The sequence below is a fragment of the Cornus florida genome, unplaced genomic scaffold, assembly GCF_030987335.1.
Source record: "Cornus florida cultivar Cherokee Brave unplaced genomic scaffold, ASM3098733v1 CherokeeBrave_3.0.0_Hap2_Chr05, whole genome shotgun sequence".
Taxonomy (NCBI): domain Eukaryota; kingdom Viridiplantae; phylum Streptophyta; class Magnoliopsida; order Cornales; family Cornaceae; genus Cornus; species Cornus florida.
In genome coordinates this window covers 49,685,412-49,757,500 of record NW_026775575.1, presented here as the reverse complement: position 1 = coordinate 49,757,500, position 72,089 = coordinate 49,685,412, and the positions used below count along the sequence as shown (strand labels likewise).

Sequence of the window (72,089 nt, the reverse complement as noted above, 5' to 3'; positions counted from 1 at the left end):
GTTTTAACTGTTTAGTTTTCATCAATTGTTGGATTTGTGGATTTTTATGAAATTTACGTTTAAGAATTTCATTATTATGTGTTCAGTAATAATTATGATTATCATTATATTGTTCTGGATTATAATTGATAAACTTTTTGTTCTGTTTTGTCAATTGTTGGATTTGTTGTGTGTGTATGCATCGGTATGGGACGGTGACATACTAGGGATAGATTAGTTCAAATACCTATTCTGGAATAAGTTGGACTAACTATAAAAGTTAAGTCCTACTAATATATATGTATATGCACCGGTATGGGACGGTGGCATATTAGGGATGGCTTAGTTCAAAACACTAAGACTTACCTATTCTGGGGATGGATTAGTTCAAAACACTAAGTGCTACCTATTCTGAAATAGAATGGATTAAATATAAAAGTTAAGTCCTACTTATATATATGTCACGTCAATAAACATTTGTATGACATACTTTGAACGAACTTTTATATATATATGCTTATGGTACCATGATATGAGTTTGAGTCTCAGGATCATGGTTAGGGTGCGTATATCGCCTATGATGGATAACTGGACATAGTTGTTGTTCCTTTGTAGGTCTAGGTATACATGACCACGTCACATGCGATTTGCATGTTACTTTTTATTCAGGCTGAGACTACATTATAGTCTAGTGAGCGTCCTATATTGTGTATTTATATCTACATGGACTACTTTAGTTATTGCCGAGCTATCTAGGATGTATCTGCGTATCGGATTTCTGTATGGATTGTAATAGGATAGAACTTGCATGTAGGCCTGACCCACTCTTATTTTTCAGGTGTTCGTCAGTTCCAGGCTTAGAGCTTGATTGTGCTGAGCAGATACAGTCACTCACTCCTCCGACTACGTAGGACTTCCGTTTTTATTTTAGTTTTGGATTTTGGTTCTGTATTTTACTTTCATTTGGGATTATTAGGGGTTCACTAGATGAATTCCCGAGTTGTACGGATTGAAAAGTTTAAATTATATTAATCTATAATTTTGGAGGATTTTCGCATTTAGAATTCTTTTCAGCTTATTATTTTATTCTTATTTCATTTTTTTTGTATTCCTGCTTGTTTACATATTAATTATCTGGTATCCCTCGGATCTGTGCTCGGACTTGATTACCTGCGGCTCTAGAATTGAGGGGTATAACAGTATACGTGAATATAGTTTGTGTGTTTTGTTTTTTTAAACCCTAGGCAAACTTAATACGATATATTTATAGGTGTGTAGGAAAACCTAATTCTAATTAACTAAGGAAACGCAACCGCAAAAGAAAAGAAAATAACAAATAAACTAACTATATGTAAAAGTCGGCGATTTAATAAAAATATAAAACCCTAAAAACATATTATACATATAATGAAAAATGAGACTAATTTAATCATTAATAATAATTAATAATTAAACCAACCCTTATACACGTATATAACCAAATATATATGTAGAACTATCCATGGGTATTAACTGTACCCATTTAATCCCCTATTCAAGTAAACTATATGATCCAAAACTATTGGTTCATTACTACTATCCAAGCCCAACTCCTTGACATAAAAATAAACATTTAATTTCAATTAAACAATTAAATCAATTTAAACATAGAACATGCATTTAAAACAAACAAATCAATTCAAATAATTGACAAATACCACATAAACATATAATTTCAATTTAAAACAAATAAATCAAGTTAAACAATTAAACAAACACATCATAAATAATTTCATATAATCATTAATTTATCACATAAGCACACAGCCACATATTCCATTAAAATGCACAAGAAATAAAAATTAAATTTCAATTATATCCTTTTTAAAATTAGGGGTATTACACTTAGGCATGCACAGAGCAAAAGTCTAAGGGAAAGAGTAAGAGAAAAAACTTGCCATAGGTTTCAGTTTGAAACCTTAAACCTTCTTCTCTGATTATTTTGACGACCTTGGTTGCCTTCACAGACCCTCTGTTGCTCCTGGTTCAACCCACGAGCAAGCTTCAGTAACCCCTCCTTGGTTCATCCCTTGTTCTTAGCCAAACCCTAATTCTCCCTCTCTCAGTTTTTCTCTCCAACCTCTCTGTATACCTGAATAGAGTTTTTTACCCTTGGTCGACATATAATATATATATATATATATATATATATATATATATATATATATATGCATAGAGAGAGAGAGAGGCAAATAAGAATAACCCTAATCCTATTCATTCTCCAAGTCCCTAACGAGAGAATGAAAATAAAATAAAATAAAAAGGAAAATAATACCAAATACAAATATATAATTTACTATACGTGATTACATAAATATATATTTATAAAATATAATTTATACTTATATATATGCATCTTACCATCCTAGTATAATAATAATTACTCATTATTAGATAAATTCCTATATATATATCACCATTATATATATACATCCCTCCATGGGTCATTATCCGTACCCATTAAAAATCTTATCCAAGTAGTCCATGCGACCCATTAGTGTGGTCCATTACTACTATCCATAACCCAACTCCTTTAAATAAAGATAAAACAATTAATTCCTAACAATTAAACGACACATAATACACATTAGCAGATACAAATAATTCAATTAAAACATTTAAATTCAAATAAGCCAACAAATTACATTTAACCACTTAATTAAAATAAATATATAAACAAACCATCAACTAATCAATTAAATAAATTAAAAATGCAAATAAAAGAAATAAATAAATTTCGAGATTATTGATGAGTACTGAAAAGTGCGTATTTAAACCCCTTAAGCTTAGACATTCTAGTATCTTTATCTATCTTACTTTGCCGTTTTAGATTGATTTCGTATTATTTCCAATTTCAGGCACTTATCTCGAAAATAAGCTAACACAACCAAATAAGAGTTTATTTGAAGCAATTTTGAGATTAAACAAAGAAATAAGCAAAGTGGAAGAAGAAAGAAGCAAAATGAAGCAAAGTAGTAAGTTCGATCGATCCAAGTCCAAGGTTCGATCGATCGAACATTGATTGATCTCAGCACTTCAAGATAGATCCAAGCCTTGACCCAAAAACACTTAAGTCCAAAAGTTCGATCGATCCAACATTATTCTTTGATCGATCGAACACCTTTGTCCTTATCCAAATGATTGATCTTATCCATAGTTGTCCATCCACTAACTACCTTTGTCCTTTTCCCAAAAATATCTCCCAAAATATCTCAGATTTGTCTTTTCCCAAAAAGCTCAGCCAGTTAGATCGATCCAGCCTCAGTTTGATCGATCTCAGCCAGTTCGATCGATCCAAGTCCAAGGTTCGATCGATCGAACTTCCTCCAAGTGCTAAAAGTTAAAATTCCAGCTCATTGAAAGTTGTCCTTTATCCAATCATTGGAGAATATTGTGTGCACGACCCTAGCTCATTTGGGGAGTGATTTTAACCTACCTATATAAGGATAATGATTGCTTTTTAGTGGGGGGACACATAGGGACACATAGGAGATAGTAGACCAATACTTGAATTTTTTGGAGATATACCATCTCTAAGGAAGCTTGGAGGGGGAGGCTAGAGACACCATTGGAGATTTTCATTAATAAGGAGCAAACCTCTTCCATGGAGTTAGCCCTTAAGGGTTGGAGCATCCTCACCATGAGTGGCTAGACATCTTCTTGGGGCTAGAGTTAGCCCCTAGCATGCTTTCTATATCTTAATCTTGTGTATTATTAAGGGATTAGTGTTGTAATTAATGTTTTAACACTTTGATATATATAGATCTTATTTAATCAATGATTTGTGTGGTTTAATGCTTCTAATTGATCATTTCATTCTATTCATATGTCTATGTATGCTAGAATAGATGTTCATGTTCTTGTCTCTAGATTTTGTGTTGTTGATGCATGTCTATGTGTATTGATGCCATGTATTTAGAGATTGTCAAAACATAGTGCTTAAAGGAATGCTATTGTGATTCTCTTGATGGTTCATACTTATTCCTTGATGGATTGTGCCTCTTCCCTAGTTTACTTTCATGCTAGTAGTTTAGATGTAGTGTAGTTATAGTGTAGTGTTAAATGGGAGGACAATCCATGCTTGTTGTTTGATATTCCAAGCTTTTGAATACAAGTAGCATATGTCTCTAATCTTGTGTTGTATTTGGATTGTTAGTCTAATGAAAGGATTAATGACTTATATTGATTTATTGTGCCTTCCACGTGTTGTTTAGACAATATATGCTTCATCGCTTAGATATATTGTGCCTTTCACATGATGTTTAGATAATACATGCTTAACTAGTCATCCTTGCTTATTGAATCAACCAAACACACACACACACCAATATTGCAACAGCCTAATTGCCCTCATCAGTCACTTGTTAATAATATAGGAATGCATTGCTTGGTGGTGATCTCTAAACCCCAAGACTCTTTTCTCTCTTACTTACTCTCCATTGCATTCAATTACTTAGTTTAATTTAGTTGCTCTTTAATCTAATCAACCAACTAATCAATTGTTTGATCACTGGGCCTACTAACCCTAATAGTGATTCCACAATCAACTCCGACTCCAATCCCTTGGGATGATCCCTACTCGCCCTAGCTATATTTATAGTGAAAGGTAGTAGTGGCTTTTATAAATATAAAACTTGGCCCTCGCCTAAATTACACGCTTCTCCAAGCTTGTGGTCACTGTGACCTAAAAAAGGACCAGCAATTATCCTTAAAAAATTAGAGGTATTACACCTCAACCAGGAAGACCTAAAAAAAAGGAAGAAAAGTCCAAATAAGGGCCCTTTAACTACTATTGTGGCTAAAAAGAAGCCAAAATTGGGGTACAAAAAATGTCTTTAAAAGGGCCACAATGTCAAAACTTGCAAGGCAGCTCAACCTGCTCTAAGACCACCTAAAGGTAGAGTTGGAAGACCACCACTTCAGAGGGATACAGGTGGAGAAGGTGGTGTCAGGGATGAGAATCTTACTGGTAGGGGTGGTGGAAGAGCTGGAGGTGGTGGTGTTGTTACTGGTAGGGTTGGAAGAGTTGCAGGTGGTAATGTTGTTGCTGGTAGGGGTGGAATAGATGGTGGAAGAGCTGCAGGTGGTAATGTTGTTGCTGGTAGGGGTGGTAGAGCATTTGGTGGTGGTGGTGTTGCTGCTGTTAGGGGTGGAAAAGGTGGTGGAAGTGGTGTTATTTCTGATAGGGGAGATAAAGCATTTGGTGGTGGTGTTATTGTTACTGCTAAAGCTGCAGGTGTTGTAAGAGCTAGAGTTATGGGTGTTAATAGAGGTCATGGTGTTGGTGTAGGAGGTGTCTTAGGTCATTCACGGGTATAAATGCATTTTCTTGATATAAATGTGTGTATTTGCACTGATATTAATATTTTATATGTTTTATTAGGCATCATCATCCGGTCAACATCAAGTGATTATATGGATTATCTATACACACAAGGCACACAAGATTGAAGAACCCTGTTACTAATTTTTGTGAATCAAGTAAGTTCCATGGCATAAGACTAAATCTTATAATAATTAGGATTTCATTAAAATGGTATATAAATTCATGAAATGTTTTTATTATTTTTGCAGGTTGGTTGGTGGATGATAAAGTGATGATTAGTGACAGTGCTATGATAGTGCATTGATTTTTGGGAAATTTGATGATTAACTTTTTTTTTGTAAAGCTTGTGTTGGATAATGCTATGACAGTGTTTTATTTTTTTTGTAACCCTTAATGGTGGATGACAGTATGACAGTGCTATGATAGTGTATGAGAGTTGTTTATTTTTTTGTAACCCTTAATGGTGGATGATAGTATGGCAGTGCTATGAATTTGGTAATCAGAACCAAACTTGATCACTTAATGCATAACTATTATTTTATGGTCTCTATATTATATTAGGGTATCATTTTCTTGTATGGGCAGGTTATGGTATGCTTTTGTGAACATGTTGCATTTGGATGGATTGCATTTCTAAACTGTATGTTGTATTACTTTATTTCATGAACAGGTTCTATGGACAAGCTACTTAATTGCTTTTATGGTATGGACATGTTGTATTACTTTTTGCATTTCTGAATAGGTTATGGTATGAATGTTGTATTTGCCCATTTGGTATCATTATTGTGAACATGTCATTTAGCACAAAACTTGTAATACCCCTAATTTTAAAAAAAGGACAGTCCTGAAATTTTTGTCAGTCATTTTAAATGCATTTTAGTTATTTAACTTGTTTAAATTGTTTGTAGGATATGGATTAATTGTGTTTTATTTGCTGATGTGTTTATAGTTAGTTAATTTATTTTGGTTTGTTTGATTGATAAATTCAACTTGTTTTATTTAAGTTTTTATTTTTATTTTACATTGTTATTTAATTGGATTTAGGTTGGTTAAATTAATGACTATTTATCTAATGGTGGAAATTAATTATTAATGGTGGAATTACGTATTAAATTTTATTTTATTTTATTTACTATATTAATTGAACTTAGGGTTTTGGTTTTATTTATTTTCTTTAGCCGACTTAGTGTTCTCGTATAGTATTAGGACAAGGATTAGGGCAACCTTAATCTTATAAATTCAAGTATTAAGTTCTACCTACGTTTTTAGAAAAAAAAAAAAAAAAAAAAAAAAAAAAAAAAAAAAAAAACTATTCACGTTTGTGGAAGTAGAAAGAGAACAGAGAAGGAATTTTGCAGTAGGAACCGCCGAAGACCTTAGAAGACGACGTAGAGATTTTGAACAAAAGTCTTAAAGGTAAGTTCTGTCTTAACTCTCTCCATTAGGTTTCGTATTCTTTGCATACTAGATTAGTTCCAGGTTTATTTATAACATGTTTAAAAATACATATATATGTTATCTATTTTCAGGATTAAAGTTTAAATCGTAACTTTTATACTTGATAAACTTTTTAAACTTGAAACTTTCTTGCACTATTTTCTATTTAAATCCATGTTAGTAAATGTAATAAGGACTTAAATAAGGGTGGGAACCTACTGGGATTTAGTTACAGCTTCTATGAACCCTGGCAGGGAAGTACCGGAGGTGAAAATGACGCCGGAAAAATGAAACACGGAGAAAATGCGGGAGAGAGCCGGCTCCTCTTGGATTGGAGCCGGCTCCAAGGCCTTTAGAGCCGGCTCCAAGGCCATTGAAGGCGGTTCCAATGTTTAGGGAGCCTGCTCCACTTTGCTTCCCTCAGTTTTTTTTTTTTGTTCTGATATCGTGTTCTTCAGTTTTCAGTGAGGAAGTTTTTTGATATTGAATTTCTAAGTTTTCTAAGGAAAACAAATACTGTAGTGAATATTTTAGAGGTTGTCCAAAGTAAGATTAAAGTCTCAAGGGATAGAATAACATAAAATTGGACACAGAGAATTAATCGTTAAAATTGTATGGAATAGTTTTATGTGTCTCGCAGACCTGTATAGATTTGGATTTAAATTTCTTAATCATATTGGAATTTTTCTATGTGAGCTTGTCCACTGTTAATGACATATTTGTGGAATAGAAATATGTACTGGAAATTTATATTTTTGCTAAAGATTAATTGATGATTAAATTTTAACATTTAGTGCATCAATTTGTTGGCCAGAAAATTATGAGTATGATAAATTACTTATATTTATTTTGGATGCCATAGAATTGACTGATACAATATCTATTTGGGCTCTGTTAATTATGTGGAAACTGGGAATAGAGTTATATTTACAGACATGGTCCTGTGTGGTCAAGTGTTGGCTTCTGTGATGTGATTTCAAGTAATGGCTTTTGTATAGTGGTTTTATTTAAGCATGTTTGTTAATATACTCTAACATGCTTAGTATGGAATTGTTAATATTAATATTTATATTGTCAATGCTTTATCAACTGTTGGTTTTATTTAAGCATGTTTGTTAATATACTCTAATATGCTTAGTATGGAATTGTTGATATTGATATTTGTATTGTCAATGCTTTATCAACTGTTGGATGGATGGGATTGTATGCACCGGTATGGGACGGTGTCATACTAGGTTTAGATTAGCTCAATTTGCTAAGTCTTACCTATTTTGGAATAAGGGTACGGGTTGTTAAATTAAATCCTCCTTATATATATGAGTCGGTACGATTGAATACGCCGAACGACTTACTAGATTTCTTGTGGATGGTTAGGAACGGAGTTTAAATATATTTTTATGATACCGCGATGTAAGCTTGAGTCTCAGCTTCGACGGTTAGGGTGCATATATGCAAGAGGATGCGTAGCTGGCTGTGAGGGTTGAGGTATACCCTGTTTAGGCTTAGGTACTCATGCCCACTCAGGTGCGCTTTGCGTGATGCCTTCTATTCAGGTTGAGACCCTCTTCACAGTTTAGCGAGAGTCCAGTAGTGTGGATATATTTATGTACGGATTATTAGTTATTGTTGAACTATTTAATATGTGCATGCGTATCGAGTCTCTGCTTAGATTGTAATAGGATAAAACTTGTTTGTGGGCCTGACCCACTTTTATTTTTTAGGTATACATCAGTTCCAGTCTTGAGTTTGTTCGTGCTGAGCAGAGATGGTCACTCATTCTTCCGACGACGTAGGATCTCTCTCCACAATTTAATTATGGATTCTTTTTAAATTTAATTCAGTTTATTTTTATTTATTAGGGGTCCACTGGATGGATTCCCGAGCTGTACCCTTGGAGGTTTTGGAGATAGATTATTAAATCTTTATTATTTGGGATTTTAAGAATTTAATTTCAAAAGGATACTTTAGTTTTCATTCAGCTTAAATGTTTATTTCTTAAATTCATTTTGTATTCTGTGTTCGAATAAAATACTTTAATTGTCTGATATCCCTCGGGTTTGGGTCTATGCCTGATCAACCTGTGTCTCGGATTCGAGGGTTATCATAGTTGGTATCAGAGCACTCCAGGTTCAAGAGTCTTTAGGGTGTTTCATATTAAGACTTCCGCGTAGCGTTATCTCTTGAATAGAGCGGCACGTATGCAACAATATCTCCTACGGCGTCAGCAGATGGAGGAAGAGCAGCAAATGCCTGGGTTTTAGGATGACATGGGTCAGTTTCAGGAGGAACAGGAGAATGTTCAACAGACTTTGGACCAGGTCAGAGATCCAGAGATTCCTCCTCACCTCAATGACCTCGTTGCTCGGGCTATAGAAGCAGAAGTTACGGCTGCACTCCAGAATCAACCACAGATTCAGCAGGCACCTGTACCAGCACCAGTGGTTCAGACGGATTCTTGGGAAAAGGCTAGGAGCTCTTTCACAAAGGGGAGTCCACCTGTGTTTTCAGGCTCCACCGATGCGAGAATAGCTCATCAGTGGAAATAGGACATTGAGCATCATCTTCGCCTAGTTCAGTGCACGGAGGTTCAGAACCAGATGTTTGCTACCTTCAAACTAGTTGGGGATGCACTACAGTAATGGGAGTCAGTTACCACCACAGAGGAGAGGATGACTTTGACTTATGATCAGTTCAGTACTCGCTTTGATGAGAAATATTTCCCTTATGCGGTCAGAGCAGTTATGAAGACGGAGTTCCTCAATCTAGAATAGGGGAACATGACAATGGCAGAGTATGAGCTGCAGTTCACGCGCTTATCATTTTTTACTCCAGATGAGGTGGATACAGAGGAAAAGAAGCGCAACAGTTTCGTTAAAGGACTGATGTGGTCTATTAAGCGAGTTATCACAGGGAGTCTAGCCTACACTAGCTATGCTCAGATGGTGGACACCGCTTTGCAGCAGTATCAATTGACCGTGGACTTCAGATAAGCTCAGGGTGAGAAGCGGGGTGACAAGAACTCTACTAATCAGTCAGATAAAAAGAAGAACGGCAACGGACATCGACAAGATGACAGGGGTAAGTTCCAGGGACAACAGCCTTGGAAGAAGCACAAAGGTGGTACAAATGTTCACCGGAATGGGGCATCTATTCAGAGGCAGCAGAATGGGGGACCACAGATAGGATAGGGTCAACCACAGGCTAACCGACAGATAAGGCCATTTGGTACTTTCTAGGGTAGTTGTTACACTTGTAAAGAGTATGGTCATACTACCAAGCAGTGTCCTAATGTGATACCCCTCGATTCTAGAGCCACGGGTGATCAAGTCCTAGCACAGATCCGAGGGATACCAAACAATTAATACATAAACGAACACAGATTACAAAATAGATTTACGAAATAAATATTAAAACTGAAAAGAATACTAAATTTAAAATCCTCCAAAAGATAAAGATTAATAAAAATCCAATATCTCCAAAATAGATACAACTCCGGAATCCATCTACCCCTAAAATCCAAACTGAAATAATCAACTGAAGATAAAATCCTAATCTAGAACATAAAATGAAATCCTACATTATCGGAGGAGTGAGTGTCTGTATCTGCTCTGCACGTCCAAGCTCTAGCCCTGGAACTGACAACACCTGAAAAATAAAGGAGTGGGTCAGGCCCACATGCAAGTTCTATTCTACTACGATCCAATCAGAAACCCGATATGTAGATACATCCTAGATAGCTCAACAATATCTAGAGTAGTCCATATATATATAATTACACACTATAGGACGCTTACTAGTCTAAACGGTACGTCTCAGCCTGCGTAGAGATACCATGCAAATCGCACATACTGTGGTCATGTGTATCTGGACCTACCAGGGAACAGAAACCACCGTCCAGTTATCCATCCTAGGTAATATACACACCCTAACCATGGCCCTGAGCCTCAAGTTCATACCATGGCACCATAACATAAATATATAAAGTCCGTTCAAAGTGTGTCATTTAAAAGGTTTATTAACCTGACACAAAGTTATAAGTAGGACTTAACATTTTGCAGTTAATCCATCTTATTTCAAAATAGGTAGGACTTATTGTTTGAACTAATCCATCCCCAATATGCCACTGTCTCATACTGGTGCATATACATACATATAAGTAGGACTTAACTTTTGTAGTTAATCCAACTTATTTCAGAATAGGTAGGACTTAGTGTTTTATACTAATCCGTCCCTAGCATAGGTAGGTCTTAGTGTTTTGAACTAAGCCATCCCTAGTATGCCACCGTCCCATACCGGTGCATACAAACCTCCACATAATATAATTGATTAAACAGTATTAAGCAATTCATCAATCATACTCTACACTATGCATCAATATAAATTAATACATATATATCAGTATTAGGCATTAAATATAGGACCTAAAAATATCATTCCGATAATGTAAATTGCTAAAATAACTCTAAGCATTTACATTCCCCACTTGTCCATAAATTGATGCAGTTAAATAGCCAACATATATCAATTTTATTCCAAACTAAATATAATTAATTTTAGGTAAATCACTATACTTATAACCTTATCTAAATATGACTTACAGTATTAAATCATAAATAAAATAATCTCCAAGTTACAGTAGATAGGTTTTCTAATCAAACCAGTGCACAACCTACAGGTTTTTCCTCAAATTCAACCTACTCCATTCCTTAGTCCGATTATGAATTGATGTTTCCCTATTGTTTTTATAGGTTTACAGCATTCATACACATGATTTAAAACAATTTAAACCAAGTAGAAACACCCTACACAATCCAAACCAACCCCAAAAATACCTAATAGTGAGTTTCAGAGCAAGAGAAGGCTCAAAAACTTTAGAGCCTTCTCCATGAGCATGGGAGCCGCTCCCCACCCTTGGAAGCCGGCTCCCTACATATGGGAGCCGGCTCTTGCATTGTGGGAGGCGGCTCCCTCCTTTTGGGAGCCGGATCTCTCACCCTTAAGATCCGTTCCCCGTTCCTACTTCGTCTTCCTCGACTCCGGCGTGTTCCACGACCTTTGTATTTGTTTTAATACTGGTTCTAATGTTTAATCAGTGTCCCACAATAGTTATTAAGCATCGACATGCATCACAGACATTAATTAAACAAGGTTTAACAACATACACAGCAGGATGTAATTAAATAGTTTAAGAACTTCCAAAACAGTTTAATTCAGCAAAGCAATTTTAGTTTACCCAGGCCTCTGTAAATCTTTTACTACGTGTTCTACTGTTAAATCAATGTCCCAGATTAATTCTAAGAGATCAATATGCATCAAGGTTCTTAATTAAACAAAGTTTAAACACAACTACGGTAGGAACCAATTAACAGAGATTTCAGAATTCGCATAACAGTTTAATTCAATAAAACTAAATATATTTCAAGCATGCATAAAAGACTTCTTTTAGCATCAATTAAAGCCCTGGAGTCTACCTAGGCATGCACAGAACACGAGTTAAAGGGAAAGAACTAGAACAGAGACTTGCCTCTGATTTCCGGTTAGAAATCTTAAACTGTCGTCTCTAACAACTCCGACGACACTAATTGCTTTTACTGACCTCTGTTGCTCTGAGTTCAACCCACGAGCATACGCCAAACTCCCCTCCTTGATTCAGTCTTAGCCTAAGCCAAAACCCTAGAGTTGTATTTACAGACATGGTCCTGTGTAGTCAAGTGTTAGCTTCTGTGATATGATTTCAAGTAATGGCTTTTGTATAGTGGTTTTATTTAAGCATGTTTGTTAATATACTCTAACATGCTTAGTATGGAATTGTTAATATTGATATTTATATTGTCAATGCTTTATCAACTGTTGGTTTTATTTAAGCATGTTTGTTAATATACTTTAATATGCTTAGTATGGAATTGTTGATATTGATATTTGTATTATCAATGTTTTATCAACTGTTGGATGGATGGGATTATATGCATCGGTATGGGATGGTGTAATACTAGGTTTGGATTAACTCAATTTGCTAAGTCCTACCTATTTTGGAATAAGGGTACGGGTTGTTAAATTAAATCCTCCTTATATATATGAGTCGGTGCGGTTGAATTCGCCGAATGACTTACTGGATTTCTTGTGGATGGTTCGGAACGGAGTTTAGATATATTTTTATGATACCGCGATGTGAGCTTGAGTTTCAATGTCGACGGTTTGGGTGCATATATGCAAGAGGATGCGTAGTTGGCTGTGAGGGTTGAGGTATGCCCTGTTTAGGCTTAGGTACTCATGCCTACTCAGGTGCGCTTTGCGTGATGCCTTCTATTCAGGTTGAGACCCTCTTCATAGTTTAGCGAGAGTCCAGTAGTGTGGATATATTTATGTACGGATTATTAGTTATTGTTGAACTATTTTGTATGTACATGCGTATCGAGTCTCTGCTTAGATTGTAGTATGATAGAACTTGTTCGTGGGTGATAAGCGCCGAATATTGCATATTCAAGCGCCCTTAATTGCATTATTTAAGTCCATTGTTTGTTTAATTATGTAGATTACCTTCATATGCACATTTTTGCATATTTTCAGGTTCATTGGCCAAAAAGAAGCAAGAAGGATGCTTTGTAGAGTTTTGAACATCAAAGGTCACAATGCTGAATTTCTGGCAGCAGTGGAACCTGAACTTTGCTCGCCATTTTGACCCAGAAAGCTCGAGATCTGGACTTCCATTATAAAATGGCATATTTAGAGCTCTGAATTAGCTTTCTAAATCTTCAAACGGTTTGTCATTTGGAGCTTGGAGCAGAGAGTTATGGCCTTGTTACCAGAGGTGCGCAGAACTGCCTGGCAGCAATGAAATTCTGCCTTGATCTTCATTTTCAACCAACCATCCTTAAGAATTGGATCTCCACCAAAACATTAAGTATTTAAAGCTCTGAATTAGCTCTCCAAATCTTCAAACGGTTTATCATTCGGAGTTCGGAGCGCAAAGTTATGGCCATTTTACCAAAGTAGGTCCGGGCGGAGCAAGGCAAGAATGGAGCATTCTGCTCCAATTTCGAGTGCTCTTAGCCCTTATTGCGAGTGCTCGAAATTAGGGCAGAATTGCATCCGGAAATGGCCCATTTTCAGCCACTTGTATCTTGGGTTCCTCAATTCTAATTTCCCTCTTTAATGGTTGGTTGGAGATGTTGGTTGGTGGGGGTTTTTAGAGCCTTATCTATACAAAAGAAGAGAAGGGAGGCCACACATAATCAATCTCATTTTTTTGGATCAGATTTTTTGGAGAGAGAAGAGAGCAAAGAGAAGGAGTTCTTGAAGCTTCAAGGAGGAAGCTCGAAAATGGAGGGGAAAGCCTTGCTTCTTCCTTCTTCTAGCTCACTCATGGGTAACTAAACCTCATCCAGGGAGGTGATGAAGCCTCCCCTTTTGTTCATGTTCTAGATTTGGTTCTATTTTGGGGATTATAATGTATAAACTTTGGTCTTTTCATAGTTTAAGAGCTTATTACTTGTTGTAATGAATATTCATGCTTAAATGGTTGATGTAAGTTCATTGTCATATCTTTGATGATTCTTGGATCAATCTTATTGCTTTTATTTTCATAGTGACAATGAAAATATAGACTATGAATGTTTTTCAAGGCATGTTGTTTTTGAAACTTGATATTCCATTGCTTAGGTACCTCATTTGATGGTTTATACTTGATTCCTACCTTCATGTGCTTCACCATTTGATTGAAAGCTCGATGGTCTTTTGCTTGAGATAGTGTATTTGATTCTACACCTTAGTTTAAGTAGTTCAACTATGGTAGCTTTTGATGGATCATTCTTGTTTTGATTAAGTGAACTTCTTGATGATTATTAAGCAACGGAGTTGCTTCATATTTCTTGACCATTGCATATATGCTATTTATCCCCAAATTTAGACCTAATCTAGCATGTACTTAGGGTGTAGTGTGGATTCATCTCCCTAGTCTTTTCTACTTGTATCTCACTTCTTCAATTTCATTGCAATCTATTGTTTTATGCATTTTAATTTCTTATTTTAGTGACAAACACACAAACCCTTTATAAACCCCTCATCACTCTAAAATGACTTTAGATACTTAGGTTGCCATAGACTAGCGCAGTCCCAGTGGTTCGACTTACCCGACTAATAGCCCTATTTTACAATGATTCGTGCTATTGCGAAGGTTGATGTTAATTGACCAACCGATCAGTGGGCCTAACCCACTTCTATTTTTCAGGTGTACGTCAGTTCCAGTCTTGAGTTTGTTCGTGCTGAGCAGAGACGGTCACTCATTCTTCCGATGACGTAGGATCTCTCTCCCCAATTTAATTATGGATTCTTTCTAGATTTGATTCAGTTTTTATTTATTTATTAGGGATCCACTAGATGGATTCCTGAGCTGTACCCTTGGAGGTTTTGGAAATTGATTATTAAATCTTTAGTATTTGGGATTTTAAGAATTTAATTTCAAAAGGATTATATACTTTAGTTTTCATTCAGCTTAAATGTTTATTTCTTAAATTCATTTTGTATTCTTTGTTCGAATAAAATACTTTAACTGACTGATATCCCTCGGGTTTGGATCTGGGCCTGATCAACCCGTGTCTCGAATTCGAGGGGTATCATAAAAATACACATGTTAACATTTAAGATAAACAGATTACATTAAGACATGTCTTCCCTAAATAAAATACAACCACCTTCAACTCCTACAAAAGTTAAACACCAGAAAAATAACTTGCAACTACTTCCCTCCCAAAGTTGACAGAAACATAAAACCATAACTAGTCACCTATAACTCCTATGACGAACACAAAAACCAACAAGAAGTTTACTTCCCTTCCAAAGTTGTCACAAAAGTAATAATAGAAATGATGATACATGCTGCAACAAGTTTCTTCATTAACTGAAGCCTTCATTCGATGGCATACAACTTAGTCTTCAAGTCAGCAATATCGTTTCTATGAACACATTGACCAACCTCAATCTTCTTCCTATTTGCATTTGAAATTCCTGTTGCAACTGGTTCACACCATTCCTAAAATCCACATCTTTTTTTTGGACATTTGTAGTGTAGCTTTCCCAAATTGTCATACTCATCAAACCCTATTACCAGAATTAGATTTGATTTGCCACAATCACATTCAACATCGATATACCTCAAATCAAGACTCCTATATTGTATGATTGAAGAAGGCATTCTTGGATTGGAATCTACAAATCAAAACATCTAATTTCAATAAAAACACTAAAAATTAACTCAAAACAACACCTAATTTCGATGGTGGTTATGGTTGGACACTAAGATAGGGATTGTATTGTACGATTTTGAAAACAAAATTCACATAATGGGTTTGAATCTCAAAGCAATTACATTTTTTGAAATCTCAAAGAAATTTATTGAAATCCTCAAATAAATTACAGTCAATTAGGGTTTGGGTAGGGCTACAGATTACATTTAATTAAGGTAGCAAATTACGTTCAATATGGGTACTAAATTACCTTCAATTAGGTCTTCAAAATCATTTCCACTATTTCCTAGAATGGAAGAAAGAACGGTGGCTTCTAGGTCTCTTCCTCAAAAGCTTTCACGTATGGAGGAGAGAAGATGAACTGGGAAATGTGCAACTATGTGGGTAGTCTTCTTATTTAAGATGCTTGGGGGCAATTTTGGGTTAACAAATAAAAAATTGATAGAACATGTGTTGCAGGGGTAGTTTTGTCACTAAAATTTGATTGCCAATGCATGTAAAGACCACGCACTTAGTTAACGTCCCAAACTAACATAATTGGGGCAAAGTGATATCTTTGTAATACTATTAGGATTTTTGCAAACAAGTTAGGGTTTTATGATAAGAAATGATAGTATTGGGGGTTTTATGACTTAAGCCCTTAAAATTTTTGTTTGTGTCACAAACCAATTTCACATTAACATTGACGGTTTGGGGTTTTTTTTGCAAAAATTGGGATAGTTTAGTGGGTTAACTGTAAAAATAATTATTCGAGGGGGTTTGTTAGGAGAGAGTATAATTCAAGGATTTTTTTTTTTTTTTGGATAGTTTAGTGGGTTAATTGTAAAAATTATAATTCGAGGGGGTTTGTTAGGAGAGAGTATAATTCAAGGTTTTTTTTATTTTTTTTGGCACGTTACCATATATTATATTATTAATATATCGAATCGGTTCGGATTCATGAATCATATCAGATCAAATTCTTGAAACCCTAACCGTGAACTAAATCGATCCCTAAGATCCTTATTTATGGATCTGCCATAAAATTGATTAGCTAAAAAAATTAATCCGATCCACACAAATTGGACCGAATTCACGGATTATGTAAACACCTCTAGATATGGTTGGCCAACCAATCCAAAGACAGAATTATTTGAGGTAGGAGCAAATGTATACGCACACTGCACACTTTTCATGAGATTTTACATTTTGATTTTTTATTTTTAGAATATTTTGTAATTTCAGGCATAGTAGTTCTTGAGTTAAAGTCAATTGACTTGAGTCAATTCAATTATTAACCTAAACTCAACTCGATTTAAAAAGTTTAGAGCAGGTGGAAATTTGCTGGTTATAACTTGGATTGGATTAGATGATTGAATCTGAGCTCAACTACCTTCTCATCCGACTCTACCTAACGTTTAAAACCTTTATTCCTTCATACACTGAATATGTACATAAATTGTGCAAAAGTTTACAATATAGACCTAATCACTTCAGAATCTAGAGAACATACAGATTATTCAGTCAAAAAGGAGCAACAACATTGGGAATTTAATATTTAGTTGTTTACCGAAAAAAATAATAATAATAAACATTGGGAATTTAATGGCATATGCATTTTTGAAAAACATTGGGAATTTAATGGCATATACTTATATTCGCCGAAGATTTTTGAAATGAGTATTTTGATTTCTTGTAGTTTTGTGGACTACCCCTTTTTTTTAATTATTATAATTATTATCAAAAGAAGAAAAAAAATATTTTTTGGGAAGATAAACGTTCACACATTCACCTTTTGTCCTTAGGAGGATTTGAATCCTTGAACTTCTTATTTGAATGACGAAAAAGTATCACTAGGTTGCAATGCTTTTGAAAAAAATATATATGAAGAAATAGAATTTTTTTTTTAAAAAATGGCAAAAAAGTATCACCGGCTACAACGCCTTCAAAAAAAAAAAAAATTGAAGAAAAGGAAGAAATTTTTAAAATTTTATGGGCCAGCACACCCAGTGACCCACAAAAAGTTATAATTTTTTTTTTTAGTAAGCCACAAAATATTATTATATTGATGTTTTAATTTATTTATTTTTATTCTCTTCACAAATGAGTTAATAGGATCATTTATCAATTGGACATGATTGTCCAAGGACCTAAACATGTCTCTGTTTGGTACATGGCGCTTTCACAAATTTCTAAAGCATGCTTTCAAACTTCTACAAGCATGTCTCTGTTTGGAATATGGCGCGCACCAAATTTCTAACGCATGCTCTCAAACTTCTATTTCTTCATTCAGGTGTCTTAGTCAACGACAAGGTTCAGCAATCACTTTTTAGAATATAAAGTTAAATCATAAAAAATAAAAATAAAAATAAAAATAGAAAAATAGAAAATATTTGAAATAATATGTATTCAAACAATTATGTCTAGGATAAATATCATAAATTATACCTTACTAATCTTGTTTTGAGCATTGGACAAATTATATATGAATAAATTGTTCAGCATTTATTACTTTGACTATTTTTAGATTCGTTGGACTACTGAAAATTAACTTTCAATAGAAAATAATATATTATATTATATTTAATAAATAAAATTATTATTTTATAAAATTTAATCCACCAGTTAGTTAGAAAGAAAATATTAAAAATGTCATTGATCACAAGTGTTAAACTTAAGAAAATATCAAAATATTACTAGTAAATACTAAATATTTTATCTGTATATAATTTTATCAAATTTCAAGAGAGGCGAATGTAATATACCCTTTAATTTGTAAAAATCCATGTAAAATGTTTCAAATAAAAATTAATACTAAAGATTATTTTGAGAAATTAGTAATACAATGAATTTTTAACTTTTTACAGGAAAAAAAAATCCTCGTTTGTCAATGTTCCATCACTTCACATCCTTTTCAATGTTGAATAAATTGGTAATTTTACTGACCCTATTTGACTCACTAATAATTTCACATCTTTAAATTCAATTACTCAAAAAGAGTTCACAAGGGTAATAATCACCGAATCCATATCCTCATCTTAGTCATCACTGTGGGTCCCACCCCTCAACAACAAAGTACAATCTCTCTCACATAACAGAACCACGCACTTTCTCTCTCTAAAATTCGAACCATCACATTCTCCTCGTTTCTCACTCTGTACAAAACTGCAACCAATACAACTATCTCATTCCTCTCTAGACTCTAGTTCCTCTCGTTTCCCCATTCTCTCTCTCTCCATGACAACAATGGCAATCTTACTTCTCTTCTTTCTCTCTCTACAACCTCTCACTCTCTCTCTGAACCAAGAAGGCATCTATCTGCAACGAGTCAAGCTCGGTCTCTCAGACCCAACCGGTGTTCTCTCCAACTGGAACGAACACGACGACACACCCTGTAACTGGACCGGCGTAACATGCGACAACTCGGTGACTCGCTCCGTCGAATCTGTCGACCTCTCCAACGCTTGCCTCGCCGGTCCGTTTCCAACCTTCCTCTGCAGCCTCCCTTCTCTCTCTAACCTCTCTCTCTTCAACAACTTCATCACTTCGTCACTCCCTCTCAACATTTCGGAGTGTAAGAGCTTGACCCATCTCAATTTGGCCCAGAATCTGCTGGTGGGTCAGCTTCCGGACACGCTATCTGACATGCCAGAGCTCAGGTACCTCAATCTCGATGGGAACAATATCTCCGGCGACATTCCGTCGACTTTTGGTCATTTCCGGCGACTCGAGAGTCTTATTCTTACAGCTAACTTTTTCAACGGTTCAATCCCTGCGATTCTCGGCAATATCACGAGTTTAAAATTGTTGGAGCTAGCTTACAACCCGTTTGTGCCGAGTCAACTCTCTCCGGAGCTGGGTAACTTGTCGAATCTGGAGATTCTCTGGCTAAGTGGGTGTAACCTTGTGGGTTCGATTCCAGATAGCTTTGGGCAGCTGAGTCAACTCAAAAATCTTGACCTGTCGAACAATAGACTCAATGGGTCGATTCCGAGTTTTATTTTCAGACTCACCAGTATAGTGCAAATTGAGCTGTTTAACAACTCGTTCTCCGGCAAGTTGCCGCTGGGATGGTCTAACCTGAAGTCGCTGCGACGATTCGACGCGTCGATGAACCAGCTGGTCGGGACGATTCCAGACGAGTTGTGCGAGTTACCTCTGGAGTCGCTGAATTTGTACGAGAATCAACTAGAGGGTTTCTTACCGAAGAGCATAGCTCAGTCCCCAAACTTATACGAACTCAAGCTATTCACCAATCACCTCAATGGGTCGTTGCCGGTTGAGCTTGGCAAGAACTCGCCGTTGACAACCCTTGATTTGTCCGGAAACCAATTTTCCGGCCAAATTCCGGCGAATTTGTGCGAAAATGGGACTCTAGTGGAGCTTCTTTTGATTTCCAATTCCTTTACAGGGAATATTCCAGCCAGTCTCGGCAAATGCAGGAGCTTGATCCGGGTCCGATTGCGGACCAACGGTCTATTTGGCGAAGTTCCAGAGGGCTTTTGGGGTTTACCACACGTATATTTGCTTGATCTTGGTGAGAATTCATTTTCTGGAAGTATCTCAGGCATGATATCTGGTGCAATAAATCTTTCAATACTTCACATTTCAAATAATCAATTTTCGGGTGTTATACCCTCTGAAATTGGATCACTAGGCAAGTTAGTTGAGTTCTCGGGCAGCCATAATGAGCTAACCGGGAAAATTCCTGCAACAATTGTACATTTGGGTCAATTAGGGACGCTTGATCTTAGTGACAATGAGCTCTATGGTGAAATTCCGACCGGAATTCATTCTTTGAAGCAGCTCAGTGAGCTTAATTTGGCAAAGAATAAGTTATCAGGCAACATCCCGAGTGAAATTGGGAGTTTGCCAGACCTTAATTATCTTGATCTTTCCGAGAATGACTTTTCCGGGAAAATCCCACTTGAGTTGCAGAATTTGAAGCTTAACAGGCTAAATTTGTCTAATAATAAGCTTTCGGGGGATATTCCTCCTCTTTATGCTAGAAATGTTTATAGGGATAGCTTTGTGGGCAATCCGGGCTTGTGTGGTGATCTTGCTGGTCTTTGTCCTCTGAAAGGTGGAGGCAAAAATCAAGGTTACTTGTGGATACTGAGATTGATTTATATACTTGCTAGCGTTGTTTTTGTTGTTGGGGTGGTTTGGTTTGTGTGGAAATACCGTCATATCAAGAAAATGAAGAAAGGAGTCACTTTATCAAAGTGGAGATCATTTCATAAATTTGGTTTTAGTGAATTGGAAATCCTTAATTGCCTTGACGAAGATAATGTTATCGGAAGCGGAGCTTCTGGGAAAGTCTATAAAGCTGTGCTTAGTAATGATGAGGTAGTTGCAGTCAAGAAGATAAGGGGAGGACCAAAGAATGATGACACGGGTGTTGGTATTGAGAGAGATGCATTTGAAGTCGAAGTTGAAACACTGGGGAAAATTAGACACAAGAACATTGTCAAATTGTGGTGTTGTTGCAAAACTGGGGATTGCAAGCTTTTGGTGTACGAGTACATGCCAAATGGGAGCTTGGGTGACTTGCTGCATAGTAGCAAGGGTGGTTTGTTGGATTGGCCTACCAGGTTTAGGATAACTCTGGAAGCAGCTGAGGGTCTCTCTTATTTGCATCATGATTGTGTTCCTCCTATAGTCCACAGGGATGTTAAATCAAACAATATTTTGTTGGATGGACAGTTTGGAGCTAGAATAGCTGATTTTGGAGTTGCTAAAATTGGCGTCAACAAAGGGACGGAGTGCATGTCTGCTATTGCCGGTTCTTGTGGCTACATTGCACCAGGTATGACTCCTTTGTTGCACGACTATCATTTCCATTTGTTTGTTATATTGATATAAATGCATAGTCGAATTGTTAGGTATCACGTGGTTCTTTTGTTTTTTTTTTTTTTTTTGTTTTTTTGTTTTTTTTTTTTTGCATATACCTCTTTACGGTTTGCATAATCTATGTTGCATCCTATGGTTAAAACTTTTGAAACAATCCGTAGGGCAGGATAGTTTTATGATCCAATTTGCTTTCTTAAAACCACTATGAAGTGTTGCTCTCCTATTAGTTCGAGAGTGCTGGGATTGTCCTTGGACAATAATGTGCTTACTCACACACTTTGCAGTTACCATTGCACCAAGCAATAGCCCCTAAACCAGTACATGTTTTCCTATAGTTTTGAATCCCAAATACTGCATAGAGCTGCATGTGCTGTGTAGTTTCACCAATTAGTAAATGTAGCTTTGAAATGTCCATTCAAGGTTATATCAATGATTGATTACTTGAGTTTAACAATCTTGATCAACAGTGCAATACATTTCAATTAGATATCTGATTGTTTGTTTCTTAACTTGAATGAAAGTTAATAAGCTTTGACATGATCTGTTCTGTTTGGTCTCAAAACTTATTGCAGAATATGCATATACTCTTCGAGTGAATGAAAAGAGCGACATTTATAGCTTTGGGGTAGTCATTCTGGAGTTAGTGACAGGTAAACGACCAATTGATCCTGAATTTGGGGAGAAGGACCTAGTGTCATGGCTCTGCACCAGCTTGAATCAAAAAGGAATCGACCATGTGCTCGATCCCAATCTCGATTCCACTTACAAGAAACAAATTTGCAGGGTTCTTGATATCGGTCTACTTTGCACTAGCCCACTTCCCATTAACCGTCCTTCAATGCGAAAGGTGGTGAAATTGTTGCAAGAGACAGTGTTAGATGACAAGACCAAGATGACAAAGGATGGAAAGCTCTCCCCTTATTATTCCGAGGACGCCGCGGATGAAGTGCAGTTTGAGAAACCAAGTTGAAAATTCTTGATAACAAGAGAGAGAGAGAGAATTTTCTCACTCATTTGAGGTATACCATAGTTGCAGACAGATTTTTAGTAGAGTGCAATATGCTCATATAATTGTAATAGTGAACTTTTTATATACATAATATATATGGTTGTAGAACAAAATGTAGTGAAATTTGAAAGTATCCCAAGATTGTTTAATGTTTTATGTCATTTATATCTTCAATCCTCTGATCTTTCCTGCTTTAATTTCACTATTATTCTGTGGAATTTGTTGGCAGTACAGCTGTCTTGGTTGTTATATAGAGAATGATAGAAGTTGTTATTTATATTTAATGTGTTGGTCTTCTTTGGTCCCCCATGTCCTTGTCCTTCTCTCATATCAGTACTATACAGAGAGTGAGTCATCTGGGGACAAATGTATTTTCGCGGTAAAGTGACAAGATGGCCCTCAAAAGTTGACTTAGGATGTTTATCATTTATAATTATACAGCAGAGTCAAGAGCTCCAAAAGCTTGCTTTGACACTTTGGGATTGCAATTCAATTTGGTTGTTGGCCTTTGCAGTTGGATTCATCCTTTATTTAATTGGGTGGCAATTATATTCAAAGAGAGTTTACATCATGAACACTGCTAGGACCGCTTTTAAGTTGAACGCATCTTTGTTATGCCAAGTCTTTGGGTTCATTTCTTCCATTTAATTTGAACTTTTATCTTGTCATTTATGGTAGATAGTATTGCTTTGTCTTCTACATTACAAATTTACAATTTAATCATATAAATATGTTTAAACTTACATATGCTGTGTTTGTGTTTGTGTGTGTATATATATATGTGTGTATAATAACTTTGGGAAAACCAAATGTAGCAACTTCGGCCTAAGTGATGCTGAAATTAAACCTAACATTAATGATCTCGGGAGGCCCTACAGTGTGTAATACACAAAACATGTTCAGAAAAAATAGGATCAAACTACCCAACACTGTACACCCAACAACCAAGGAAGGTGTTTTACAATGCGAAGACTCTGGACCTATAAGGTCCTTTTGGAGTACGTAGACACTAAAATTTAGTGGACTTTGATTTGGACAAATGGACTCATTAAATATGGGCCTAATGTTTAATTAAGTTATTTGATTGGACCAAGCCTGGTCCACTTAAATTATTTAATTAGGCCAGCGCAGATGATTAAATGGAAGGATAATTATTTCTAATAAAATATATTTGGAATAATTATTTTTAAGGATAATTATCATAATATAACCGGTCCGGCCCAGTTATGATATTTTTCTTATCAGAAAGGACACGTGTCATCATCCTATGGATCCAAGAAGCCTATAAATAGAGGCCTGGGAAGGGAGAAGGGGGACACACAAATTCAGAGTCCAGAAATCCAGAGACTCAGAAGTCCAGAAGGTCCAGAAATTGAGAGAATTAAAAATCCAGAGAGCCAGAAATCCCGAGGGCAAACCTGAAGGCGAAGAACACCAAGCACATCCAAAGTCGTGCCGTTCTTCACTAAATTCAACAAATTCTCTTCTCTCTGAAGACGAAGAACAACAAACACATCCAAAGACGTGTCGTTCCTCCTCAAATTCAACAAAGGACACAAATTCAGAATTCAGAAGTCCAGAAATTCAGACACACAAATCCAGAATTCAGAAGTCCAGAAATCCAGAGACTCAGAAATCCCAAAACTCAAATTCAGAATCCAAACCCAAAAGCGAAGAACATCAAGCACATCCAACAACGTGCCGTTCTTCATCAAATTTCAAGGTGATTCAAGAGCAAGCTCGTGCAGTCCTTGGATCCAACCAACAACAAAAAGGAGATCGAATCAGAGGACCATTCTTTTTTTGTAAAGAATATTATTACAGAGGATTGTACTCCATTTTTACAAATTAATAAAATATTTTATTTGCTCCATATTTTGTTTTATTTACAGATTACAAAATTTGTGTATACAAATTTCTGGCACGCCTAGTGGGACCTCCTTTACCTCTCATCTCTTTCTCCTACATCAAATCCTCAACAAATTCATCGTCAGATTCTATGACTTCTAATAAGATTCAGCCAAAGAGCAAGAATACCACCAAAGACATCGCGGTCATGACGGATAACATCAATACCATCACAAAAGGTGGCAAAAAGGTTGCAACTTCGTCAAGTGGTACAAACACCTCTGCAAGTTCAATGATATTGAGCATGGTCAAACTATCCATTCCTGCCAAAAGACAGCACGATGCGGTGAGAGTCAATTCTGCCAAATCTGTCAAAGTAACAACTCAAACTCATACCACCTTTACGTCACTGGGGGCAAGAAGGAAGGTTTCTACAACCTCAAAAGATACTCCAGTCACAAGTTCAAGTTCCACCTCGCTAGGGGCAAGGAGGAAGATTCCTACAACCTCAAAGGTTACTCCAGTCACAAGTTCAAGGCTGGTCCACCCAAGGCCAAAGATTTTTTCTGACTCTATCACTGTGCCAGTCATGATGACGAGTACTACCTCGTACGAAGAGCAATTGACGACTATAGCCCATGCAATTGAAAGATTATAACACTCTCTCAAGGAGCAAGATTTGAAAATTGCCTCGCTGACAGAAAAGTTAAAATTACGTGATGACAATGCTGAATCAAGCAAAGGCTAAATTCCTCATTCTAATTCCATGCTAGAAAACACTCCAAGTGATAATCAAAATGACGTGTATGCCAATCCAACAATTGAAACTGTCTCCGTCACCTCACTTTCTGTCCAACAACTTCAAGACATGATAGTGAATCGCATAAGAAAACAATACAGTGGCGTTCCTCAAAGTGCTCACATGTACTCAAAGCCTTACACAGAAAGAATTGACATTTTAAAAATGCCGGTTGGGTATCAACCTCCAAAGCTTCAACAGTTTGACGGAAAAGGCAATCCCCAGCAACATGTTGCACACTTTGTTGAGCCTTGCGGCAATGCTGGTACAGACGGAGATCTCCTTGTCAAGCAATTCGTTCGTTCCCTCAAAGGGAATGCATTTGATTGGTACACAGACCTCAAAGCTAGAGGTATTGACAGTTGGGAGAAGATGGAACGAGAATTTCTTAACCGTTTCTACAGCACTCGTCGTACTGTTAGTATGTTAGAGCTTACAAATACAAAATAAATGAAGAGTGAACCCGTGGTTAACTGCATCAACCGTTGGCGAGCTTTAAGTCTTAACTGCAAGGATCGTTTATCTGAAATTTCTGTAGTTGAAGCATGTATGCAAGGCATGCGCTGGGAGCTTTTTTACATCCTACAAGGGATTAAGCCGCGCACATTTGAAGAGCTTGTTACTCGAGCCTACGACATGGAGCTTAGCATGGAAAATCATAGTGCTAGGGAAGATGTTCCTGATATATCCGACAACCTTCAAGAAGATGAGATAAGTGAATCTGAAGAAAAAGACAATATACTTCCTAACTCGGATGACGAAATAGCTTCATCTTTCATTGTAAGTATCATCTCGAAAGACTTACATCAAGAAACACACCATGCTACAACAATGACTTCAACCGAAAGTGCAAAATCACAGGGAGCATTAAGTCAAGGAAACTAAGAAGAAAATCCTCAAAGTGACGACGAAATAGTCCGTGCCCTTCCGCATAAGTTTGGATTGTCGTCTGATTCTTGCAAAGTTAAAGAATAATTAAAATTGAAATGCTCCCAGATATGAGCCTAAACTGTCAATGATACTTCCTGACACGAGAATAAGCTGTCAACTTGAAAAAAAAATGACACTCCTTGACACGAGTTTAAACTGTCTACCTGAAAAAAAAATTCAAGAACTCCTTGATACGAGTTTAAAATGTCTCCCAAAAAAAAAAAAAAAAATTAACACTCCTTGACACGAGTTTAAACTGTTTATCTAAAAAAAAAAAAAAAAAAAAAAAAAAATCAAGAACTCCTTGATACGAGTTTAAACTGTCTCCCAAAAAAAAAAAAAAAAACTCTTTGACATGAGTATAAACTGTCTAACAAAAAAAAAATTGTGAACTACATGATGACTTGATCCCTGTTTAGGGTATGTAGGTATCTTGGAAGTTTGTTCCAAGTTCAGTCAACCTAAAAAAACAAAAGGCAAAGTGCGCTCATCACATGATATCAAAAGTGCTCGTCTTGTCAACTTGGTATGCCACCAAAGTGTAGTTGCAAAGAAAATTTTGGTCTGTCGCCAAATTGTAGCTGCAACGAAGAAATTTGGCCCACTGCCAAAATGTAGCTACAAAGAAAAATTTTGGTCCCTTGCCATAATTGTAGCTACAAAGAAAATTTTGATCCGGCAAAGTGTAGTTGCGAAAAAATAAATTGGTTCGTCGCCAGACTGTAGGTGCCAAGAAAAAATTCACAGCGTCGCCAAGATATTACTGAAGTAAAAACAAATCATTACATGGAGGCATAGGCATGCAAGCTTTGTCTGACACATCCTTACAGCATCTGCAACAGAGCTCTATCTTCGAGACAGATATGCACAAGCACACTGGCTACTGGTGTCTGGTGCATAAGTAAACTTGTACACTGAGTTAGATCTTTTGGCGAAGCTTCGGCTTGAAATCATCATCAAAACTGATAATTGCTAATGATGCTGGTGGTATGACCTCTCAGAGTATGGTCTCGCTCTATCAATGGTTGCTAGATGATCCATGGATGATGAAGACGTTCTAGCGATGGCTAACAATGCTAATAGTATGACCTCTTAGAGTTTGGTCTCGCTTTATCAAAGGTTGTTGTCTGATCTATGGCTGATGAAGACGTTCTGGCGGCGGGTGTTGACAATGTTGTCTGAGCTAGTAGTAAAACCTCTCTCCATCTGCATCTGTTGTTGCTATCTGGATTGATTCATGGCTGCTGACGACACTGTCTGTGCTGGTCGCATGACCTCTTAGAGTTTGGTCTCGCTCTATCAATGGATGTTGGATGATCTATGGTTGATAAAGACATTCTAGCGGCGGGTGTTGACAACGTTGCCTGAACTAGTAGTAAAACCTCTCTCCAACTGCATCTGTCATTGCTATCTGGGTTGATTCATGGCTGCTGACGACACTGCCTGTGCTGGTGGCATAACCTCTCGGAGTCTGGTCTCGCTCTATCAATGGCTACTGGATGATCCATGGTTGATGAAGATGTTTTGGCGGCGGGTGTTGACAACGTTGTCTGAGCTAGTGGTAAAACCTCTCTCCATCTACAACACAGACAATCTGGTGGCGGGTGTTGATGAAATCATCTACATCTGTCGTTGCTCTCTGGGCTGATTTATGGCTGTTGACGACACTGTCTGTGCTGGTGGTATGACCTATCAGAGTCTATTCTCCTCTAAAATGGTGATAGTATGAGGTTTGAAATTCTTGAAAAACACCATGGTTGACTAGCACCCCCTGAAAAAAAAAAAAAAAAAAAAAAGTGTGGATTGGCATGCATTGAAGATTTTGGTTCCGAATGAACAATGAGTCCTTACGGACTAGATGCGTGTCCAAAGAGAAGAACAATATTCATTGTCGGGATCAGGCATATGAATGGCATTGTGACCGAGAAGTGAGTTGGAGTCAGCGTTGACTGCATGGAACAACTTCTATGTCGTTTTTGGATTCGTAACAGGAAACTGATTCTTAGAAAGTCCTGCATTAAAAAAAAAAAGTTCATGTTGGGGTAGTGCGTAAATTAGTGGCAGCACTGAAGAACTCCATCAACGAGGACCGGCAAAACCCAGAAGTATAGACACCATGAACCCCGGCGGGCTTCAGTTCAGAATAGATTAACTACCATTAACAGACCCAAAAGATCCTGCGAGCTCCATATAGGCAACTCAGTTTCGGCGAAAAAATCTGGCGAGAAGCTCCAGCGATTTTAAGAGATAAAACAAGTCCGACGATGCAGCTACTAGAAGCTTCAACAACTTGAGCTCCATGGGTGTGAGTTGTGGTGTCCTTTTAGGAAAGAAAAAAATGCGTGAAAAAAAAAAAACGTGAAAGAAAAAGAAGGGAAAAAAAAATCGTGGAACAAAAAAGAAAGGAGAAAAAAAAAAAAAAAAAAGAAGGAAAAATAAATTGCGTGGAAAAGAAAAAAAAAAAGAGAAAAAGGAAAGAAAAAAAAAAGCGTGTAAAAAATTTTGCATGGGAAAGAAGAAAAAAAAAAGAGAGAGAGAAAAAGGAAAGAAAAAAAAAAGAAGAAGAAAAAAAAAAGCATGAAAAAATTTTGCGTGGGAAAGAAAAAAAAAAAAAAAAAAAAAAGGAAAAAAAAATGGGAGGGAAAAAGGGAAGGAAAAAAAAAAAAAAAAAAAAGCAAAAAAAAAGGGAAGAAAAAAAAAAAACAAAAAGAAAAAAGAAGAAGAAGAAGAAATTTGCGTGAAAAAAAAAAATTCTCTTCCAGCAAGTGAAAAAAAAAAAAAAAGGTCATACCAATTATTTGTCTAGCAGATGCCGCAATCCAACACAATTTTCAAAGGCTGTAATCTTACAAGTCCTTCAAAGCCGATTGAAGCGATGTCAAACCCTATGACTTGGGTGGTATATATAGGTAAGGGATTTTTATAAATTGGAAAGTAAAATTCCAATCCAACGTTGGATTGGAAAGCCAAAAAAAAAAAAAAAAAAAAAAATTTGGATACTTCAAGTCCCACTTAAAAAGGAGACAAATCCTGTTAAGCGTGGAACTCGAAGTGGGGGCAATTTGTAAATATTAAAATTTTAGTAGACTTTGATCTGGACAAATGGACCCATTAAATATGGGCCTAATGTTTAATTAAGTTATTTGATTGGATTAAGCTTGGTCCACTTAAATTATTTAATTAGCCCAGCGCAGATGATTAAACGGAAAGATAATTATTTCAAATAAAATATATTTGGAATAATTATTTTTAAGGACAGTTATCATAATATAACTGGCCCAGCCCAGTTATGATATTTTCCTTATCAGAAAGGACACGTGTCATCATCCTATGGATCCAAGAAGCCTATAAATAGAGGTCTGGGGGAAGGGAGAAGGGGGACACACAAATTCAAAGCCCAGAAATCCAGAGACTCAGAAGTCCAGAAATTGAGAGAATCAGAAATCCAGAGGGCCAGAAATCCCGAGGGCAAACCTGAAGGCGAAGAACACCAAGCACATCCAAAGTTGTGCCGTTCTTCACTAAATTCAACAAATTCTCTTCTCTCTGAAGACGAAGAACAACAAGCACATCCAAAGACGTACCGTTCTTCCTCAAATTCAACAAATGACACAAATTCAGAATTCAGAAGTCCAGAAATTCAGACACAAATTCAGAAGTCCAGAAATTCAGACACAAATTCAGAAGTCTAGTAGTCCAGAAATTCAGACACGAATTCAGAAGTCTAGAAATTCAGACATACAAATCCAGAATTTAGAAGTCCAAAAATCCAGAGACTCAGAAATCCCAAAACTCAAATTCAGAATCCAAACCTAAAAGTGAAGAACATCAAACACATCCAACGACATGCTGTTCTTCATCAAATTCCACAGTGATTCAAGAACAAGCTCGTGCAGCCCTTGGATCCAACCAACAACAAAAAAGAGATCGAATCAGAGGACCATTCTTTTTTTGTAAAGAATATTATTACAGAGGATTGTACTCCATTTTTACAAATTAATAAAATATTTTATTTGCTCCATATTTTGTTTTATTTACAGATTACAAAATTTGTGTGTACAGAGGGCCTTGACTCATGGACATCCAACTCGTTCTTGGATGACATATTATTGGTCATGTATGTGTGCAAGTGTGTCCAAGTGAGCAATTCAAGTCTTGAAGTTGATACTGAAATTAAGGGTTTTCATTACTTGATATTTTCATAAAGGGAAATGCTAAATACAACTGAAATTGTATTTTTTTTCTTCTTAGTTGTTACTCACACACACATATCTTCGTTGAAGATTGAAAGTAAAAGTCTGATACCGCTAAACTACTAGTTCGTTGGTTACAACTGTAATTGTAGCGATTATGTAATCAGTCATTGGTTTATCCGAGTCATACCAGGCTCACGGGTTCCAATGACTTAAGTTGCACAGTTCTAATTGTGCGACTGTCGTTAACACTCGCTTTTTGTCCACATTTAGTTTGACGATTGTGGCCTAAGAGGAGTGCTAACGACAGTAACAGATGTTGGACTCATTGCATTGATTAGTTAAAAAAATCAATCACAGTAACTTTATATTTATTAATGTACAAGTCGGACTTCCTGTCGTCTCTAGCACTCCTCTTCCAATAAAATGGGTTGTCTTGGTAACCATAACCAAACCGCGGGGGTATAAAAAAAATTAACAGCTACATTTGATTATCGGTTTTTTTTTGCTATTCCAATCACCAGTATCCAACAAGAACTCTTAATTAATGATGAATAAAGACTAGTCTATTTCATTTTAAAGTATTCAAATCAACAACAAATACATCATTCAGTAATAATATCGAAAGTGTTACATGGTTATATTGTTAGGCAGCACTAATGTATGATAGAATCTAAATTAGAGAGTAGTTTTTTTGAATTTACATATAGGATAATTTTAATTGATTTTATAAATATTTGAGAGTAAAAAATTGATTAGAATATTCAATAAATGTTACAATTTAGTTACAGAACACTAATCATCAGAGATTTTTTATTTATTTATTTTTATTTCTAAGTATACATCTATGCTGGCCTTCAAAGTAGAAAATCCTGGATGCACTATTGATTGTTATGTAAGATCATTTGAAAAGCATGCTTTGTATCACATACAATTGTCTTATTTATTTTCTTTCGTCCGGAGTGGTGGTTCAATGTCTCTTTTTTATCCATCTCAACTTTTTTTTTTTTTAGTGCAAACACCACGTAATGTCAGGTTAAGTTCGAAGGCGACACTTCTGCACCGAGGAAGACTGTGCATTGGATCTTTATGAGTTTGAGTGATTAAAAAATATTCTAATACATTTGTGTAAAAAATTGTGAAGTGTTGAGGGATAGAATATGGTAGAAATATTCTAACAGAGTAAAAAGTTTTGGTAAATATTTAGAGAATTTTTTTAAAAAAAAAAAATTATAGACTATCGATTATAATGCATTCTAATTTCATTGGGGGCAGTCTGGCAGAGAGTACGTATATAAAGAATAAAAATGCATTTGTAGTTTAACCACTCCAAAAAATGCCATTGGAGTAATAATACAAATTTTCTCCATCCAAGAGTCTCATTTGAAAAAAAAATTCAAAATGACCTTAAATTGTGTCCTTTGAAGATATGAGGTGTATTATTATTTGCAAATAACAGTAAGAAAGTTTTTTTTTCTTTTTATAATTCTATTTTTTTTCAAATTTTTTTTTTTTTTTACTTGAAATACATTTGAAATCCTATACTATGACAATTGTTTTTATAATTGACAATTGTTTTTATAATGACAATGATTTATCTTATTTTCTATCTCTTTCTTTTCCTATATTCTCTCAAAAAAATTGCTTTTATACCATAAATCGACGTTGCCATATCATTTGCCCAAGTATTATTGTATCATGAAAAAAATTTGTCATGTTTAACATTTTGCATAAGTAAATGATTTGCTTGGACAAAGGCCTTTAACCTAATAACACTCACTCACCTTCTAAATTAGTAGGTGAGTGAATGTGTGGGTAAATTTTTTGTCAAGATAAAAGAAAGAAAAAAATGAATCACTAAATAAATTTCAAAAGAATATTCACTATTTACGATTTTTACCGCACAATAAAAAAGAAAATAGTAGTGATTTATGAACTGAATTCAACAGTTATCGAATCTCATTTATGCCCACCACCCCGTTAAATGAGATTTAGAAAGCTGAATTCGCCCGCAAATCATTATTCAAATGAAAAATAATTTATATAAAATTTATTTCTATAATAATAAATAAACAAAATGTAAACAATTAAGGTTATTTTGTATGGAGTATTGTGAAGGACACGAAAGAGTTGATGGATGCTAGTAGATATTGATTCTTAGTAAATTTCTTCAAAAGTCCAACAATAATACATAAATTCTTATACAAGAGAAACTTGCCATCCAATGATAGGCAAATCGTCCATGATGATATTTATGCAATTTTTCTAGTACTGAATTTTTATAAAGAACAAGCAGAGAGAATGGTCCACATAAGGATAAGATTCTACATTGTTAAAAATTGGAGACTGATATTTTGGATCGTAGAGGTAAAGGAAGAGAGGCATGTAATTAATACAGCATTTAAGGCTAACAGGGACAACATAAAATAACTCATATGGTCAAATTTGTAAAAAAATATATTAATTACTTAAGACATGATTTTGCCCCTAAAAAACCATATGAAAAGCAAGTTTTTGTAGCTTCGGTTGAACGGGCTTTTAAACCACTGCACTTATTCTGTAAGCCCGTTTAAGAAATTTACCAAACACACAATTTTTTGGGGGAATGACTTTTTGGGCTTGGAAACCCGTTTGGAACCCCACGAAGCCACGCCAAACAGGACTAGCTATGTTTGGAGGAGATTCCCCATTCCAAAATTCCTTCCATTTGAAGGCATTTGAAGAATGCATTTCAATGGACTGAATTTAAAAGGAAAAAACTATTTGGGGATGCACTTTTTGAAATTCCATTAATAATTAACTGTGTTTTAATTAGACAATTTTATCCTTCACAACTATGAAAATTTAAAGAAAACGATGAGAGCACTTGTGTGCATTAATTCACTGAGACAGATCCGAGGGAGAAAAATATGTGAAGAGAAAGACTAGGATTCCAAACATAGATTTTGAGAACTAAAAACTTAAGGTTAACTTCAAAATTAGAAAAGAATGATGCTTGAACCTATCAAAAACTCTTAGAGAATTAATTAAATAGGTAGAGGAGTATAGTATTAGATAGTTTTATTTTCATGACAAGGAGAAACAGCAATCTCATTAGCAACAATTGTCATTGTTGAGAATTAAAAACTCATTAAAATTTTAATTGTATGCAGACATGAGAGATAACAGGATGTGATAGTATTCTATTTTCAATAGGATTAGTTAATCCCAAATTCCCAAAACTCCTGTCTCAAGAAATTTCTTCAAAAGTCCAACAATAATACATTAATTTCTATACAAGAGAAACTTGCCATCCAATGATAGGCAAATCATCTATGATGATATTTTTCTGCAATTTTTCTAGCATTGAATTTTTATAAAGAACAAGGAGAGAGAATGAATGATGCACATAAGGATAAGATTCTACATTGAGAAAAATTGGAGACTGAGAGTTTGGATAGTAGAGGTAGAGGAAGAGAGGCCTGTAATTAATATCACATTTAAGGCTAATAGGTACAACATAAAATAACTCATATGGTCAAATTTGTAAAAAATATATTAATTACTTAAAACGTGATTTTGCTCCTGAAAGACCATATGAAAAGCAAGTTTTTGTAACTTGGGTTAAACAGGCTTTTAGACCACTGCACTTATTCTGTAAGCCCGTTTAAGAAATTTGCCAAACACACAATCTTTTTTGGGAATGACTTCTTAGGTTTGGAAGCCCATTTCGAAGCCCCACGAAGCCACGCCAAACAGGGCCAAACTCTCCTGTTTTCAATTTCGATTGCTGCTATGGTCAAGTTCTGCAGTAATCGAGGTACATCTCATATGTTACCTATGGTGAAAAAAGTTATTTTACTTGGGCCAGCAACTAGTACCAGCCAAGGCTCTGTAATTTAACTATACTTTTCTTTTTTTTTTTTCAAAAAAAATCAGTTATATATATTTTATTCTTTTTTCTTCTTGGCAAACAAAAAAAATAAAAGACTACTAGCCCATTTGGAATTGTTGTTAGAATAAAAAAATACGTTTTTATCAATAAAGTTGTCAAGAAATTGCAATCAGTAAAAAATATATTAGATGTTTGGTGACATATTATAATAAGTATTTTTCTCAATTAAATTATTTTTTAAACATTTATATTACTAATTTTACAATAATATCCTTTAATATGATATTACTATATTTGTTAATAACAAATTTATTAAGGAAGGGGTATAATTGTGGTTATAAAAAATAAAATGGACAAAATTGTTTAATGAAAAAGAGTTACTTAAAATATTCAACCTCTACTCAAAATTCTGGATTCATTCAAATGTTTTACTAAACTAAATTTGATAACTATTTAAAGCATTTCTAGTTACCAAACGCATCTAAATGCAAATTTTCAAAATAAAAGTGCTTTTAAGTAGTAAAGAAGCAATCCCAAACGAGCTCATAGATCCAGTTGTACAAGCAGCCTGAACAAAGAGCAAAAAATCCACATGACAAGAAACACAGCTCGCTTCACACGACATATGAGGACTCGAAACTGGATCATATAAAGTTAATACACTAGACCATCCATTGGGCTTGGGCAAACATGTGTAAAAATAAAATGGGGGCAACGGAAACGGATAGCCCATGTGAGGGATACGTTAATGAGCATGGATTGGGCTTAAGGCCCAAATGATCAGTCCCATGGGATATGGGCCCTCCCGCACCATCCAGAACCTTCACCCTGCCCCCAACTCTGCACGTCCAGTGTAGTCAACATGCCAAAGGAAAAAAGCCATCATGACGTCAGACGAAGACACCATCATCGGAGTACACCTCATCTCCGGCGACTGAGATGGCAAAGGTTGATAAAGTCCGGCGAGGGGACTTGAAGATTAATTTCATGGCCACATGAAAACTAACGATGAACATGTTAATCTTTAAAAGAGTGACCCAAACAACTACCAATAACGGTACCATCTTGGCCGTGAAATAGCAGAGTGGGATAAAAGCTTTCTTCGTGCAGATGTTCCCAAAAATACATTGATAAAATTGGAAGTGTAGATTCCAAGATGGTAAAGGCGAAGACTTCAACTGCGATTCTCCATCCACGAAATAGCCCATCTCTCTAGAGAAGCCTCGCCGAGTACAATGAGGACTGGAAAACCCAATCATCAAAAGCGTTCCTTCCCTCCCAAGAACCCTGTAAATCCCATCCACGGTCCAAAATCCAAATCAACTGGATGAGCCTCAACACGTATATCTCGTGGACTCTCCATGGGAACCCAGAGATAAGAGCCCCATATGTGGAAAGAGGAAAAGAAAGGCAAACATAGCACACTGAAACCAACAAAACACCGGATCAAAGGGAAAGAGCATCAAAGATTGGTCTGCCATCCGTCCGGTGCTCCGAAGCGCCAGGTTTACGCACTGTAACTTACTCAGGTCCTTCCGGCGACACAATCTAGAGGAGAATCGGAGAAGAGGGTATAGGGAAGCGATCCTATATAAGGCATACAATAGTGGAGCAAACCCCCAAAACTTTGACGAAACAGAGGACCTTAGCAAACAAAGTAAGGAACAGTAACTCTGATGAACACAGAGAGAAGATCTCTTCCTCGGCTCACATATATTTTATTCACTTAAGAGCTATAATTTTAACTATATAAATTAAGGCTCTCATTGTAGAGTTAAATTACTTTATATTTGGCTTTACCTTTTATTGGTTTTGCCTTAGCTTGCTTGTACTTTTTTACACGTATATGAGCTTGGATCAGGTCTGTGTCATACTGCAGAGGATTCTGACTTCATATACTGACCTTTTACTAAATAATAATAATAATAATAATGGAAGGAAGGGCTAGAATATCTAAACATTTATTTAAATTAATTCATTCAATATATGATTTAATTTTAATTACATACCTAGTTAGAGGAGTGCAAATGAGCCGAGTCGAGCTAAGCTCAACTTTAGGTTATTCAGGCTCGACTTGCCTAGCTAAGACAAAGAGGTGCTCTGGTTGAACTCGTCTAGGACTAAGAGGTGCTAAGGGCGAGCATGGTTTAGCCAGGCTTGAGCTCATCCCAGCAATTTTTGTATGAGCTCAAGCTCGGCTCGGCTCGAGCACGTGTGTATGTGTCTATAATATATATATATATATAGCTGGTGTGTGTACATAGGGGCGGAGCTAATATAGGTCAAGTGCCCCCTAGCCTGGCTCTGCCCACTTAAATTTACATAAGGTCACTAGTGAAAAATACCTCTATGGTATGCATATAGAGTGTATAACTCTTATACGTTCTAAAAAGTCCCTAACATTCAATTTTAGAGCAAACAAACCTAAATATTGAAAAGACTAAAGTGTCCCTTTATAACTGAATATAAAAATAGGTAAAAAAAAACTAATTAAATGTGAAATAACTAAACCAACCCTCTTTTTAAATATATAATACAGGATTACAGGCAAAAAACAAACTAATGGTATGCATATAAAGTATATAACCCTCCTATACGTTCTAAACCACCTTAACATTCAATTTTGATGCAAACAAGGACCTAAATGCTAAAAAGACTAAAGTATCCCTCTACAACTAAATAAAAAATAGGTAAAAAAAACTAATTAAATGTGGCAAGTGTATACATATGTATATAAGGACATTATTGAAAGAGATAAGGGTATTTTTAGAATTCTTTATCTCAAAAATGTTATGTGCAATGCACATAAATAAATTTTTAACAAAACAATAACATCAAGCCCTTCTTTAACACATTTTCTTTGCCACATTTTTTCAAACTTAATGGGCTTATATATTCAAAATAAAGGAAAAGGGTGTTATTTGCCCAAAATGTAAACATTAGGGGTGTTTTTCTTACTTTGCCCTTATAAGGGCATTATAGGAAGATATACGGGTGTTTTCAGAATTTTATATCTTAACGGTGACTTCAAGCCCTTTTTTGCTCATTTTTCAAACTTAACGGATTTATATACACAACATAAACCCTCATTTGATCATTTTTTTCAAACTTAATGAAGTTATATAACCAAAATAAATGATAGGGGTGTTATTTGCCCAAAATTAAAACATTAAGGGCCCATTTCTATATAACCCCCACCCCCCCCCCCCCCCCCCCAAAAAAAAAAAAAACAAATACCTTTAATTTCTAAAATTATCTCTAACTTCTTCTTCTTGTTTTTTCTTCTCATTTACTCTTCAAATTCCTTTAATTTTCTTACTGAAAAGTTAAATTCCCTTTTATTCAATCAAACTCTATTTTTGTTTTTCCATTTTAAGTTCTCATTTTTCTTTCCTTCTACTTCTTCTTCTTATTATTTTTCCTGCTTGAAATTCTTCTTATGTATATAGTAATTAAATTATTTTTTCTTCATATTATTTAAATTTATTACTGTAATTTTACAAAGTCAATGGGTGTAATTTTCATGCATCACTTTCAAAATACGAAGACCTGCAAATGTATTCAGTAAAAGTATTACAAAACAATATTTTAGTTCTTAGGTTGGTTGAGTATTTATATTTTTTATACTACTCATTGATTAGCATATTATTTTGCAATGATTTTTTTTTTTACTTTGCTTCTTGATTTGAACAATCTAATTTGTGTGTTAATTAATTTTTTTAACACTGCACCCCCTGAATTGAAATTCTGGCTACACCCCTGTATATATAAGCTAGTGTGTATCAAATGAATCAATTAACCGAGACAAAAAATGGCTACCAATCTCCTTCAACTCAATTTCATAGCTAACCAATTAATCATCCATCTTCTCTAATTTTCACTGTCTTATATCTTCGCAAGCTTCAAGCCTATCTTCTCTAATTTTCATTGTCTTCTCCGCAAGCTTAAAGATTACTGTCCTATGTAGGGAGTTTACAATTGATCAAGTCCATTCTCATTAGCATCCACTCCTATCAGAGTAATCACTTTTTCCTTCCACAACAGGTCATCAAACAAGTTAATTGTGTGTTGAGAAAATTTCTACGTACAAGTTCTAAGGTTAAAGCAATTGGTGCAAAGGTCAATTGGATTGTTGTTTGTATGCCTAAAGATTATAGAGGGCTGGGTATTCTCAACCTGTCTGATCTCATCAGAGTCTCTATTCTAAAGCATATATGGAACCGTTTTTTAGAGACATTGGTCAGACTTTATGATATGAATGGGCTCATTCAAATTTTATCAAGGGCAAGAGCTTTTGGAATCTCAAGCCTGGGTATCCTTGGTCATGGAATTGGAGAATGATATTGAAGCTTAGAGGGATAGCTAGGCCTTTTATCAAGCACATAATGGGCAATAGTAAGGGTACATTTATGTGGTATATATGACAACTGGCTAGCCTCTGGTCCTCTTGACCATAGGCTGAACCCCATTTTCATTGCCAATTCTCTATGGGTTGAAAACACAAAGGTAGCTACTCTTATCAGGCATGACCAATGGAGAATTCCTCCAACCTCTTGAGCTTTGGTTCCCTCTATTTGAAACATGGATAAACCTCTTCCAATCTGTCCAGACACCATTGACAAGCTAGTGTGGACTCCTCCTCCTACAGGCAGTTTTAACTTGAAGCATACTTTTAGTGTTCTCATTCTACTTGCTCCAGAAGTCTATGGTCTCACATCATTTGGTTCTCAATCTAATCATATTCCTAGACAGTCTTTCATCCTATGGATGACCCTAAATAGGAGATAAGCCTGGACTCTCTACCACTAACAATTCCATCACCCTGCTCTTTGTGTGCTACAGAGAATGAGACTCACTAGCATTTGTTCTTTGGATACTCTTACTCTTATAAGGTTTGGGAAATCCTTCCAACACAAATGTGGAATTTACTGTGGTTTCGGATCATTTGACAGCATTGCTAATTGGATAACCAATGTATGTAGCTCTAATTCCAAATCCATCACCTTACTTGTTTACAAGCTCTGTTTCTCCTGTTGTGTCTACTATATTTGCAAGGAAAGGAACAATCATACCTTCTCTGGGAAGCTTGCATCTTTAGAGGCAACGATGAAAGCTATTGATGAGTGTATCATAAATCGTCTTCTCTCCTTGAAGCTCAAGGACTACAAAAGTGCGAGATCAATTGTTACTGCTTGCCTCCTCTCCAACTCAGTAACTGATAGCAACACTTCTTTGATTAATCCATCCCTGGGTTGACCCTATTCTCATTTTGTTTTGGCCTCTGCTCTTCTTCTTCTTGTGCTCTCGTCTCTGTTTTAAAGGTGAATTGCACTGACCTTTATGGGGTTTGGGTTAAAAGACACAATTGAAGCGCTTTTTGGATAATGACTCCCTTAAAGTTTCATAAACTGAACATAAACACCTCAATCAGGATAAAAGTACATATTTATCGTTTGACGTCTGACTGACCCATATGAATAGTTAAATTACTTTTATAACCTTCTTAAATAGGGATGTCAATTTTTACCGTCCCGCCGGGGACCCGCTCCATCCCGCCCCGTTAATAACGGATATAAGAACACTTTTTTTACCGTTGGGGCGGGCATGGATACAAATTTTGTACCCGTTGCGGGTCATGGGGTAGGTAAGGGTTCAGTATACATATCCTAGGGGCTTTGCCCCGCCGCGCTAAGCATATAATTATATTTATATATATATATAACTTATCTTAGCGGCTTACTTAGTTACCCATCTCTTATAATCCTAATTCGGGATGTAAATTTGATATTAAATTTGCTTTTGTTTTAGTTATGGTGGAAGTTAGAGCTTAAAATTTCTTGTGATTTGGCTGTATTAAACTTTTATTTTTGTTTATTATGTTCTCTGAATTATGTTATGTGTATGTTATTTTTTTTTATTTTTGTTGGGATACATAATTTGATTTATGTTGTGTCATCCCAGGCTTTCCACATATAAATAGCAGGAGCTTAAGTTCTAAAACGTGGGAGAAAAAAATTTGTTAGCGGGGCGGGCACGGAGGCACAGTATTTCCCAACGGGGCGGGGCTGGATATGAAAATCTAACCCGTTGCGGGTCTCGGGGCGGGCATAAACTTAACAAAAATTAAAAGAGGTGGGACGGAATTTAGGGAAACCCGCTTCAAATCCGCCCCGTTGCCATCCCTATTCTTAAATGCTTACTTTCAAAATATATTTACACCAATATTTAGAACTAGTCAAATTAGATTAAAGAGATCAATTTCCTTTTACTAAATGTCTACTTTCAAAATATATTTACACCAATATTTAGAAAGTTGCATAACTAGTCAAATTGGATTAAAGAGATCAATTTCCTTTTAATAACGTGTCTTCTAAATTATTACCCTATTCAAATTTATTAAAAGTCTATAAACTGTTAAACACATAAAATCACTAACTTATAAGGGGTAAAAAAAAAAAAAAAAAAAAAAAAGAAAAAGAAAAAGAAAAAGAAAAAAGGAAGGTTGGAATCAACCACTTGCATGAATCCAACTATCCCGAAAATCTTTACTTTCCATCAACCAAACTCTTAAAATATGTATATATTTTTTAAATTGTTTCTTTTCCTACTGTTTTAGGCGAACCAAATCAATCCTAATATAAAGCTAGAGAGAGAGAGAGAGAGCTAATATTGATGTTGCCTATGGAGTCCAAGGATGGTGCAGTGGAAGGATTGCCTGTGTGGCTGTGTACGTTGTTACAGAACCCTATTTCGATTTGCGACTGTGCTTTAGGTTTTTCTATTTAGCCCTTCAACATGATATAATATTTCTATATAACCCTTTAACACGTATCCAATGGCTGAGATGGGAATATGATTTGGTTTACTGGGCTAGTTAATTAAATTGACTATGTTTGTTAACTGGGCTTCTAAAAACTAAAGTACAAATTAGGCCAATGAATTAATATGAATTTGGGCCACACTTGTTTATATGGGTTGGGTTTTTAAATATAATATATTTTTATATAAATAAAACTATTCACGAGTTCACGAGCCGAGCTTAACATTGTTCAAGCCCAGCTTGTTTGCTAAGCAAGTTTGAAAAATGAGTTCCGGCCAACTTGGCTCATTTACTAAATGAAGGAGTCTGAGCTAAACTTTTAGCGAGTCAAACCCGAGCTGTTCATGAAAAATTCGATTCATTTGCAACCCTACCTAGCTAGTTTTTATTTTTTTCAATAATGTAAATACTATCACTCACTAGTGATAAAAAACCAATATGGCATTTGAAATTAGCGCATTGTAAATTGTAAGATAAATTACATTAACCTAGCTCACTCGAGGTTTGGACAAATTAAACACAGGTAGACCGTCACATTTATTACTTTGACCTCCCTTGAGATTTGATAGTGTATGTGCTTAATGACACTCCTAGAGTTTTCTTTCTGATAGATCATTTGACCAAATTTATAAAAATGACAATTTCACTATTCCCTTATATAAAATGTAATATAATATATGATTATAACATAAGGTCATTATTGACTTTTCACATTAAAGTTACTTTTCAGCAACCGACGAACGAATTTAGAGAAGGTCAAAGTAATAAACGTCTATCCGTGTGTAATTCACCCAAATTCCAATAGAGGTTTGTGTAATTTACCTAAATTTTAATAAACACCCCCTTGTGTGGAGAGATATCAAATTGCAATCCACGATCTAATCAAGGTTTTCGACGCCCGGTAAACATTAGCTACTTCTCATTTAATGTTAGGACAAACACTGACAAATAGGGCAAACACAATCAAGAATTGAGACCAAAAAAAAAAAAAATCATACATTATACAAAATTCAAAGTTTGTAATTTAATAGCCCATGGTGAAGATTGGGAAAGAGTTTTCACAATACCAAGATTTTTATTTTATTTTTAATGAAAATACAAGTCTCCCCAGCCCTAACCCTTGTACTCTAGCTCTTTGTCTCCATCTCATTCTCTATCTCAATTATAAGTGCTTTCAATGGACAGTATAAACCATAGCACCGTTATATATTGAGTTACAATAAAAATTAGAATCGGTCCAAAACTCGTAAGACAGAAACGAGTCAATTTTTTTAATGCCATGCAGCTAGTCCAAGTAGTTTCAGTTTATTTTAGGTATATGTGTGTGGTTACAACTATTAACTTCAAATAAATTAAATTGTTGTTATAAAACTTAAACTATAGTAATCACATGCACGGCTGAACAACTATAGATTGAACTGATAGAGTGAAAATGGAGTCCATCCAGCATTGATAATAGCAAGTTACACCTTCACTATCATACTATACATATGTGTATGTGTGTGTTAGTTCCAATGTCACCATAGAGTGTATATGAAGCTAAAATTTATAGGGCAAAAGCGAAAACAAAGGGGAAATGACCTAAAATTGACACCCACCTACAATCCTATTTCTTCACGTAGACTTCTCATATAATACAAGAAACCTCCCCAAGGTGATAAAACATTAATATATAGATTGCCCCATCTCCACTCTAGCTCTTTTCTTTTTCCCTTTACTTAATATTTCTTATTAGATTTTAATTCTTTTAATCAGTATTACCATCTCAAGTATACCTATATATATAGTAATTTTGGTTGGGAGTATAATGGAGGGAAGTGGGAAGGAAAGGGGAAAGGTAAAAGAAAAGGATAGCACCTCCCTATTTGGAATAGAGGGAAGGCAGAGAGGAAAAGGAGGGAGGAACTAGTTTTTAACACATATATACAGTATACTACCTCCCAAAACATATAATTAAAAATATTTCCTTTGGTCCTTCCTTAAATCATTCCTATTCAACTAAACATGAAATATAAGACTTTCTCTTTCCTTTATGTATACGTCTTCCACCACCTCCTACAATTTCTTTCCATCAGATTTTTATCATTAGTACCTAACAGGGCCTTATATAGTATATATAGTATAAAATAATAATTCCACAACTTCATTTATTCCCAATGAGGTATTCCTTTATGAATGAGTAGAACTCCTTTTTAATGTCGTTGGAAATAACTCTCTCTCTCTCTCTCTCTCTCTTGTGTGTGTGTATATGTACGCGCGCGCGCACACACATATATATATATATATACACATTTATCGGGTGGTAAAAAAAGTAGGTTGCCCCATCTCCACTCAATACTTTGTTTTTAATATTTGTTCTTATTTAGTTCACTTTATCATCTCAAAGGTAAAAGGGACACATAACTATATTTATTCCCAGTGAAGAATTCTGTAAACTTCAGCACAACATAACTTGAGTTCCAAGCAACCTTTTATTTATTTATTTTTTTCATCTTTGAAACTAATTCCATTTCAAGAAATATAAATGTCCTCACATGATCTTTTAGGTCTCTTTCTCTCTCTGAATTATTGTGAGTAAGAACAAACAGGTTGTAGGTGGAAACTAAGGACATAAAAAGGGCTACAAAGTGTAAAGAGGAATTCAATTCCTACACACCCCTCAAGAAGAATTGGTTCAAGGGAAAACATGGATGCTTTACAAGAGTCAAATTGCTTTCTGTTTCCTTGTTTCCTTTAGCCCCCTTACTCCGTCTCTCTTCGATCCGTACGATTTATAGGATGACCATAAGAGGAAATCATCAAAGAAAATGACTTGGTGCAATGACTGCAGCTGCAATGAGCCAGTGATCATGACCAGAAAGTCACCATCATCTACTGATCTTAATACACTTAATATCGCAGCCGGAAAAACCAGAGATACCCAAGCTATAACTTGCCCTTCATGTGGTCATCAGATCAAACCATGTCAAGAAAAGGTCTTCACTAACACCATTCTTCTTCTTCTTCTTCTTTTATTTTTATTTTTTAATTTTTTTAGTATTGATTCATGTTATGTCCCTTTTGATTAAAAATAAAAATAGGGTCGAATCCACGATCTGCCAGGACTACCAGCCGGAGTGAAGTTTGATCCGAGTGATAATGAGCTTCTTGAACATTTGGAGGCAAAGGTGCGGTTGGATGCTCATAAGCTTCATCCTCTAATTGATGAGTTCATTCCTACACTTGAAGGAGACAATGGAATTTGCTACACCCACCCAGAGAGGTTACCAGGTGATGATCTTTAACGACCCAACAGTCATTTAATTCCCAATTTTATATGTTTTAGAAATTTAACAACAAATGTGGTTTGTTAATTTGTAAAAATGATTAGGGTTTTGTTATCCAAAAAAAAAATTGATTAGGGTTTGAGATAATTAACAATTAAACCAGACTAACCAGTCTTCTGTGAGTTTAAGGTAATTAACATTTTATAAGTCACTCCAATTTTCTTCATTCATTTTATTGGTCTTGTGTTTATCAATTAATCCAAAGAAGAAAGGAAAACCATTGCATGGTGAATAGATGGTTTCTCAAAAAAATTAAAGTCAAAATAAACCATGCCAAATTTAAATGATGTACGCGCGCATAGTTGATGAACAATGACACAAGATGGACTTTTTAATAATTCAGGGTTCTATATATATATATATATATATATATATGGGGGTAGCTAATTAATGATACCTTAAATTGATCAAGTGCAATTTCAAAAAGTTTTAATTGTCCATATGTTTGGTTGAGAAGAGATGATTTTTTTTGGATGTTAACTCTCAAACTACTAGCCTAGCTCAACATGACGTACTTGATGTTTTTCAGAAGGAACATGACTTGAGGTTGGCAATGCCTCGGTCACATTTGAGAATATATATATATATGCGTCATTGCAGTACTGAAGTTAACCTAGACATGCACAGAATAGGAGGTCCTAGTGTCTATCTTCAAACATACAAAAGAACTATCAGGGTTCAAGTCTCCATGGTCCAAAATTGGTGTGTGAGTTACTTGTCATGATACATAAAAAAGAAAGTTTGTTTAATCATATGAACCAATTCATGTTCCATTTTGATTATCATGCAGGCATAAACAAAGATGGCTTAGTCCGACATTTTTTCCATAGACCTTCGAAAGCATACACCACCGGAACTAGGAAACGAAGAAAAGTACACACTGACATAGATGGAAGCGAAACCCGGTGGCATAAAACCGGCAAGACAAGGCCAGTTTTTGTTAAAGGCAAAGTGAAAGGGTATAAGAAGATACTTGTGCTCTACACCAACTATGGAAAGCAAAGGAAGCCCGAGAAAACAAATTGGGTGATGCATCAGTACCATCTCGGTGACAACGAAGACGAGAGAGATGGAGAGCTAGTGGTTGCAAAGGTTTTCTACCAAACACAACCACGACAATGTAGCTCTAACACGATCAAGGACTCGCCTCCTGCAATGTCAAAGGGGCGAAAAGGCCGGCATGAGAATGGACACACTAGGGATGCCACCATTGTTGAGTACTATGGTCCGTCTCTCATTTCTTTTGAACAACGTGACCATAGTTTTAATTTGCATAATGGGGCTTCTTATGTTCCATGACATGAGAATGTTGAGGAAAATGTTGGGACTTAGCATGCACTGAAACAATGTACAAATGTAACTTCTATTTGTTGTTTAATTAGTAGTGATGAAATAAATTATAACACCCCTAATTTTAGGAGGAATAAGGTGAGGAAGAATAAGGGTTGTCCAATAAATTAAAATTAATTTAATTAAAATCACGCACCATTTGCATGTGTTGTTATGCATGTGTATTATTATCCCTATATTGTATTTGTTACCATGTATATTGTCAGTGTTCATTGGTGGTAGAATTGAATTGCAGGTACATTTGAAATTTGAAATCTCTACTTCTGATTCAAAATTCAAATTCTGAAATTAATTCATTCCAAATCCAAAATCATATCGGTGGAATTGAAATCACAAATAATAGAGCGGTGCTACACATAAATTTAAATTTATTATTTTATCTTGAATTACGTGGTTACTTATTTTTCAGCTTATTTGGGTATTTTGTATGTTTTAAATATAGGAAAGAAAAAAAAAATTGTAACTATCTAAATCCTAATATTTTGTATGATTCAGTAATGACTATAAGAAAAAGTAACAGTCTAGATTTTGGACTCACGTGTTTTGAAGTGATCCTTTTTAGGGATGGCAATTTATGAGAACGGATCCTCTCCAAGGAAAGTCCCTTCCAAGCATATACATGTATTAATCCTAGGCTACTAAGATGCCACATCAATAACTTATTTCACAACTGGATACATTTGGATTAAAACACGTCAAGCCTTATACTTTTCCAACCAACTTTCCTATTGGGGATCAGTTTCCTTCCTACAATTGATTTATTCTCTCAAAACCAGTCAATTTTTCTATCAATCTTTCATAACATGGATCTTTGGAAATTAGAATTATTTTAAAGGTTTCAAATTTGGGAAATACTAATTTTTCTAGAATTTGTGAATAGAAATATAAGTTTGATTAATATATCTTCAATTGTAACAATCAAAGATTGTTGATGTAAAGAAAATCGAAAAAGAAAGTTTCAGGGTAAGAAAATTATTTTAAGGGTTTATGTAGAAATCTCAAATTTGAGCAATACTATTTTTTTTTTTTTTTTTCGAATTTGTGAATAGAAATATATGTTTGATTAATCTTGCAAATCTTCTACTGTAAAAATCAAAGATTGTTGATGGTAGAGAAAATGGAAAAAAAAAAAGTTTAGGAATGGTAAAAAAGTTATTTTAAGGGTTTACGTAAAAATATCAAATTTGGATAATACTAATTTCCTAGAATTTATGAATAGAAAAAGAAAGTTTCAGAATGTTAAAAAAGTGTCGTGTTTTAGTATTTTCAATAGTAAAATAAGTTATTGATGTGACATATTAATACTCGTAGGATTAATACCTGTAGATACTTAGAGAGAACTTTCCTTGACGAAGTTCCGTTCCCGGCAAATTTATACCGCCTCGTTGGGGGCCGTCTTGTTTTGCCGGTTAAATACGAGTAACTATTTTTATATATTAAGGGTGAATACTGGTAAAATATTGTAACTCCTCACGGGGCGAACAGGGTTCTGATAAAGTTCCCCCGGGCCCATTATATATATTTTTATCTATTTTTATAAATATATAGGAGTGTATATATATACACACACACACATTATAACGTAGGGAAAATTATCGTTATCTCCCCTACAGATAGGTCAAATTACGCCTGCATCGCCTCTAATATGAATAATTCGCTTTTCTACCCTTAGTTTTAATAATTTCGCTTACCCCCTAGACATTCCTGTCCGTATGATTACCAACTAATGAAATTACTCTTCTATCCTCATTGTTTTAATGCATATTTAGTCCAAAAAGTATTGACTATAAATTTACTTTTATGCCTATTACACCTTTAGTAATAGAGAGAGAGAGAGAGAGAGTTAGGAATCTTCGTCTTCCTCGTCAATTCTTCTACACAAATAATGAGTGTGAGTACTCAAGCTCCCAAAGATGACCCAGTTGAGAAAAAAATGTTGATTTATAGCTGAAATCAATAACAAATCAAAACCCACTTGCAAAAACCCAAAATTTGACAAACCCAAAATCCAAAATCGATTATTTTCCCACCATGTCAGGTTAAAAATGTAGAGAAATTTGAGTCTTTGTGTTACTTCATTCGGCAGTGTTATTGGTGGTTGCGGTGACGGTGCAAAGATAGTGGTGGTAGGTTTCACTCTGCGTCATGTTCTAGGTCGTCATCGGCCGATTGGAGCTCAAAGCAATGGATACGTTCTTAGTTCTCTCTTGGGTCAATTTGGGGCTTTATATACAGGGCCGGACGTGGGCCTAGGCGGTCGCCTTGGACCTCCAAATTTTGGGGGCCTCAAATACTGGCCCAACCTATATAGTTATACTAGGCCTCAAAATTTGGCCCAAAACAAAAGTTGATCCTACAGAAAAAAATGCTGATACAGAAATAAGAAATGTTGGTCCATAATAGAAATTAAACGTTTAGGTTTATGGGCCCAATTTTGTTCAGTTTGGCTGTCTTTTAGCCACTGAGTTTCTTTACCCATTTTTATGTTTTTCTTTTTTTGAAGGGAAATGATATTTTTGCCGGTGGATCAGAATCATACGTGGCTGGCAAAAAGAATGGGCTTGGGTGTAATCCATTCATCTTCCCCGGTCTCTCTCCTCTCTGTCTAACCTCCCTCGAGTTCCACCTCCATCTTTTGGGTATTCTTTTCCCCCCTCCTCTCTCTCTTTGTATCTCTCCATCTTCATCGGCGTACTGTAGGTGCAAGCAACGGTGGCCGGAATGCCAGATTTCAGCTCAGGGATGTCAAAGATCAATTGACGATGGTGTGGCCCAGGCGGAGCCGGCGGATCACCAGTTTGGGAAGCCGGGTCCGACAGAGGGCAGTGGCAGCGGCATAGAGCAGCGGTGATGATCAACGACGGGTTAACGGCACCGGAAATACGTTGCTGGAGAAGGAGCGCGTGGGCGAGTTAGATCTACTCTCAGGCGCGTGGGCGCAAGTCAGACGACGGCGGTGATGAACTGTGAGGATGTCGCGGTTCCGGCGGTGATGTGGTCGGTCAGGAACGGCGGTGAGCTGAACAGTGAGCAAGGATCGTCCAGCAACGAACGAGGATCAGATCACGGTGGCTGTGATGCCAGACCCGGCGAGGGCTGTGAGAAGTTAGAACCGCCGAGTCGGAGTCGTAGAGCTTGACCCGGTGATAAACCGATTGTGACAAACCGACGGCAATGATGGATTGCAGTGAAGCTGTCCACGTGTGGGACTCTTTTCACCGGTGTGGTCTCTGTTTCTTGGGTTTGTTGTTGATGGGTGTGTTGAGAAGTGGCCGGAGGAGGACTCGCGAGAGTGGAGGCCCACGGAGGAGTGAGAGTGAGGAGTTACGTAACGGGCTCTGCACGTAGTACAGCGGCCGTCGCGGTGGTGAGTAAGGATGTCGGCAGCGGTACTGAACGGCGACCAAGGCTTCATAGTTTCGGTGAGATGACGGGACACGACAATGATGGAGTCCGGCAGTGGTGAGGTCTGGTTTCGCCGAAAGTTGCAGAGGTTTGCCGGCGTTCTTGGCTGTCCTCTTATTCATCGAAAACTTGTTACCATCAGATTCTCGACTCTAAGCAGTCCTTCGTTGTGGTAGGTTGCAGTTCGGCTCAATCTTGTCATCGGGTGTTTTGTTTGCGATATTTGCTGTCAACGCAATGAAGCCAAATATGATTAATTTATGCCAGCTGGACCGCCACATCATTTATGCCTAGTAAATTGTCAGACATTTCTGCCTGAGTATCACGAATCAAGAAAAAAAATGAAAAAACGAATTGTGTTCTAGGGCTCCTGTCGCTCCTTGATGGCTCGAAGTCGAAGGATAAGATTTGGGTTTGTGTTTGGTAGATTAGCTTCAGTTTCATCAGGAGCAGCGCCAAAAAGATTACAAGTAGCTCATCCAATAATTCCAATTTATGGTACTGGTTCCTTTTTCGCTTTTTCCAATTTGAAATTGATATATTTTTTTTCCTTTATTCAGCGTGTTTATGGAATCTTTTATCTCCTTTTTTTATCAATTTGAATCTAATTTCATTGGTCTGGTTGATTATTGAATTTTGAAAATTTATGGGATGCTTGAAATAGAAGATTTACCCCTTAGAGGTTAGAACAAAAAAGGCTGGATAAATTGGATAATCAAAGTGGAATTATAGTTGGCCACTTGTTATGCCACATAGTGTATTGCTTGAAATCATGCAGGTTACAAGGCAATCAATCTGGCTTCATTTATATTAATTCTTTCTTTTCAAGGAATGTTGATTGAACCCTGCCTTAAATGATTTTGCAGAGAAAACTAAGAAAGGGCTGTCATATATATGAAGAGAATTTAAGTCATGCCTAATATTCCAAGAAAGAACTATGAATTGAAGATTGTGTTAATAATTCGAGGTTTTTTCAAGGTGGGTATGTCTTCTATGATGCATGTGTAAGTGAAAGAAAGAGTTAAGAGTACTAGTGTGAATTGGGTGTTTAATATTAAATAGTAAGTGAGATTGTTTGCTTTGCTTTTGACAAAGTTCTACATCTGTATAAGAGGTTAGAGTTTGTCTTGTTTAGAGCTGTTGAGTTGTATGGGATTATGGATTTAATTGATAACTAGTAACATCTATATATGGAGGTCTGATGAGCTGCAGAGAGGTGTTAATGAAGTTTAGAGGGAGTAAGTGACAGAGATGGAACATGGGGGCATTGGATGACCTTTGTATATATATATATATATATATGCTACTGCGATGACTACTTAATATGTATGTGTGTGTGTGTGTGTGTGTGTGTGTGTATTTCATAGACTTTCTCAGAAGCTCCACTTCCGATAACATTAGCTTCATCAAGGCAATTGAGAATTTCAAATTCAGTAAATCCCAATTTAGAATGATCTCCACTTCGATATTGTGACTCATTTCTTCATCTTCTTGATGTGACCGTATTTCCACACAAACCAACAAAAACTATGCTGCTAAGTATATAAATTGATCTTAGTATCCACAAGTAGCCTTGATATTTGCCTCAACCAAACCGCACAATCACCACACAAGCCTGGATTTAAAGCTATCCTTATAAAATAATCACAGCATAAAGAGGAGGAATATCCCCCAAAAACTAATCATTAGACAAATTTAGCCTATTAAGCTTCAAATTCTGCAACTCAAGTGGTATTTCCAGGAACAGTAATTCTCGGAAAGATCAAGATAAGTATGAACAGGCAAACTACCAATTGTAATCGGGGTGTTGCCTGATAACTTATTTTTGTTTTTCTTGACTATAACTTAAGTTAAATATTTTTTGACATTGAATGTTTGAGACGGGCTAAAGTTTATATAGACACACATGTATAAATCACCTAACATTTACTTATTTATTTATTCTTGTATGTTGTGCTAATAGCTGGCCAAGAAGGGTAATAACTTGAAGAATACGGGAATTCAAAAAGGATAAAAGAATTTTCAAAAATAAAGCAACAAATAACTATAAATTTGTATCAATAATATTAGAGTTGTTAGATTATTAATATATATATATATATATATATATATTAATTATTGGTATTATAGCTTAGTAAGATTTATAAGCATTGCACGTGCTCTTTTACTAGAGAGTGTGTGTATATATATGTTTGTGTGTATAAACTGAGTTCTAATCCAATTAGGTGAGAACTAGGTTATCATTTTCGTCCTTTTTTTCCTATCCACATGGTGTTATGTCGTGATAAATTGTTATAGTTACTAGATTTGTTAACTTTAGGAAGTTAGGTTAAGAAGCCAAATCTCTCTCTCTCTCAATTTGTATGTTATAAATTTTATTTTAAAATATCAAATTAAATCATAGCCCTTTATTATTCCATCTAATGGTTGGATAGTTGAGTATATATAGTTGTTAACACTTGAGGAGGCAAAGGGAACCCAAGAAAATAATTGGGGATCCAATTGTAAAGATGTTCAATCGATTCCATAATCCCACATCGTGCGTTGCCGTCGCGGCATCCGTCATCTATACTCTATTTTTCTCATATCTATCTATTGGGGTTTTGATTGCACTCATCTATACCCAATTGTAAAGATGATGAAGGAGAAGGGGTCGGAGTGTGCGATATGCATGGGAGAGTATGAATCTGGAGATTCCATGAATTGTAGTAGTGAACCAATTCATCGTATTGGTTGAAACATTGACATGCACCATTCCAGGTAGAGACTCACAACTCATCGTCAAGTGAGATGTTAAGAACATGTATGTTACTATTGGCTAAGAATGGTTTGGAGTGATCACATATTATCAAGAAGGACTCGTTTATGCAACAACTTTTGAATGTGCTGAACGGGTAAGAAATGGTAAGATTGCCACATCAGTGGTGGCAACCGGGCTTGGCAAGAATTGTTGAGGGAGTTGCTACACTTCCTGCTAACTCCACCACTAAGAACAACATTAGCAGTAAAAATTTAGGAAACTTCGTTGTTTTTGCTCCCTTCTCTAGTGTGATGTATTAACTACATTTATATGTGGTTGGGTATTTTTGTTGAAGAGACACAGATGGAGTAAGTCTTCCATGAGTCTTTTTCTTCTCCCAGACATTGCGTTTTTCTTCCCATGGCAAATTTGGAAGCTGTGTTTTTTTCTTCCTATTACTAATTATCCAAAAATTGGAAGCTATAATGAAGTTGTGGGTCGATATATAAGTCCACGTATTTGAAAACAAGAAAATAATAAAAATGAAATTTGGAAACTCTGAAATTTTCTTTATTTTTCTCTGTACTAGCCACGTGGAGCCACAAAGAAAAATATAAAAAAAAAGGGTGTTGCAGCTAATGGATCTTCAGCTCTAGATATGTTCTATTTTTTTGGTTTTTTTTTTTTTTTTTTGGCTCTAAATCGTTTATGGTAACGTTCATGGCCAGTACAGAGAAAAGTAAAGAAAATTTCATTATTTTAAATTTTTTGATATAAAGAGTTTCCAAATTTCATTTTACTTATTTTCTGGTTTTCAAATACGCGGACTTATAGATTGACCCACAGCTTCATTAGAGCTTACAATTGTTCCATAATTAGTAGTAGGAAGAAAAAAACAAAGCTTCCAATTTTGGCAGAAGAAGAAGACTCACGGAAGGAAGACTTATGCGGTCTGTGTCTCTTCATCAAAATTACCCAACCACATATAAATGTAGCTAATACCTTACATTAGAGGAGGGAGCAGAAACAATGAGGTTTCCTAAATTTTTACTTCTAATGTTCTTAGTGGTGGAGTTAGCAGGAAGTGTAGCAACTCCCTCAACAACTCTTGCCAAGCCTGGTTATCTCTGCTGCTATGGCCACCTTACCATTTCTTACCCGTTGGGCACACGCAAGAGTTGTTGCCTAAATGAGGCCTTTCCTGATAATATGTACTCCAAACCATTCTTAGCCAATAAACACGTACGTGTTCTTAGCATTTTTCTTGACGGTGAGTTGCGAGTCTCTACCTAGGATGGTGCATGTCAATGCTTCAACCAATCCGATGAATTGGTTGACTACTACAATTCATGGAAGCTCCAGAGTTTCTTCATTTCCTTTTATAAAAAAGATCATAGGGGTAGGTTGTAACTCATGCATTATCAATCACATTAGAGCCTGGGCTTATAATTGGTTTCATATCACAATGTGCCAATAATACTGTTGCGGTCAGTAATTTGAGTCCCGGCATAGGTTTTTGTCAAACATCTATTCCCCAGGAAGTAAGAAATCTTTACTAAGACAGTGTACAGGGATTCTCCTTTCTCCTACCATCAATCCATGTCCCTTTGCGTTTCTTGCTGAAGAGGCAGTTATATATTCTCCTCACGTCATATTTTTTTAGGATTTGTGTCTCAAATTTTTTCAACTTTTAAATTTCCTTTTTGAGTCGTATTTTGTATGATAATTTATTATTTGGCAAGTCTTGGGCTCTAAGGAAATTCTTGTAAGGAAAATATTGGGCTCTAAAAAATTATGTTTGAGACTATAAATAGAGAGGGAGTTGTATGGAGAAGGTAGAGAAGAAAAAAGAATGGAATGTGTGAGTGAGTGGGGAGAGAAGAGAGTGGGTGAGAGTAGGGAGATGCCTCAAAAGAGTTTGGGCATTCTCTACAGTTGTATATTCTCTCCTTGATTCATAATAGTGAAATTTCTTCTCTCCCTAGTTTTGGGTGAACCACGTAAAATGTCGTGTTTTGTTTGTGTGATTGTTTGTGTCATGCTTCCACTATGCCAAACGAAGGGGATTTAATTCCTGACATATTTTATTGTTTGACACCAGCATGGTCAAACGGGATTTGCCGGTTACATGTGGGCAGAATAGCATATGTTATAACTCTGATAATGGTCCAGGTTGTCTCTGCAAATGCCCTCAAGGTTACCAGGTAAACCACTACCTTCCAAATGGTTGGTAGGCTAAATTATATTTGTGTACAATAATACTACTATTATATATTACAAATTTGTGCCCCTCTTCCTGTCTCTTAGTTTCTTTTTTGCAAGTGTTCATGTTTAAAAATTTTCAATATTTTTTTCTCAATTGTTCACAAATATTGACGAGTGCTTGAATAAACTTGACAGTTGCCCAGATATTTGCATCAACACAAATGGGAGTTTTAATTTCTTGCCCAATGGGATATATCAGGGATGGCATAACAAGCCAGGGTTGCAAAATTCCAGCTGATCAATCAATATGGCCAAAGGTTATTGTTGGTAGGTACATAGGTGATTTTTAGAATAGTAGTGATAAGGAGTCCAATGGCCAAAGGTTACTTTGCCATTAGGGATTTTTACTCATTGATACAATTTATTTCTCAATTAATTTTTTTTTCATTACTTATTACGCAAATTCTGTCAGATTAGATGCCTAATAGTTCATTTATTTTATTTTAGATAAGTATTTTAAATTAATCCTTGGAGGGATTGTTTGAATCACCCCGATCTTGTCCTAACCCATTCCATTTAAAAAGCCTGTAGTACAAACTAGATTTTGGAATACTAGCTGGGGTGGTGAGCAATGTCTCCTTGGTGGCTTTCCTTTCTTCCACTACTTTTCATGGTCCCCATTTTAGAGAGTATCACACTCTAAATTCTTGCAAAAGCACTGTTATGGAGCACATTTTGCAACCATTTATGTTTCTCTACTTTTTTCCCCTTGCATCTACAAGGAATTTGAAAATCATTTTTTATTTTTGAAAATTGCATATAATTTTAAGGTATACATCTGTGGCTGTTTTTTTTTTTTTTTCTCTCCCCCCAGCTTTCTAGAAGTTTAGTAAAAATAAAATTTCAAACAGTGCTTTTATATTTTTAATTTTTTTTTCCACAAAAAAATTTAAGTTAGACTTAACTTGATGAACTTCTTAAAGAGGATCTGTATAACGGCCTACTACTGTGCTTCAGTACAGAGTTTGTTAATTAAAATGCCAAGAGCTTGATGAATTTTGTTTTGAATTAATTTGACTGTAGGCATTGGCATAACAATTTTGGCATTACTTGTGGGATGTCCTTTGTTATATTGGTTGGGGTTTCAAGAGAAGAAAACTCCTCCAACTTGGAGCAAAGTATTTTTAGCAAAATGGTGGTTTGATGTTACAGCAACAACTCTCAAAACTTTATGGTTCAGCGCAGACGACCAAAATCTTTACCGTAGAAGAGGTGAAGAAGGCAACCAATGATGTCAATGAAAGTGGGATTGTCTGTTGAGGAGGCTTTGGTACAACTTACAAAGGAGTTTTAGCATAAAACTAAATAGGGGTAGGAGTTTGCATATGCTATCATCATCAAAAGATCCCACGCTTATAGTTGGTTGTGTGTCACGATGTGACAATAATACTTTTGCGGTCAGTAATTCGAGCTATGGCATAGGTTTTTGCCAAACATCAATTCCCCAAGGAGTAAGAGATCTTACTTTGACATTTTACAGGTATTGGGAAATAAACTATACGCCGGTGTTGGGATTCAATCCATGTAGCTTCGCATTTCTTGCTGGAGAGGCTAGTTATATATTCTCCTCACATCATGTTTTATAGTCTGACACCAGCACGGTCAAATGGAACTTGCCGGTTGTGCATGATTGGGCTGTTGGCTCTGGGACTTATTATTCTCACATCGTGACACACAACCAACTATAAGCGTGGAAATCTTTTGATGATGATAACATATGCAAACACCTACCCCTATTTAGTTTTATGCTAAAACTCCTTTGTAAGTTGTACCAAAGCCTCCTCAACTGACGATCCCAATTTCATTGGTTGCCTTCTTCACCTCTTCTATGGTAAAGATTTTGGTTGTCAGAGCTGAACTATCAAATTTTGAGAGTTGTTGCTGTAACATGAAACTACAATTTTGCTAAAAAATACTTTGCTCCAAGTTGGATGAGTTTTCTTCTCTTGAAACCCCGGCCAATATAACAAAGGACATCCCACAAATAATGCCAACGCCTATAATAAAATTAATTCAAAACTAAATTCCTCAAGCTCTTGGCCTTTTAATTAATTCACTCTGTTCTGAATTGCTTCGTAGAGTCACCACGGGAGAGGATCAACATGGAAGATGCTCTGACTACACTAAAAAAATATCAAACACACGTTTCTTGCAAGTTGGGAAAAGCTAGAAACATGAAGGTATCTGTTTTATGTTACTTCTAGTTGTGTATCGAATTTTAAAAATTTTGTGCCACTAGTATAAAGTTTGATATGATGTATGTCGAAGAATGTCTATATTAAGGAATCAAGGATAATAAGTATATATATATATGTTATGGGCTGATAGTGTGATTTTATTGTAACAGATATATATATATGTTATGGGCTGATAGTGTGATTTTATTGTAACAGATTGCATTGCTTTGAGAGATGGAACTATTTGTAGCTCCTATGCTTCATGAAATCAGAACTATTTCTCAAAGGAAGGTGGAGGCACATATATTTTGGGTCATTTTGATTAGAAAATATATATATGGTGTGTATATATATATATATATGGTGTTGTCTGTCAGACTGTTGGCTTGATTGTCCTTAGGATCTTATGGTCATGTATTGCTTCAGCTCTGTATACCCTTTATATATATATATATATATATATAGCTAGCAGTGTGTTGCATGTATGTTTTCATGGTATCTGTACATCATGCTTGGGTGAATTACCCTCACCTTCCCTGAGGTTTGCACTTTTTGCCTGTAGATGAAAGTTTTGAAATAATAGAAGTCAATTTGATGAAAGTATTTGTCAACACCACTCTGTTAAAGGTTTGGTAGTGTTATTAAGGATTTTTATTATTATTATTTTTTTGATAAGTTATTATTAAGGATTTTTATTTGAATACCAAAAATGCCCTTCAATAATTTGTGTGTACTTTTGTTTGTTAATTTTATTTCATTAAATATATAATTAATACAGTATACATACAACACATTATTTATGCTTATTATAAAAAATATATATGCACACATGTAAATCATATGGAATTATGGACCACCAACACCACCACCATCCTATCTCCTCCACCACCGGTTCACCACCTTCGCCTGCCACCACCCCTTACCTCAATCTCTTCTCTCGGTTCTTTCTTCGCCACCATCAATTCATCCCCACAACCCACTCCACCACCAGCTCTACTTTTCCCTCTTGATTGTGAAGATATGCTGCTTGTTGGAGACCATGTTAACGAAGCATCGAGAAGAAGTCCTGGGACGAGAATAGGAGATGCAAGAAGCTTTGGGACCCAAGAGCTCATAGTCGAAGCCAAGAGGGACCTTGACGGGATTGGAGGGGTCCCATTCCACCATTTTATGTCTCTATAACACCATAAATTTTCAACCTATTTGGTTAAGTTTGGGAGTTGCGGTGTTTGGTGAGTAGTATGGCGCAGTTGAGGAATTGGAGGGTGGATCGATGGTCTAGTGAGGGATTAGAGGGTTGATTGATGGTCTTGGTTGATGGGATTGGAGGGTTTTTGTGTTTGGGTGACAATTTGGTGAAGGGATGGAAGTAATCGGAAAAAATGGTAGATGTTGTTGAAATTGGAGATCTGGTATTTGAAAATCCAATACGGGTAAATCTAGGTCGGAGTGGTTGAATAGTTCCGAGATGGCCCTCCCCATATGTACTGTAAAAGGTTCGAGCTGCTCTTGTTCTTTTTTCCGCAGTACGGTTTTAGCTGACGTTGCTCCCTCTGTCTGTGTGTTTGGTTGTCTGTGTGAGAGGAGATGGGTAGTGGTGACAGACTGACGGTGGAGATGGTGGTGGTGGTTGCGGCGGTGGATTACTGTGTTGTGATGTGAATTATGATAGGGTGAGTGGGGGGGAGAAGGAGAGGGGTAATGCTAAGGGAGGAGGGAGGGGTAGGGGGGTGAAGGGGATAATTGTTTCCTCATGAAGTTTCGAATTTTATCGTGGAATGTCCGCGGTCTGAACGATCCGGGCAAGCGCAGGGTGGTGAAGATGGCAGTGAGGAAATGGGGGGTGCACTTGGTGTGTCTTCAAGAAACAAAGATTGATTCTTTGTCTGATCGTGTGGTGAAAAGTCTGTGGGGCAACCGCTTTGTTGAATGGGAGGCGTTGGATGCTGTTGGGACTTCAGGAGGTGTTCTTATTATGTGGGATAGGAGATGGCTGACTAAAGTTGATGTTTGCAGAGGGAGATTTTCTTTATCTTGTGCTTTTGTGATGGAGGAGGATGGCTTCACTTGGGGTTTTTCTAGGGTGTATGGGTCGATTGATGATGTTGTGAGGGATGGTTTGTGGGAGGAGTTGAGTGGGGTGAAGGGGAGGTGGTCTCTTCCTTGGTGTATGGCAGGAGACTTTAATGTGGTTAGATGCCCGGCGGAGAGGTCTACAGTTGGCCCGTGGACTCAGGCTATGATGCACTTTTCTGATTTTATTGATGGCCACCAGCTTATTGATCTCCCTCTTGAGGGAGCTTCCTTTACTTGGTCCAGTGGAAGGGAAGTTCCAACTTTCTCTCGCATTGATAGATTTTTTATTTCAAGTGAATGGGAGGAGAAATTCCCGGATGTTGTTCAGGCAGTTTTGGCTAGGGTGACGTTGGATCACATTCCCTTGGTTTTGGACTGTGGAGGTTTGAGATCTCGCAGTACTCCTTTCAGATTTGAGAACATGTGGCTTCGTGCGGATAACTTCCAGGAATTTGTCCATTCTTGGTGGGAGGAGAATCTGGTGGTGGGTACATCGAGCCATATTCTTGCTGGAAAGCTTCGAATCCTGAAAACAAATCTTAAAAGGTGGAATAAGGAGGTGTTTGGGAGCTTGGTGTGAAGGAAGAATAGGGCTTTGGCTGATATTGCGGAGATTGATCGATTGGAAGGGGAGGGTGTTATTACGGAATCGCAACGCAGTAGAAGAGCAGCTTGCCAGGCAAAATGTGTGGAGATTGCTCTTTTGGAGGAAATCTCGTGGCGTCAGAAATCTTGGGCATTATGGCTCAAAGAGGGGGATCGTAATACGAAGTTTTTTCACAGAACTGCTAATGCTAATAGGAGGAGTAATCATATTAGGCGGATGTGTGTGGATGGTGCAGTTTTGTCTTCGGAGGAGGAGGTGCGAAGTGCTATTGTCTCTTTCTATCAAAGACTTTATTCTGAGCCTCTTCGTTGGAGACCTCGTCTAGATGGTCTTCACTTCGATTCTATTTCTGCCTTGGAGAGAGATGGGCTGGAAAATCCTTTTTCAGAGGAGGAAGTGCTGAAGGCTTTAAAGAGTTGCAATGGTGATAAGGCTCCAGGTCCTGATGGTTTCACGATGAGATTTTTGTTGGAAAGCTGGGAGGTGGTCCGGTACGAGATTATAGGCACTTTTCATGAGTTCCATTCCACGGGGCGATTTGAGAAATCGCTTAACGCATCTTTTATTGCCCTTATTCCTAAAAAGGGTGGTGCTTCTAATATCAAGGATTTTAGACCTATTAGTCTGATCAGGTGCATTTACAAGATCATTGCAAAAGTCCTTGCCTTTAGATTGAGGGAGGTCCTGGATGGAGTTATCTTTGAGTCTCAGAATGCTTTCGTTGGGGGTAGACAGATTCTGGATTCCGCTCTTATTGCTAGCGAATGTGTGGATTCTAGACTTCGTAGTGGGACTCCTGCAAGCTGGATATTGAGAAAGCCTATGATCATGTTTGCTGGAATTTCCTGTTCTATCTGTTGGAGAGGATGGGTTTTGGTGAGAGATGGAGGAAGTGGATTGTTTCTTGTGTTTCCACTGTCAGGTTTTCGGTGTTGGTGAATGGCTCTCCTTCGGGGTTCTTTGGCAGTTCTCGTGGGTTGAGACAGGGGGATCCTCTCTCCCCTTTTCTTTTTATTATTGTTATGGAGGCCCTTAGCAGGCTAATGAGAAGGGCAGTGGATTTGGGTTTTCTTAGGGGTTTTAAGATTGGCCCTGAATCAGTTTAGCAGTTGGAGATCTCTCATTTACTTTTTGCGGATGACACTATTGTTTTTTGTGAGGCTGATGTATCCCAGTTGAGGTATCTGAGATGTGTTTTGGTTTGTTTCCAGGCTGTTTCTGGTTTGAAAGTAAACGTGGGAAAGAGTGTGATTGTTCCTGTGGGGGAGGTTCAAGAGGTGGACACTCTGGCTGCTGTTCTAGGGTGTGGGACGCAACGCTTTCCTATCTCGTACTTGGGTTTGCCGCTGGGGGACTCGGCTAGGAGGGTGGGAAGTTGGAACCCGGTGATTGAGCGGGTCGAGAGAAGATTAGCGGGTTGGAAAAAACAATATCTGTCAAAGGGCGGTAAAGTTACGTTAGTGAAGAGCACTTTGTTAAGCCTTCCAACGTACTTTCTTTCGCTTTTTCGTATTCCAGACTCTATTGTTGGAAGACTAGAAATGCTCCGCGGGGGGGGGGGGGGGGGTCGCGGAGAAGAGTTTAAGTATCATCTTGTCAAATGAGAACAGGTTTGCAGGCCTATTCGGTTGGGAGGGCTTGGAATTAGGAGATTGGCCCTTTTCAATTGTGCTCTTCTTGGTAAGTGGCTTTGGAGATTTGGTAAGGAAAGACATAGATTATGGAGAAGGGTTATCTCATGTCGCTTTGGGGAGGAGAGAGGAGGGTGGTCAGTTAGACCAGTCAGGTCTGTTAGCGGAGTGGGGGTGTGGAGGGCCATTGGTAAGGGGTGGGATGCCTTTTCCAAACATATTAGATTCAGAGTTCGGGATGGAAGAACTGTCCGGTTTTGGGAGGATCCATGGTGTGATGATAGGCTTTTGGCCCTATTGTTTCTCAGGCTTTTCAGGATTGCTGTTGACAAACATGCTATGGTTGCTGACTACTATCACCTTGATAGTGGAAGGTTGTATTGGGATGTGCGTTTCCGGCGAGCTTTTCAGGATTGGGAGTTGGATGATGTCACTGGGTTTTTGGCTCTCCTTTACGGACAGGAGGTGGAGGGGTCTGGGGCAGATTCCTTGATTTGGGTGCCTTCTTCTTAGGGGATGTTCCAGTTCCGGTCCTTTTTTGTGTGCCTTTCTGGTTTTCATGGTACCTCATTCCCATGGAAGACGGTGTGGAGGTCTAAGGTGCCTCTTAGGGTGGCCTTTTTTACGTGGACTGCAGCTTGGAGTAAGATTTTGACTTTGGACAATTTGAGGAAGCGAAGGCATAGGTGTTGTCTTTGCAAGATTAATGGGGAGTCGGTGGATCATCTTTTGCTACACTGTCCTGTGGCTCATAATTGTTGGAGTTTGATGTTTGGCCTGTTTGGTATTCATTGGGTCATGCCTCGGTCATCTTGGGAGTCGTTAGATATGTGGAGGGGCCAATGGGTGGGGGCTCAGGCCAGAGTTTTTTGGAGAGTGACCCCTTTTTGTATTTGGTGGAGCCTTTGGAGAGAGCGTAATGGAAGATCTTTTGAGGGAAAGGAATCCTCCATTGGGGTGTTAAAATTTTCTATCATTTGTAATTTGTTTTGTTGGGGTCAGGGGAGAGACTACTCTTCTCTTGAGGATATTGTTGATTTTATGAACTCTTTGAGTTCATAGGCTCCGTTTTGTCTTTGTATAGTTTGGGACGCGTTCCCCTTTTGAACGCTTTTAATACAATTTACTTATCAAATATATATATATATATATATATATATATTACTATAATCTAGTATATTTTATTAAATTTGTATTTAATATTTAATAATTTTTTGCTTATGTCAGCATTGAGGTAATTGAAATATAAATTATTAAAAGTGAGGGTGAGGGTATTTTTGTACTTTTATAATAAACTTTGACGGTGTTAAGAAATCCAACTCTGATATGGGGTGTTAGAGTGATTTTTTTTAAAGTTTCATCTACAAGTAATAAGTCCAAAACTCAGGGGAGGTCAGGGTAATTCACCCTAATACTTTTGATTAATGGATTTCTTGTCTTCTTAAGTATTAATTATTTTACCTCCTTGTGGTCCCCGTGGTTTTAGTGTATGATTTAGTTCTTAATATAATTTAAATTCTTAATTGAATTTTCAAATAAAAAATAAAATGAACAAGCCAAAATTTTGTAGAAAAAACTTATTGGTTGCAACCTTCCTCATAAAAATGTTGCAATGCATCTCACTAGAAATGTGTCCAATAGACTACTACTTAAGGTGCAATTAAGGCCCTGTTTGGTAGGTGATTTGCTTTTGATGTTTTTGTTGCAGGCCCGCACAGTAACCCAAAAGTGGTCCAAAGCATGTTTGGTTGGTTATGTTTTGTTTGAACAATTGTAAAACATTTCAATAAAAAGGCTCAAAACTTGAAACACCAAAATGGTGTTTTAAGTTGTTTCAGCATTGTTTGGCCCACTCATGCACTGTAGCAGAGGAAGCATTTGAGCCAAACTTATAACACTCTATTACAGGTATAAAGAGGACACTTTAAAACATTTTAGGTCATTTTGCACCCCAACTTTCTCTCTCCTCCATCGATGCTCTTTGTGGCGATTCGACTATAGTGCTTGGGTTCCTAAAAACTTCGATCGATTCAAGCTTTTTTTGCTTAAAACCGCCACCGATCTGAAGCTCTTTGCACTTTTTTTCGAAGAAGAAGCCAGGTTTGACCCATTTGGTTTAACTTTGTTCAATTAAGTTCAATGTATCGACTGTTTTTCAGGTTTTTGGTTGGAAATCCATAGATGGTGTGTAATATTTTTTGATTTTGGAGTTGTTTTAAAACTTTTTTTATTTTTCTAGAAAACCCTAGTTTTTCTTTCTGTTTTATGAAAGATCGAACAAAAAACTCTTCTATATTGTATGATTTGAGCTTATATTTGAAGGGGAAACCAATATTTATGGAAACTTCAAAATTTTCTTTCGGTTTCGTACAAATATGTACGAAAAATGAACAAGCGTGGTTTAATGGACATGGATCTAACAATAGGGATTTGTTTTTCCTATGTTTTCTCTACGTATTACAAAGGATTTCTTTTTCTTTTACCATTTTATTTTGCATTACACTTTGATCATAATAAGATAAGCTTTTGTATTAATTTTAAGGGTTAATTATGACAACATCCCCTGAGGTTTGTCATATTGTCAGCCATATAGAACTTAGTCATTTTTTTATCAAAGACACTCCCTGTGAGAATTTTGTTCCAAACAAGCCCTTAAAACATTCTAAAAGATGACATTGCCTTTCAATGTTTAATTCATTTTTATGATAAAATATCATAACTCATGAAAAATCAACTTTGCTCTTATATATATACACTATTATATCTGACCACCGACCATCCCTACACCACCGTAACTTCCACACTTCCACAATCTCACGGCCTCCTTCCTCCCTATTCTTCAATCACCATCACCTAATCCAAGACAACCTAAGAAAAACCCACCCATTCGATTTCACCCAAACCATTCATCACTCACTACTTAGGGTTTCCAATAAAAACCCTCTCCTTATCTTTTAGAAGCATAATCGATGGTGAACTGTGGCGGTGAGCGACGATTGGTTGGAATAGGCTATGGACGGTTCGCGGTAGAGAGCATGGAACAACGATGGACGAGAGGCGGGACAGTGATGGGCTCAGTACGGTTGTGGGGAAGTCGGCTGATTTGGCCATGAGTTACTCGTGGCGGTGAGCTTGGGGCTTCACTCGGAATGGTGAGGTCGGCTGAGATGGAGCGACGCTAGCGGACTGTGTTCGCGGCTGTGATGAATTGATCGGCTGTGATGGACGGCGGATCAGCCGATAGAGGGCTCGGCCGTGAGAGGAACTGTGGCGTGGAACCGAGGGGCAAGAATCGGCTGGCTAGCTTCACCGGTTTTAACCAAAGCGACGGAAAGCTTAGAACAGAGGACTCAGCTGTGATGCGGCGGCTGATGGCGAGCTTGTGGCTTCGGATGATGGTGGTGGCGAGCTCAACAGTGGAGGAGCCGGTCGTGATGGGCGATGGCAAGGAGCTCGGATTCTGGCAAGCAAATTAAGACTGCCAGAGAGGAAGATTTGGTGACGGCGGAACAGCGGTGCAGAGAAGAGTCCGGTGAGGAGGAAGACGCTGAGGATGTTATGTCCGGTGAGCAAAGACGGCAAGAATCCTTGAACATTAGTTGTAGGTTCTGTGCATCGTGGGTGTGATAGGGTGGTGGTGGGTTCCGAGTCAATCAAGACAATCTTGCGTCACAACATTTAGGAGTGGATGGTGGTGACTGTTGGTTTGGTTTATTAGTAGGGTATTTTGGTCAATAAAAAAGAATTGTATTGGATAAAATGGTAATTGAATATATCAAGGGACAATAATGTCAATTCACCAGCATTGGGGTATCTTTGTTAGTTTTATCAAACCTAAGGGGGTGTCTTTGTTAAAAAAATGACTAAGTTGTATATGGCTGTCAATATGGCAAATCTCAGGGGGTGTCGTTGTAATTAACCCTAATTCTAATTATCTTTTGGAAAATAAATTTTTCATTTTGGTTAGTCACTGAATCCTTTAATTCTTGGAAAGGAGTTTATATATATATATATATATATATATTTTATAAAAAGTAAATTCACAATTTTTTTTTAATTGGAAGGATGAGGGAAAAACAACTTTCTAGTAATTATGACATCTCATTTGGAGTAGTTTTGTGATTTTGTCTAATGAGAAAGGGATGGTTTCATGGTGGTATATGAATTATAACACTGATAAATCATCTTTGCTTCAATAAATTAGTAGATTTTCTGCTAAATTTATATTCCAACAATGAAAATTTTTAACTTAAATTTAAATAATATAATCTGGTCAATTTGGAAAATAAGAAATAGTGATAAGGAATAAGGAGAAAGTATTGGACACTCGATATTTTCCCAACAATAAGGAGAAAGTATTGGTCAATTTGCTGGACTCTTGTGGAGTTTCATTATAAGTTGTTGGTGTGTTATAAATTTGTTGTTGGGTGCTTTAAGCTGGATGAGAGCAAGATTGTTTATTTCAAGGAAAGGGCCTGCAATAGTTGGTGTTGTGCTGACACAGTTTTAAGTTAGTTTTGTTTGAGGTTTTGATATTAGGTTTATTATTGTGAGAGTTTTTTTTTGTTGGTGGTCGATTTTTTCCCTGTGCTTTTTGAGTATTGTCCTTGTTGGCTGTGTTGGTTTGATTGTGTTTTTGTGTTGTTTTGTTTTGTTGGTGGAGAGGTATGCCTCCTTGAATGTTGTACTCACAGTTTGTGATTTAGGAATAAAAATCAAGCTTGCTTCTTGAAAAACAAAAAAAGAATAGTTAATCCGCTGGTCTTATCTTTTATTTTATTTTTTTATTTATTTAAAATCTGGGAAAGTTTATTTTTTTTCTCATTATGGATTGGTGGCATTGGAGCTTTTTTTATGCTGGGGAATGTCTCTTGAATACTTGTTTTAATTTGTTAATGAAGGTCTAATTACCTAAAAAAAAGTATCTATAATTATTCCGTCTTTGTTAGGCAAAAAGTGTTGGTGCACTCGTTAATCTCTGCAAAGAACTTTTGAGCCAAGTATTTCACAAAGTTGATATGAACTTTTTAAATCATCTATTTCTGGATGTCTTCATGCCCAGATAATTCTGTTTGCTGCCAGAGTTATTCACTAACTATGAGTTTATTTTGACTTTCTTCTTCCTTTTTTATTTCGATACGTGTTTAGATAAATATGTGGTTTGGGCATATCAATTGTGGTTGACTGTTTGAGAGTGGTGGGTGTTGTCACTACTCTAATTGGTGGCTGAGTTTGGTTGTTGCTATCACATTTTCATTTTTTTATGCTCAATTCAGATTCATACGAGGTTGGGGTCACTGCTTGCTGCTAAAGCCCGTTTTGTTTCTAAATTTTTGTTGGTATCGATGTTGATGGTCACTGGAAAATGAGGAATTTAGGGTGGAGGATACTCCTAGGGGTTGGTACTATATTGTCAGAGTATAAAAAAAAAGGTGAGCACGTCATTTTTCTGCTCAATTACTTTTAATAAATTTTCCTCCCGTTACTGCATTTTGCTAATGTGTCTTTTTGTTTCTAATTTTCAAGGGAATTCATGTTGATGATGATTGGAATATTCCAAGTATTATTTGGATTATGTTATGTGTGTTTGGTGCTATAATGGGTCATTGTTGCCGTTTGGAGTGGACTTCCAATTGTGACTACGTTGCTGTTTGCAAAATTTGGAACCTATCGGACTAGTGCTTTCTTCAGTAATGGTAGACTTAAAAGGGACTACTCTTAGGGCTTGGTTGTTTTTCATGGTGTAAGATTTTAGAAAGCACTTGGAAGTATAGTAAGAAATTTTTTTCCAATTTTACCTTCGGTAAAGAATACAATTCAAGAGCTGTGAGGGATGAAACATCATTATGTAAAAAATTTGGATTGTTGTTTATTATATATGCAGGTTGTATATTGTGCTATTAAATGTATTTCAATGGAATGGATGGTTTAGTTGAGTTGAATTGAATTAGCTATCTGTTTTTTTTTTCAAAGAAAACTTATAGGATGAAAAAATTTCTGTAAAAAATTCTAAGCAATGAAGTCAAACCAGGTTCATGGAAAGCAAAAGATGTGTTGAGGTTTGCTAATCATAATAATACAAATACATAAAGCAAAGAAAAGGAGTTCTCTAGAACCATGGATAATGGAGAAACTAAAGGTAAATCAAATTATAGGTACTCATATCTAATCTTGTTTATACCTAATCCTGTTTAATTGTGGCTATTTTCATATAAATTGATGTAAATCAAGGGGTTGTTTGGTAATGTTTTTATTTCTTGTTTCTAAAAGGCCAAAAAAACAGAAATAGGTAAGATATGTTTGGTAAGGATATTTCTGTAGAAGAAGAAGAAGTTGTTTTCACTTGTTTCTAATCAAAACACAAACATATTCTTGACGTATTCCCAACCTATATGTTTCTTATTCACGACTCTAATCTCAAGAAGTCTTTTCATCACTCACGCACTTTTCTTATTCACCTAACGTTTCATCGACGACAACTCCCAGGTTTGTCTCTCTCTTATTATTCACACTCAATTGCAAGTTTCTCTCTTCACCCTTTCTCTCTTTTGTGTTTGATTATCTCTTTTTCATTGCGATTGAAACCTTATAAATTGGGCCAAATTAAAACCATAGAGATAATTATAGGTATATATATATATACACAAACAGGTATCACTATATGATATTTTAATTAGCTCTCAAGTACTTAATAATTTCTAAGTACATGTACGTGATTCCAAATAATTGTTTTTTTCACTAACGTCACAGGTAGTGTTTAATTGATTGGTTTGAGGATAAATTCACACCTTTCAATACTCAAGCTTGTTAAGTCACAGAATAATAAAGTGATGTTCAATTTGTATGACCAAAATTAACAAAACTAAAACGTTCTAATGAAACTACAAGAGTGTTGACCCTAAAATCGGCTCTTAAGATCCGATTTTAAATTGAGATGGAGTGGGCTTTCCAGAACCACTTGTGTGATTCAAGCGTAAATTGTCAACTTTAATCCCTTTGAGTAAGTTGACTTTCAGGCGATGCGAGATAAAAAGGAATAATAAAATTCCTCTTTTAAGTTCAATAATGTCTTAGTTAAAATGACTTTATCAGTGAATAATATATATAGTAACGTATCAAGAGAATAGAAAGGGGAAGAAATAGATATAGAAAATGATAGGGAGGAGATAGGGAGAAAGAGATATAGGGAGAGAGATAGGTATAGCAATGATGCTATTTGAGGAAAATGCTTGAGAAAGCAAATAAAATAATAAATTGATTCTGAGGGTGCTGGACCACTTACAAAGCATGCCCATAGCATTATTTATAGAAAATTACGTAAAACAAACTCCTCTATGTAAGTATTTTACTTGCATTACAACTCTATCATTTAATCAACTATTAATTCAAAATAAACTAATCCTATAGATAACATAATTATGCAACTAAAACTAACTAAAAGATAAGTCTTAAAACAATGATCTTTATCCACAACTTATTCAAAATACTTTTCCCGTCTTTGTATGCAATTTCAACTTCAATCTACGTGGAATATCACCATTCTCTACTGCCACGTCATCAATACAAAATTTACCAAAATGGGTGTCAACAATGCCCCCCATTTTAAATGTCTTATCGGCTGTCGGCCGCCCAAGCTGATAAGATATTTGAAATTTTAAAATACATTGGAAGGAAATTTTGAGTTAATTAATTGAAATAAGATTGCAAATCAGTGAGCTCCAAAGCTTTATTTCTTCTAAATCACCCTAAGATGATCTTTATTTAGCCAAATCTGCCGATTTAGGCTTCTTCCTAAATTCTCAGAAAGTTTGCCGATATCACTTGCCCATAAACCCAGGAAGGACTTGCCCCCCATGTAATTTCTAACTCCATTAGCAAATTATGATTATGATCGACAGGAATTAAATTATTGTGAAGCGTCATTCTAGCCGATCTGTCTATTATCTCTACGACATTGTGCCAGGAAGGAGTTTTCTTAGCTGATTTCATTTCAGCCGATTTTGCTTTCAGCTCTATTAGCAGGGCTGTTTCAAAATTCCATTGATCGGCAAGCATGACCCCACTATAATCAGCAGAAGTATAGATATGTCGTAAAATAACCTTTGACGATTTTACATTCAGCTGAATCGGCAGGACTGCATCATGCCCAAAAGTCCACTGATCGGCAAATATGACCTCATTATAATTGGCATGCTGAAATGGAGCGTATGGATCAACTAACTTTTGTTGGGGATTTGCAATCACATGCCCCCCGGCAGTCGCTGGTTTTTTAGCCGATTTTCTTTTAGCTGATTTTGCCTCAGCCAATTTTCTCAACCGAGCTCTAAGTAACCTTTTGAAATTAAGATCGGCAAGTCTTTTTTTCCTTTGCTTGAAATTGGGTTGAGGATAGCGATTTAAAACAATTCTTTCAGTTGATGATTGCTTTTGCCGTGTCACAATCGGCAAGGAATGTTAGTGCATAGGCTGTTTTGCTTTCAGCCGAATTTCTGGTAAAATTTCCTGCCGAGATCGGCAAGGCTGGACAATTTCAGTACCAAGCTAATAGTTTGTCCAACTTTGTTGTTGATAAGTTACCTGTTGTGACTGATTTACCAATTATCGATAATCGGTTGCTGGAACTTGCCGATAATCTAATGCTGGTGACTGAAATTTTGCTGGTGTCGGATAATAATCGTGCCGATCATACGGCAGATATTTTCTGCTGTTAAGAATCGCAAAATCATTATTAGGCTGAAGTGGAACATACGGGCCAACCTATTCCCGTTGTGGATTTGCAATCACATGCCCCCCGGCAGCCACTGGTGGTACTGATGGAGCTTGTGAGTTATTCTTCCCTCGGTTCTGATTTCCCCCTGTCTCTTGGAGTTCTCTTTGAGGCAAAATCGGCAATGCTTGCGAGTGTTGTTGATTCTGATTTTGCTAACGTAGTACCGATGGTTGAGGACGTTTACGCCCTTGAGCTATCTCGCCCTGGATTAAGGCTGAAACTTGAGCCAACATTGCTTTAATCTCCTGATTCGCCTGCCGATAATTGGCTGTTAGTCACTGATCATTTTCAAGCCAACCATACGACTGCTTGGCTATCGGCTGCTCCCTGAGTACTGGAGGTTGTGATACGGGGGTGATATGTTGATTTGCCACTTGCTGATAATCGACTGTTGGCGTTTGCTGATAATCAATTATTGGAGTCTGCCGATAATCAGCGGCTGCAGGAACATGTCGATAATCGAATGCTGGAACATGCCGATAATCAACGGCTGTTGGCGTCTGCCGATAATCAACTGCTGAAACTTACCGATAATCTGATTTTGAAACTTGCCGATAATCAGCGATTGTTGGCGTCTGCCGATAATACACTGCTGGAACATGCCGATAATCAGCGACTTCTGGAACATGCTGATAATCGACTATTGGAACATGCCAATAATTAGTGGCTGCTGGAACATGCCGATAATCGAATTTTAGAACATGTTGATAATCGGTTGTTGTTGGCGTCTGCCGATAATCAACTGCTGGAACATGCCGATAATTAGCAGCTGCTGGAACATGCCGATAATCGTCTGACCAACCATATGACTGATTAGAATACTAGTACATCGACTGATTTGACTGATGAGAATATTTGTATGTCGGTTGAGAAACCGACTGCATATTTTTTACTATAAATAACTAACCTAGTGGGGTCCCACCGGGCGTACCAAAAACGTTGACCCTAAAATTGGTTCCTAAGATCAGATCTTACATTGAGATGGAGCGGGCGTGCCAGAACCACTTGTGTGGTTCAAGTGTAAATTGTCAACTTTAGTCCCTTTGAGCAAGTTGACTTTCAGGCGATGCGAGGAAAAAAGGGAACAATAAAATTCCTCTTTTAAGTTTAATAATGCCTTAGTTAAAAGGACTTTATCAGTGAATAATATATATAGTAACGTATCAAGAGAATAGAAAGGGGAAGAAATAGATATAGAAAATGATAGGGAGAAAAGATAAAGAGAAAGAGATATAGGGAGAGAAATAGAACGAGACTGAAATAGAGAGGGAGAGAGATAGATATACCAATGATGCTATTTGAGGAAAGTGCTTGAGAAAGCAAACAAAACAATAAATTGATTCTGAGGGTGCTGGACCTCTTACAAAGCATGCCTATAGCATTATTTATGGAAAACTACGTAAAACAAACTGCTTTATGCAAGTATTTTACTTGCATTACAACTCTATTATTTAATCAACTATTAATTCAAAATAAACTAATCTTATAGATAACATAATTATGCAACTAAAACTAACTAAAAGATAAGTCTTAAAACAATGATCTTTATCCATAACTTATTCAAAAAACTTTTCCCATCTTTATATGCAATTTCAACTTCAATCTACGTGGAATATCACCATTCTCTACTTCCACTTCATCAATACAAAATTTACCAAAATGGGTGTCAACAATTAGTCAAGTTCGATATATATATAATATTTCGGTTCTTAGAATTTTGAATCATTAAAATGTAAATTTGTTAATTTGTAATACCCTTAATATTTAAAAAGGATATAGTTGGAATTTAAATTTAGTTTTCTTTGATTTTTATTTCATTTTTATTTAATGATGTGGATTATTTGGTTTATGTACATTTAAATGTGATTATTTGGTTTTGTGCTTAATTGTAATTGTCTATTTGTTTTAATTTAATTGTTTGTTATTTTTTTTTATGTGTCGTATATTTAATTTAGTTGTTTAATTGAAATTGTTTTAATTTGGTTATGGGTTAATTTAACTATTTGATAAATGATGTTTAATTGACGTGTATTTGGTAGATTATATTTGATAGCTTTTATAATTTGTTTGTGTCGTAGGATTTTATTGTTTTGTATAATTTGGTTGCCGACTTGTATTAGGGTTTAATTAAAGCCTATAGAGATACGGGTATAATCAGAGTTAAGATTGGGATGCCTATATATATATATCCTGATACGTCTGTTAGGGTTAGGAAAAACCCTATTCACGTAATAAGGTTTTGAGAGGAAAACCAGAGAGAAGCTCTCGAGAGGAAACCCAGAAAGAAGCTTAAGGGGAAACAGAGAGGGTCTTGAGAGATAACTTGTGAGGCTAAAGGAGAAGGAAGGGGTTGCTTCGAGATGGAACCAAGAAGCAACAGAAGACTAGAACAGTGATCAAAGGAAGGAACAGTC

At 36.4% G+C, this 72,089-nt stretch overlaps 2 protein-coding genes and 1 long non-coding RNA gene across 7 annotated transcripts; all 3 read left to right on the top strand.

Moving 5' to 3' along the window:
* The first annotated feature begins 19,105 nt into the window (after nt 1-19,105).
* On the top strand, nt 19,106-23,025 carry LOC132306433 (receptor-like protein kinase HSL1). Its single transcript, XM_059803818.1, has 2 exons — nt 19,106-21,811; nt 22,428-23,025. The coding sequence occupies exons 1-2, from the start codon at nt 19,240-19,242 to the stop codon at nt 22,823-22,825; spliced, it is 2,970 nt and encodes a 989-aa protein (XP_059659801.1). The 5' UTR covers nt 19,106-19,239; the 3' UTR covers nt 22,826-23,025.
* A 20,613-nt stretch (nt 23,026-43,638) lies between these two features.
* On the top strand, nt 43,639-46,226 carry LOC132306432 (NAC domain-containing protein 73). Its single transcript, XM_059803817.1, has 3 exons — nt 43,639-44,303; nt 44,409-44,598; nt 45,445-46,226. Exons 1-3 carry the CDS (start codon nt 44,136-44,138, stop codon nt 45,951-45,953), a joined length of 867 nt encoding a protein of 288 aa, XP_059659800.1. The 5' UTR covers nt 43,639-44,135; the 3' UTR covers nt 45,954-46,226.
* A 2,217-nt stretch (nt 46,227-48,443) lies between these two features.
* Nucleotides 48,444-66,838, top strand: LOC132306431 (uncharacterized). Of its 5 annotated transcripts, XR_009481992.1 has the most exons (8): nt 48,444-49,907; nt 54,251-54,353; nt 54,550-54,681; nt 56,494-56,594; nt 56,808-56,882; nt 62,614-63,005; nt 66,182-66,337; nt 66,432-66,838. It is a non-coding gene; the product is annotated as an uncharacterized LOC132306431 (long non-coding RNA). The 5 variants fall into 5 exon arrangements; XR_009481994.1 differs by lacking the exon at nt 56,494-56,594 and having other exon boundaries at nt 48,446-49,907; nt 54,251-54,375; XR_009481990.1 differs by lacking the exon at nt 56,494-56,594 and having other exon boundaries at nt 48,447-49,907.
* The last annotated feature ends 5,251 nt before the right edge of the window (nt 66,839-72,089 follow it).

What these genes read in the sequence shown, in the direction of transcription:
- LOC132306432 (XM_059803817.1), top strand. Translation starts at nt 44,136, where the DNA reads ATGACTTGGTGCAATGACTGCAGCTGCAATGAGCCAGTGATCATGACC. An exon ending in TCAAACCATGTCAAGAAAAG is followed by an intron (nt 44,304 to 44,408) that starts GTCTTCACTAAC and finishes AAATAAAAATAG; the next exon opens with GGTCGAATCCACGATCTGCC. An exon ending in CCACCCAGAGAGGTTACCAG is followed by an intron (nt 44,599 to 45,444) that starts GTGATGATCTTT and finishes ATTATCATGCAG; the next exon opens with GCATAAACAAAGATGGCTTA.
- LOC132306433 (XM_059803818.1), top strand. Translation starts at nt 19,240, where the DNA reads ATGACAACAATGGCAATCTTACTTCTCTTCTTTCTCTCTCTACAACCT. An exon ending in TTGTGGCTACATTGCACCAG is followed by an intron (nt 21,812 to 22,427) that starts GTATGACTCCTT and finishes AACTTATTGCAG; the next exon opens with AATATGCATATACTCTTCGA.